General features: G+C 35.7%; 3 protein-coding genes across 3 annotated transcripts; all 3 read left to right on the top strand.

The window, feature by feature from the left end:
- Window positions 1-38,702: 38,702 nt before the first annotated feature.
- On the top strand, window positions 38,703-40,155 carry LOC149217826 (NAC domain-containing protein 22-like). The gene is made up of 3 exons (XM_089391431.1): window positions 38,703-38,898; window positions 39,075-39,343; window positions 39,546-40,155. The coding sequence occupies exons 1-3, from the start codon at window positions 38,703-38,705 to the stop codon at window positions 39,996-39,998; spliced, it is 918 nt and encodes a 305-aa protein (XP_089247557.1). The 3' UTR covers window positions 39,999-40,155.
- Window positions 40,156-57,282: 17,127 nt separating this feature from the next.
- LOC149217825 (NAC domain-containing protein 22-like) lies at window positions 57,283-58,730 on the top strand. The gene is made up of 3 exons (XM_089391430.1): window positions 57,283-57,478; window positions 57,650-57,915; window positions 58,121-58,730. Exons 1-3 carry the CDS (start codon window positions 57,283-57,285, stop codon window positions 58,571-58,573), a joined length of 915 nt encoding a protein of 304 aa, XP_089247556.1. The 3' UTR covers window positions 58,574-58,730.
- A 3,757-nt stretch (window positions 58,731-62,487) lies between these two features.
- On the top strand, window positions 62,488-63,520 carry LOC149217824 (uncharacterized). Its single transcript, XM_089390369.1, has 3 exons — window positions 62,488-62,505; window positions 62,626-62,862; window positions 63,068-63,520. Exons 1-3 carry the CDS (start codon window positions 62,488-62,490, stop codon window positions 63,518-63,520), a joined length of 708 nt encoding a protein of 235 aa, XP_089246495.1.
- Window positions 63,521-72,089: the final 8,569 nt, after the last annotated feature.

Below are 72,089 nucleotides of genomic sequence, written 5' to 3'. Positions count from 1 at the left end.
AAAAGTTTTTAGCTGTGGCTGAATTACCAAGACAGTCCCGTAGACTTCGGGGCCAGTCTCCTGAGGTTGTAACCGTGGCTGATTTTTTGAGGAAGTCCCGTAGACTTCGGGGCCAACCTCCTGAAGAAGTCCCGGGCCATTACGAAGGTTTGAAAGTCCTCGTAACTCCTAGTGGCAGTAAAGTAGGGTCACCTAAAGAAGGAGAGTCTTCGTTGGTTGTTCATCCTGATTACCAAACTCTAGAAACAGGTTATGATCCTGAAGCTATTTCGGTTTCCGAACTTGCTGGTAGCTTTTCATCTACTAGTGATATAGGCGAAGAACCTGAGATATCTGAACCTGTTACACCAACATCGGGGTCAGTCTCTCCAACTTCTAGTGCTCCTGATTCACCTAGGGTAGAAAGAGTAATCACCGAAAATCTTCCTTCTGGTTTGATAGCTATTGAAGAACTTGCTCCGGAAGAAGAAATAGGCATCCCTATCCCTGAAAATCAACCTACTATTGATCTAAGGGAGCGTTAATCGATTTTTTACAGTCCACCTAGAAGTACTACTTGGTATCTTTCTTTAACTAATTATTTGGACAACTCAGGGTTAAGTTTTTCACCACCTCGTGCTTCTTATCCACCTAGGGGTATTTATACTCCCGTAAATATGTTAGGTCAGTCGTCCATGTTTACTCAATCGCCTGAATCTTTTTTGTATGGCGGTCCTTCTGTTCCCTCAGGGTATCAGTCTCTTTCTGGTACTTTTTCGGGAGCATCTCCTCAACCCATTGAACAAAGGATATTCACTGGAAGCAATGGTGCAAAGCCGTTGAGCGTAGAAGACATTCTTATGATGTCAGGTTCTATTCCCAATTCTCAACCTCAAGGTGGCTAGTTACCGCCTGGGGGGCAGCCGCAATTAATGCCTGGGGGGCAACCTCAAGGTACACAATTTGCATATGGGGGGCAACCTCAAGGACAGTACGTGCCTACGGTACATTACATTCCTCAAGGTCAACCCTAGACTCAATATGTACCCCAAGGTCAACCCCAGTATCAATTTATACCTCAAGGTCAACCCCAGTATTAGTACATGCCTCAAGGGTATCTACCCCAAGCTCAGTACTCGAACCAAGGTTTCCAACCACGCCAAGGTCAATCTTATGTTCAAGGTACGATAAATGTACCTTTCAATTATCAATCCTACCCTCAACCCGGTTTTGGATCTCAATATCCTCAACCTATTATGGGTCAATACCCTGGAATGAACATAGTGTGGGATCCATCGCAAGTTCAACAGGTGTTGCAGCCAAATGTACAGTTGTCATCTCAAACTGGACAACCCTTAGTTTCTGGTTCACCCCAGCAACCAGTCCAGTCTAATATTCCAACTTCTGTACCTTTGGTAGTTTCTCAGTCTGGGCCTATTTCGCCTCGTACTCCATCTCAAACGACTGCTGCAACTGCCGCAACATCTGTTCCATCTACCCCACCTACTTCTGGAGTATCGACAGCTCCGGTTTCTACTGTCCTTGTATCTACTCCTCAGACATCTTTACCATCGTCTGGATCGACGATTCAAACTACGGTTCAGATGCCTGTAGGACAACCTGGTTTAAGTACGGTTGTCACAAGTCAACCACAATTCACTTATCAACCGTACCAGGGACAGTACTAATTCGGTCCTGCTGTCCAGCAGCCAGTTTACCAGTATCAACCGTATCCTGGGTACACTTATCAACAACCACAACAACCCCAGTACGGTCCGGTTAATCCTGGTTTTCCAGGAGGATACAATATCCCGAACGCGATTCCTATTCCTAGTTATCCTGGATATCCTCCTCCTGGGGCTGGTATAGTGACCCAGAGTTTTAGGGATCCTAATCGGAAGCTACCGTTTATCGCAACTTTGGATTTACCAGACTTGTCGTGCCTAACGAACGATCCAATAAATTATCTTCCGTTTTGGCCGCCAATGCCGAACAAGTTGCCCAGTGACATTCCCAAGTTCGAGGGTAAGTCTGGAGAGGACCCGTCGAATCATGTGATGACTTACCACCTCTGGTGTGCCTCTAATTCCATCTCGGATGATTCAATCCGCTTACGTATTTTCTAGCGCACTCTCATTGGTCTTGCGGCCAAGTGGTACATTGAGTTACCACGGGCCTCTTTTTATAATTTTAGCCAGTTAGCTACCTCGTTTTTAACTCATTTTCAGTTGCCGGTCAGGTATGATAATGGCACGGAGTTACTAACTTCATTAAATCAATCAACGTCCACTTATATTTCTGATCATATTCATGAATGGAGACGTCGAAGGCGGTTAGTGAAAGTTTTTATCCCGGACCAGATCTTAGCTGAATGGTTTGTTAAATCATTGTTACCGAAGATTACTGAAGATGTAGCTAAGGCCGGAGTAGTAACTGAGGAGCAAGTGATTTCTCAAGCACAATACCTTGACTTAGTTTATACTCATTCAGGTACGTTACACGAAAAGATCCTAGATCTTCCAAAGTCAAATCAAATCGCTGCAGCTCCTTCGGGATCTCATGCCACTGATGGCATGATTGGTACGGTGAACACTAAAAGTAAGAAGAAGTCTTCCAAGAATTCTTCTCCTATCATAACCTTGCCTGATTCCCCGACAGGAGATTCTTCTGCTGAGGTTTCTGCCGATATTCACGTTGTAGAGTCATCTACAGCTAAATCAAAATCTGGTGGAAAGAAGAAAGGGAGGAAGAAGAATAAAGCAGACAAAACTCCAAAGGAGAAAACTGAAAAGGCGGAATCCAATGATGAAAAGCGCAAACCTCGTTATCCATGTCTCATTTGTGAAGAGGAACACTTTACAAGAGACTGCCCTCATCGAGCAGAGGTTGCGAAAATCGTCAAAGGTTCCCAAATTCCTGCTGTCTTGAAGGATCCATTTCCAAAAGATAGCAAAATGATAGGTTCTTCCTCGAGTGCCAATGAAGAACCCATTTTGATGATGTCCCATGTAAGGATTGCGACTCGATCGCAAGATTATGGTAGTAAAAGTCCTGTTGACGACAAAGAAGCAGAATCTTCTCATTCTAATCCATCAACCTCAGCTCCCGGTTCCGATCCACTACAGATCGAGAAACCTAACCCAGACTTAGTAATCAAACCGCCCACTAAGGGTGTACTTCGAAGGTCAGCTTTCAATCCACATGCGAGAGCGGCCCAGAATTATAACATTGTTGAGGATTTAGCTGTATCACCCTCAGCAATGTCGGCTTTGGAAGTGCTGCAATCATGCCCAGCACAACGAAAATTACTTTTGTTGGCTATAGGAGCTGTTGATGTTCAGGACCCGAACCTAATAATCTTTGATCTAGAAAATAGTACACCGCATTTGCCTCATCAAATGGCTTTCCAGATCCCAGTGATAGTAAAAAATAGGCCTATTCATCGGACTGTAATTGATGAGGGAGCTTCAACGTGTATTATGTCGATACAGTGTTGGAGATCGCTTGGTTCTCCTTCACTAAATCAATCCCCGACAATTCTTAAGGCCTTTGATGGCCGTGGGTTTCATCCTTTTGGCATTCTACAGGATTTGCCTATAGGGGTTGAAGGAAAAACCGTTAGTCTAGATGTGGAGGTGGTTGATGCCCCTCTAGACTACAACCTTCACTTGGGTCGAAGTTGGTCTTACGCTATGACCGCGGTCGTTTCATCGGTCTTCCGAGTAATAAAGTTACCACATAATGGAAAGATCGTAATAATAGACCAGCTGGCTTACTTTTCATCTGACCCAACCTCTTCAGAGAGTATTCAGCATGTTGGTAAAACGACTATCCCATATAAGGATGTTGGAGTAGGATTAGTTAAAGATGCCGGTTTACTGGGAACTTTTCCTTTTCCTCCACTCAATGCATCATCTTCATTTGCAACCATTCATATGATTACATCAGACACTATTTATTATGACGATCCTTGGATCGTTCCTTCTGAATCTGAAATAGACTCATTTGGTAATTTTATGCCTTTGAGTCCATATGAAATTACCTATGAAGCCGTGCAGTCTTTTACTGACCCGTGTTCAACCAAAATTGACCTAATGAATGTGGTCCGTGAGGAATCACTTTTCACATCAACCTCGGAGTTAATAGCGTTTCCCGAAGTTGTGTCATCTGAGGAGCAACTTCGTGAAGTCCCGTGTATAGATGATTTACCATGGGACGATCTCCATCATAGATCTTCGTTTTTACCCGAGGATGATGGTTTTGAAAATGATTTCTCATCAATTTTTATAGCTGAATATGTCAAGGAAGCTCAGAATCCCATGAAACATCCTAATTCAGAGCTGAATTTGGGAAACATCTCTCGAACTATTCCCATTGTCATTTCGGTTAAGCCTGGAATTATTGAAAACATTCATATAGGTGCCTCGTGTACAGATGACGAAATTCAGACATACAAGGCCTTATTTCAAGAATTCCGCGACGTGTTTGCCTGGTCCTACAAGGAAATGCCAGGAATTGATCCCGCGATTGTTGTTCATGAGATCAAGACTTACCCGGATGCTAAACCCGTCCGGCAACGTTTGCGTCAGATTCACCCACGAAAAGCTGCTGCAATTAAAGCAGAAGTTGAAAAACTGTTGAAAGCAGGTTTCATTTATCCGATCCCGTTAACGGATTGGGTATCGAATATTGTTCCGGTTAACAAAAAACAGGGAACAATAAGAATATGCATCGATTATAGGGACATTAATCGAGCTTGTCCAAAGGACAACTACCCAACACCCTATATCGATCAAATCATTGATGATTGTGCCGGCAGCGAAATATTTTCCTTTATGGACGGTTTTTCCGGTTACAATCAAATCAATATTCTACCTGCCGATCAACCGAAAACGGCTTTCATTTGTCCATGGGGGACATTTGCTTATTGTAAATTACCTTTTGGACTCAACTTTTCAAAGGGCGATGTCTTATGCGTTTCATGACATCAAACACATTGTGCAACCGTATCTCGAAGATTTGCCCGCTCATTCATTACATCGAGCTGATCACCTTGTCCATTTACGAGCAATATTTATGAGGTGTAGGCATTATTGTATTCGGTTGAACCCACACAAATGTGTCTTCTGTATAGAAATGGGTCGATTATTGGGATTTGTAGTTTCGAAGTCCGGCATTCGCATCGATCCCTCGAAGGTCGAAGCTATCATCAAATTGCCTCCTCCTTCGAGTCTTCGCCAACTCCAAAGTTTGCAGGGGAAAGCAAACTTTTTACGACGATTCATTCCTAACTACGCCGAGGTTACAAAGGGTTTTACCCGGTTGTTGAAACAGAACGCTCAATTCTCTTGGGATGAGATAGCTCAGAAATCTTTTGATGCACTCAAACACGCGTTGACCCATGCACCGTTGTTGCATCCTCCCAACTACAACCAGGATTACTTTTTGTACCTCGCCGCCGCTCATTCCACCATTGGAATGGTCTTAGTTCAGGAAGATGAATTCGGGACGGAACATGTGATATATTACCTTAGTCGGACGTTAAATCCCACTGAGCTAAAATACTCACATGTGGAGAAATTGGCATTGGAAGTCGTTCAAGCTGTCCAACGTTTTCGTCACTACATTTTACTTCGTAAAACTACAGTCATTTCGGATTGCAACCCTATGATCTACATTTTGACCAAACAATTGCTAGGGGGAAAGTACTCTAAATGGATTGTTATCCTGCAGGAGTTCGACTTGGAGTTTGAGAAATCTAAGTCTAAGAAATCTTTAGTTTTTGCAGAGTTAATGTGTGACTTCCCGCGTGCTGACACGGAAACTGTGGCAGAGGAGCCCATTGCAGACGAATCTTTGTTTCTAATCAGCACTTTAGATCCGTGGTATGGGGATATCATCGTCTATCTCCAAACCCAATCCTTTTGGCCCAAAGCTTCAAATTCGGAACGTCGGAAACTTCGATTCCAGTCCCAACAATACAAAATTATTGGAGATACTCTTTATCACCGTGGGGCAGACTCTATCTTTGAACGTTGTTTAACTCACGAAGAGGCTGAAAGGGTTCTAAATGACTGTCACTCTAGAGCGTGTGGCGGTCATATGTCTGGGTATGCCACAACCCAAAAGATATTGCGCGCTGGCTACTTCTGGCCGTCCTTGTTTAAAGATTGTATTACTGCGGTCCGAAAATGCCACAACTGTCAAGTGTTTGATCGAAAGATGCGCGCTCCACCTGCTCCTCTCCACCCTATAATTGTCGTTGGTCCTTTTGCCAAATGGGGTATCGATTTTATTACATGTAACCCTCACTCGGCTGGGGGGCATGCGTATATCATCCTTGCGGTAGATTATTTTACTAAGTGGGCCGAGGCGATGCCTACATTCGAGGCAGACGGCAAGATAGCTGCAATTTTCGTGTTCAATCATATAATTGCTAGGTTTGGTGTTCCACAAGCGATAATCACTAACCATGGGCGCCATTTTCGAAACGTTATGATGACAGAACTTACAGGCCAGCTTGGTTTGCGTCACGATAGTTCAACTCCTTATTATCCACAAGCAAATGGTCTGGTTGAATCCATCAACAAAGTTTTAGTTATCATGATCCGACGAATCAATGGTATTCATCGGTCGAATTGGCACCACATGTTATTTTCAGCGCTTTGGGCATACCGAACCTCAGTGAAAACATCAATAGGGTTCACTCCTTTCCAACTAGTTTATGGTTTGGAAGCTGTGCTACCCATTGAATGCGAAATCCCGTCATTGCAAATGGCCATCGAGTTACTTCCAGCTACTTCCGAAGAGGAAAAGCATTTATTACACTTAGCTCAATTAGATGAGAATCGACGTGATGCCGCATTGGCGATTGAGACTCACGCAAAACGTATGAAAGCTCAGTATGATCGAAATGGGACCCCTCGAAATTTTTCGGAAGGAGACCTAGTGTTATTATATGATCAAGCTAATGATAAATTAGGTGCTGGAAAATTCGTTCCTATGTGGCATGGGCCCTATATTGTCAAGCGAAAGCTAGCAAAAGGGGCCTATGAGTTGGTAGACTTTGACGGGGACTCTTTGGGTAAACCCAGAAATGGACTTTACCTAAAGAGGTATTATGCTTAAAAGATGGGTATGGAGATTTTTAGTTAGGTTAGTTTTTCTTTCTAGCTGGTGTGTTTGTTAGTTTAGACAGTGTGCTTAGCTTAGAGAGTGTGTTTTCGTCGTTATTTCTGCTTATCTTGGTTTTACTCTTAATGATGCAGATGTTGATGCCTATCCAAACATACATTTGTTTTGCTGATGGTGCTTGTCGTAGTACACGGAATATCTCTTCCGCAGCGTGGGTTATCTATTCACCCTCTAACGAGTTAGTATCTATGCATGGGGTAAGCCTCGGTCAAATAACAAACAACATTTCCAAATACAGTGCAGTGATTGAGTTATTGTCTGAATCTATTTCATTTGGGATTCAGAGTTTGATAGTGAGGTTAGATTCTGAACTCGTTGTATTACAACTTAATAGAGTGTATGCCATTAGAAATCCAGTGTTATTAAGGTTATTTTTGAGAGTGCGTCTCTTGGAACGTGAGTTTGATTACATTGAATATCAACATATTCCAAGGTCTTTAAATACATTAGCAGATGCAATTGCTTCTCGAATATTAAATAGACATTTGCAATAATCATACATGTAAATTTAAAACCATTCCATAACATGATTTACAAGATAAGCTGGTAATAATGATATGTATATATAGATAGGAGTGTGTCAAAAAATACATCGTCTTCGATCATAGGTTGAAAAACACCTTATGATTGGCAAAAATGATAAGTACAAAAAACCAAAATGTCACATGTGTCTACAAAACGACCATCCAATCACTGGTGATGATCTCTATATGACACCACTGCATGGGCCACTCTACATAAGAACCTCCTAAAAGGTCCTGGGACCCTGACTACATAGCGCTGAAGCCTGATTGGAATATCATCTATGGTAGTCTCCGGTATATCTGCTGTAAGACGCTCTAGGTCACTTTCCAACTCAGCCAAAGTCTCTGTGGCCTCGTCCTGTGGGGCCGGTGCCGCTGCAACTGGTAGTCTCCTCTCGTAAGGCCGGAGATTGGCTGGACGTCGTGGGCCTACATCTGCATTTTGGAAATTATTACTATCAGTTTTGAGACGATATAAAACAAAAAAAATAGATAATTTAAAAAACTTGTGGAAAATGAAGTTACCTGTATCATCCCATTGTTCTCCTGGTGGAAGAACCATGTCCGGATCTCCACGAAAATCAACTCCGGCATAAGGAAAATCATGTATAGAAAAGACCTGGTCTTCTAACCAGTGAAAGTACTCCGGAGTAAATCGGACAACCTCCGTCCCCTCATCAGGATGACGGGCCATAACCGTAACCCATCGCATCAATTTGGGCTCTCGAGGAAGCCCGACCCCAACAGTGAGCTGCTGTGGGATTAGCATCGGAACCCTCTCTAAGCCAAAACTCACAACTAAAGGCCCATAACCAAAAGTCTTTAGCTGTCCGTTTTTGGCTCTATTCAGTTGGCCTTTTATATTGGCCAACACAGCATCACACCAGTTGAAAATGGTACCTCGATAGCAATCAATCGCCATCTGCATCTGGGATCCAGTGGCAATGTGTAAAGCGGCAGCCCCGCAAAGTCTGGTAACTGTAAAGGCAATCACCTTAAGTTCAGGACGGGATATAGTTTTGATCTCTATCCCCTTCTCCTGAGTCTGAGTGTTACACCACTCTAGTCGGAGACTAGCGATGGACTGGCCACCCGGCCTAGTCCCGAACAGAGTCAAGTGTTCGCCTCTCTTGGGCAAACCAGTGAAAAAGTAGATATCTGCGGGCTCCATCTCGAGCTGGTGCCCTCCAATATAAAAACACTGGTCCTGAACATTCCATCTTTCTACCAGCCACTCTAGAAAGCTCACTTGGGCCCTCATGCTAGGTATGGCCCAGTATTTATAAAGGCCGCATGCCTTCAAAGCATCAATTGACGGTTGATGATTAATGGCGGCCAAATCAACATCTTCGTGCTCTCTCTCGCGCCAATCAAGCATGGTGAATAATCTACATGCCAAAAAACATCTATTAGATTCCATGAAATCAAAAAAATTTGGTCCATTTTGGAGAATTTGGGGTTTAAAAACTTGTTGCGCGGAGTATGCACCCCGCCTTTAGGAACAGAGCGTGGGTACGCAGGTTCCCTGAAGGCAAGGTGCGTACCCCCGACATTTTTCCAACTGAGAAAATGTCGGGGTACGCGGGTCCCTAGTGTGCTGCCTGCGTACCCCGAGACGCGGTTTTTGAAACCCCAAAACCTCCAAAAAATGAAATCTGGGGCCTAAAAAAGAATTCTAAATGGATGAAATTGAAGAGGAGGATGTTGAAAATTACTTGGAAGAGACGGTGTTCGGTTTCGACGGTCGGATTCTCCGCAATGTCCACGGGAAGTTTCTTGCCAAAAGCCCTTTTTCTCTCCTCAACAGTAAAATAGTAAAAATGGATTGGTAAAAGCCCTTTTTATAGGTTTTTTGGGTAAATAAATGGTAAATTTGTTTATTTTTCACCATGAAAAGGTATTTTTCAAAGTATTTTTATCTATCTTCAACATGTATGAGTAATGTGTTGGTTTTTGTGCAGGATAAAGGATTTTCAGGGAAAATTGTCATTTTTTACAAACAAAAACATCAGAGTCATCTTTAAGCCCTTTTTTGACTCCTAAAACATGAAAAGATTGCCGACCGTTTCTTTTACACTCGTTAAAACGGAATTAAAAGACGGTCCTCTTACAGCCCTTTTCTGACCATAAAAACATGAAAAGATTGCCAGATTTTTGTCATTTCAAATTCGATATTGGAAATAAAACGACGTGTCCTTGATCGCTTTTTACTTTTCAGATCAGAGACACTAATCATGAAAGTACTCCTTGGTCGTAAAGATCAAGCGGTTCTCTCAAGTATTATTTTATACTTTTTCGGGCTTGGGAGACACAAAGTTACGAAAAAGGTCAACCTTGGAGTCTTCTTAAGTTTTTCAGACTCTCTAAAATTGAAAAACGCCGAGTTTCTCCTATAGTGGACTTGTTAAAATTTCACAGTAAAGGACCTGTTCGATTACAAACAGGAACGGACCACTCCTTCTTAGGGTTCGAATCTAAACTAAGTTGGACTCATCCGAAGGATGAGCTTATAATCAAGCAAATGTTATCCTCCTCAAGCTTGTAAAAAATAAAGAGGTACTTGCCAGAAATGGTGGGGGAAAAGAGAGAAAAATGAGCCTATTTGTTATCCTTTGTCGCAGAAAAACCTTATCACCACTCTTGAACATGACACTTTTCATTCACCTGGGTTGGGAAAATCCTTTGCCTAATAGTTGATCAAACCACATTGAAAGTCTTCAGCCAGTTTCTGGGTATTAACTTTGGGTCAATTGTCACCAAGCCATCTGTTGTGTCGTTATGTGTTCAAGAGGTCGCTGCAAATAAACCATTCATCTGCAAAATATCTGTCATCCATCTTGACCATCCCTGAGTCAGTCCTTACAGCTACATTTCTTCAACTTGATCTATGATTTCGTGTTGTGGGCTTGCCTACGACGGATCGCTTTCTATCGACATCGGCACATTATCTAGAAAGATGATCTAGGAATCGTCAGTACCTTGAAATCTGCATGCCTCAATGGCAGGTTTCTCGCCTTTGATGACAGTTTACATCATTGACTTTCGATCGAAGGATTCCGTGACATGTTCGACATCAACACATTTACTCACATCTCATGGATTGTACTGAGTACTTTGAGAACCATTGACATCACTGGTGGTCTCTCTCACACTTGTTAACAGTTTACATCATTGACCGGTACTCAAGTGGTTTCTACCATGTTCGACATCAACTCATTTATTCACATGGATAGAATCGTACTATTTCGGGAAGTAGAAATGAAGACCCTGGATCTAGTTTCCGCCATCCAGGTTGCGAGGAGTTTTGTATTCATTATACAGTAGACTAATTATAAATAGATGGCTGCGTCCATACTGTGTCTACATGAGTCTATGATTATGATGTACTATGAAATCATTCCTGTATCAGAGTAGTAGTTAGTTTGTTAGTTAAAGTTTTTGATCTGAGTATGGGAATTCCTACCTCAGCGATGATATGATCTCATATATGTATTTTGTGTTGAATATTTGCAGGTTCCGACTGGGCTCTCCACAAGATAATCCTCGAAATGATAAAGTGCTTCACCCTTCCTAGATGATATGAAACCCTAATCTACTACAGACTTCGCACTTTAGGGGGCAATTTGTTACACTAAAATTTGTCACCATGACTATTTGCAGTCAGTATGGCTCCATCAATAACCATACTGTCCTCCTTGGCAAGTCTTATACCTCTGCTCCTCATGTCAAACTCCAAAAAAGAGAGAAAGCCTTTAAAAATCAATATAACTCTGGTTACGCAGTTTCTCTTACTCTTACCTGCGTGTACGCACCTCAAGTACATAATACCTGCGTACTTGTACACTCTGTCTGTAAAGGGGTGGGTGCGTACTCTTGTAAAAGTCAAAAGGCGCAAGTTTTACTTCAAAAAACTTACTTGTGGTCAATTCTAGAGCATTCTAGAAGATGGTTTGACGTGTATTGAGCGCCTCTAGATGGTTCATGCATCCCAATGAAAGAGGAACTTATCCCATGAAGAGGGGAGCTATCCCTTTGAAAGAGGGGCTTATCCCATTGATGGTGGACCTGTTTAACTTCCTCCAAAGCATTATAAATACAGGCATTGGGCCAGAGGGAGGGGAGGTTGAAAGCTGAACATTCCTAAGGGTAGATGCTACTGAAATTAGGACTCCCTTATAGAGCTTGAGAGGAGAGATTCCAATCCTTTCCTAGCTTCATTTGGAAGTGGGTGAGCTGATCAAAGTAAAGGAGAACTCTTGCTGGACCCTGGGAGGGACCTACACAACACCAAGGCACTGGTTGTAATGGTTTCTTTTGTTTCCAATTAATACAATTAAGTTCATTTTTCTCAACAAGTTGTTATATATAATTTGTTTCATAAACTCCTTGGTCTTTATGATGAATATGTTTTATTATATGAGTTATTCAGGTGCTATGTAATCGTTTGCTTGTTAGTGAATGCAGGCTTCAAGGAGAAGGAGCTCATCTGGATCGAAGAGGCTTGGCTGCTACAAACAAACGTTGGACTAAAGGTAAGCCTTAAACACCTGGTTGCTTTTATTTTAATGCATATTTAGGGAAAGATAGTGCTTGATTGTTTTGTTTATCACTAGAAAAGCCTTGTTTTCTAGGGAGGTCGGTTTTGTCCGCAAAATTGACTCTTTCCGCATGACAGTGGTGAAGCGAATTCATGAGTGAGTATAATTTTGAGATCTCATACATTAATGGAAAGGAGAATGTGGTGGCCAATGCACTAAGCAAGAGGCCACAAACCTTGTCCCTAGTAGCCATGAGGGTAAATTTGAGGGAACGTGTGCTGGAGAAACTCTTTGAAGATAGTTGGTATCTAAAGGTTATCTCAGCACTCCAGAGTGGGAAGCAGATGGAGCCAAAGTTTGAGGGATATTTCCTTGAACCAGATGGACTATTGATATTTATAGGGATAATGTACATACCTAAGGAAGGGGGTTTAAGAAGGACCATCCTCGAAGAGTCACATAGAGAACTCTATTATGCACATCCTGGAGAGAAGAAGATCTACGTGGACACGAAGAAAATCTTCTTTTGGGTAGGCATGAAGCATGACATAGGCCAGTTTGTTTCCAAATGTCTTGAATGTCAATGAGTGAAGGTTGACCATTGCCATCCAAGAGGGCTCCTACAACCATATGACATCCCTATGTCTAAATGGGAGGTGATTTCTATGGATTTTGTCATGGGTTTTCTACTCATGTCACAGAGGCACAATGCTATATTGGTTATAGTTGATAAATTGACCAAAATTTCCCATTTCATCCCAGTAAGAGACAATTGTGATGTTACTGATGTGGCACACGTTTTTATAAGTGAAGTTATTAGACTACATGGGTTACCCACAAAGATCATTTTTGATGGAGACTCTTGATTTACATCTAGGTTTTGGAAAAGTTTGTAGTCAACACTAGGGACTCAGTTAAACCAATGCATATCATCCAGAAACAGATGGGCAGACTAAAAGAGTAAATTAGTTTATGGAAGACATGCTTAGAATGTATGTCATGGATATCAGACTTAGTGGGAAAGGTACTTACCATTGGTATAGTTTTATTATAATAACAGTTACCACATTTCAATCGAGATGCCTCCTTATCAAGCTTTATATGGGAGGCCATGTAGGACGCCATTTAGTTGGGAAAGGTTGGAGGACTGAGTAATAGTTGCGCAAGAATTAGTTTAAGAAATGGAAGAATAGGTAAGGCAAATTCGACAAAGGTTAAAGGAAGCATAAGGTAGACAGAAGAGTTATGATGATTCACATAGGACTGATCAAAGTTATTAAGTAGGAGACCAAGTTTTTATTCTTATCCGACCCAGCAAAAGCACCATTCGGTTTGGTAAAGGGACGAAGTTGTCACCTCAGTTTATAGGACGTTTTAGGATCAAGGAGAATATTGGACCAGTTGCCTATCGTCTTTTACTGCCATCCCATTTGCATAAAACTCATGATGTTTTTCATGTATCTAGTTTATGACATTATGTTTTTGATGAATCTCACAAACTGGATTGGAAGGAATTGCAGGTCTTGGACATGGGAACCATAATGGTCGAACCATTCCGCATATTGGACCATAGGGTTCAATAGCTCAAACGTTGCATGGTGGACCAGGTTAAGGTCCAATGGGACAAGTATAGAACAAGATCTACTACCTGGGAGGATGCAGAGACTATACGTTGTGACTACCCCTCACTTTTTGAGCATCTGTGATGCCAATTTTGACTTAGATAGCTACCTATGCTAAGGCTCTATTTGTAGTCCCCTGTTATTTATTTATGAGCACTATGTAATATTGACACATTTAGTTGGACATGTGAAACTACATATATAAATCATTAGATGGATTAGGTATTGATGATGGAAATGTTTGATGTATGACCTAATGTACAACTTACTTGGTTATAATTTATCTAGTGCATGACTTATTAGAGTTACTGTTGTTTCATGTATGGCTTAAGTCGATATGATTTATCTAATGAATGACATAGTGACATTATGATTTATCTAATGTAAGATGTATTTCTAGTATGAACTAAAAAATTTACACGTCGATACCAAACTTAATAACATGATGTTTAAGATCACTTATTTATCTATATTTTGTTGTTATATATTTGCACGAATGAGAATTAACCTGCAGATTGGAAAGAAATACAAAATAACCAAAATCTACTCTTCCATTGGGGAAGGCTGAGACGTATAATAAGGAAAGGTATGATGTACATTGTTCTATTACATTTTGTCTCTACTTGATATGCACTCTTATGACATAGGTAAAATGTAAATGGCAGGTGAAAAGACTACCTGTCTGGATTATTCGATGACAAGTATCCAACCGACGGTGTAGTGTGGTCCATATTAGGGCACTGACCCTAGTTGTGAGGAGGGGTGGAGGTATTTCACACTATGTAACCTCCAAACATAGAATCGTGAGAGGGTTGTGATCGAAACACTCCCCTAGATGTGTGATGATGATTTCCAGTTGCTTGCTAGGGAAGTTAGGTCGATATCATCTACACTTCCACCATATTGGTTTTATCAGTGGTTAGATTGGTATAGTCGATGCCATAGTATATAGCAGCAGAGGATGGATAGGGTGGGAGTGGAAATAGTTTATGAAGGATAGGAGGATATAGATTAGATGGAGACTCTTGATGGGAAGTGGTATCATTTTCTGACCTACTTAATTTTACTACTATAACTCTCTCTATATTTTTTCTAAGCCTTACTGTCAAACTTCTTTCGAACTCCTTGTATCTTTTTCACTCTAACTTCTAGTTGAATTTTTCTGAAGGAGGGGTGTATGCAATGCCTTACCTAATATTATAATGCAAATTTTTATTAGTGTTTAATTTACCTCAAAGTATTGACTTATAACTATCATTGGTATATACCTACATTTGTGAAACTATAATTTCATTTTACTAATATAAATTTTATTATTGTTATTATTCAATTCCCAGCTTGTCTTCTCAAATTTAATTTTGGATAGGATATGGTCTCCTCCCACTTATTCCAAATTAGATATCCATATCCCAAGGTGTCTTTTCAATTCTAGTTTTGAGAAGATATGGTCTTCTCCAATTAATTTCCAAATTAAATATCCATATCCCAAGGTGTCTTCTCAAATTTACTTTGGAGAATATATGGTCTTATCCAATTTAATTCTAAATTAAGTTTCCATATTTTATTCCCAAAAGGTCTTCTCAAATCTACTTTGAACAACATATGGTAAGAAAATTCAAGGTTACTAAATGAAAGGATGAGGGGGTAGTCATGACATTAATTATAGGTGGCTGAGGTGGATGAGAGTAAGAGACATAAAAGGGGAAGGATGATGAGAGGAGAGGGAGAGAATGGAGAGATAAAAGAGGGAATACAAACTTGGATTTGGAGAGTGTTTGTTTAACTTGGACACACTACATCTGGTTGGACTTGGGCTCAGAGGGCAAGGGAACCTGTGGAGGTTCCCTGGGCTAGGAAATCATTCCTAGTTGGCTCGGAGGTAAATTAAGTCAGGTAGTCGAGAGGAGCATCCCAACAGAGTCAGTTGCATCTCAACCAAGCTACTCGAATATGCATTCTTCCATTTATTGATTACTTATGTAAATGATTGCAATGAAATTCTTACTTGTTTAATATGTTGTAAATAAATTTTAATTGTATATTGTCATCCAATAAATGTTGAGTTATAAATAAGTTATTTCCATTTTTATTGTATTTAAATTAAATAAATATAGTTTTTATTTAGAGGAACCTAGGATGGATTCTCACAAGAAGCTTTCTAACAAGCCAACACATTTTCACACATGTATTGTATCTATTGCAAGACTAATCTTTAACACTTGTAATGCATGTTGCTTGAACCTGTGTTTAACACTTGAACTAATTCACTTGTTGTAATACACATATGTTAATGAAAATGTGTTGTATATGTTTTTAACGTTGTCTCACCTGTGTAGACTACTCTCCTAGACATCCAATAAACCTTTCACATGGAACTTTCTATCACAACCGTTGTGCTAGAGCGGACTAATCTGTTGAGTTTTATACATGTTATCTTCCCTTGTGTGTTGTGACTATCACATATGTGTGGATTTTTTTGCCAAAAGTTGCACATGTCCTATTGTGTTCTATGTTCCTAACAGAGTTGGGACTTCTCCCAACCAACATGGGACTCACTCCCACCCTCTCCCTCTACGGTGAAATAACCATTGACACAAGTGACACTTTCACTCACTAGGCACACGAACTTCACTTCTCGGAAGACAAAGTAGACCACTCTCCTGTGCTAACAAGTAAGAGTTGAGGCAAATCCTTAAGATAATGGCAACTGGGCCATCGTACCGGATGGGACTCCTACACCAAAAGGTGTGAGGTCTAGTTGGGGCTTCATACTGAGGATATCCCTTCATGTTGGCGAGTCCAACACCGTCAACACTTTACAAGACCAACCTCACAAATGTCGATGGCCTCCCATGGCGGAAGAAGACAAATATGAGGGAGTGGAATATCCTTTCAAAATATTGCTCGAAGAAGCCCTCAAGCGATAGAGGAACACCATGATGGAAAAATTTTCTCAGATCCTTCAAAGACTACCCAAGGGTGATGCATCTACTTCCAACAGCTACTCTGGAAGTGCCACACCCTTTAAAGTACAAGTTAATTTTAACATTCCCATATTTGAGGGTCAGATAGATGCAAACGTCATAGATAAATGGTTAAATTTTCTAGAAAGATATTTTTTTGTTTATGATTTTTTGAGCTGGGGAAAGATTAATTTTTATCTTCTCAAAGCCACCCCCCACATCAACGATTCGTGGGAAAGCTGTTGTGAGAAGAAGGATGGAAGCATGACCTCACTATTTTCAGCCAAACACACTTGGGATTCGTTTCGGGATGCCATGAAGGAGTAGTTTAACCCTGTTGGGAGCTATGATGATAAATAAATAAAGTGGACCACAATGTGACATGGAAGGGACCAACACATGCTAGAGTTTACCAATGTTTTTCATAACCTTTGGACAAAGTTGGATAGCAGGGATTTTGAGAGACATTTGGTACTCAAATACTGTGGCTACCTACAAATGTACATTCACGATGAGATGGAGTTCTTGGACATTTCCTCGCACGACATAGTGTACCAATACACTGTCAAGATCAATAAAAAGATTAAACAGAAAAGGAGAGACTTTCGGTCTACATATATGAAGTAAGGGAGAGACGCCCACAAACTGTAGAGAGAAGTGCAAGGTCAAGGTGGGGAAACCCATTAGAACCTATTGAATATGCAAGCAAGGAACAACACCACAAATATAAAGACAGACATAGGGAATTGGTGTGAGTTCCATAAGAGCTCAACTCACAACACAATTGAGTGTCGGGCGAGGCAGTCACTCGTGGTCAAGATGAAGGATTATGAGTCCTACACATGTTCCGACTCTCAATCAATACCTGATAAGGGGTATGACAAAGGGAAGAAGATCATTGATGTGGAGCCCAGTGCCACTATGACCACCACCAAGATCCAAATATTGAGCCTGAGGATCCAAAAGAGGGGGATCGTTTATTCCAGTAACAGATGTGGGTGAAGGGTTCTCTGTTGCAGTTCATTGTCGATAGTGGGAACCAAAAGAACCTCATTTCAATAGAGGTCATGAAGCGGTTGGGCCTACCAACTACTACGCATCCACAACCATATACCATGGGGTCGCTTCACCAACGACGCGATCTCCACATTAACCAACAGTGTCTCCTTCCCTACGGCATCAAGCCCTTCACAGATGAGGTATTGCGTGATGTTGCTCCCCTTAAAGTTTGTGATGTATTATTAGGAAAACCATACTTATGTTTTATATGAGTCTATACCTCACTCTATTATTATTTTTTTGGGTACTAAGCTATATAGGATACCAGAGATATCCCCACCTACCTCCATATCTTTGGTCTTTTCTAAGATATGAAATAAGGCCATCTTCCAGAATGGGAAAATTATTTTATTTCTGATTCACTCACAAAGTAATGGGAAGGTCATACCCACATCCATAGCCCTTGGGAAGGGTTCCTCCAAGTAGCAGAAATAGGTGGATACAGTCATGGAAGAATACATGGACATCTTCTCGTCATCCACATGGGTACCCTTGCAATGCTAGGTCAAACATTCCATCGATCTGACTCCAGGAGCACCTCTACTCAACGGGCCAGTATATAGCTGCTCCATTCTGTAAAATGAATAGATCAAGCGGAAAATCCAAGAGTTGTTGTCAAAAGGGCACATCCGACCAAGTTACTCTCCTTGTGCAAGCCTGATTGTACTTGTACAAAATAAGGATGGGACATGGAGGCTCTGGATTGATTATTGGGCACTACAAAAAATCACTGTCAGGAATAGATATCCAATCCCACAGATTGATGACCTACTGGACCAGCTCAAGGGGGCCATGTATTTCAGTAAGATCAATCTGATGTATGGCTATCAACAGGTTCCAATAGAGCACAAATTCCCCTACTACTTTTATGAGGCTAATGAATGACATCTTTCGGCCCTTCACCAACTCGTTCATGGTGGTTTATTTGGATGAGACACTCATCTTCATAATAGTTGGGAACAACACTTGCAACACATTCGATAGGTCCTTCAAGCCCTTCGTAGAAAAAACTCTATGCCAACTTGGAGAAATGAAGCTTTGGCATGAGCCATGTTCAATAATTGGGCTACATCATAGATGAGAGTGGTGTGCATGTGGACCTAACCAAGATTGAAGTTAGTTGGGATTGGCCAGCCCTGATGACTCTAATGGAGCTTCGCATCTTTTTGGGCCTTGCAAATTTCTATCGGAGGTTTGTGTTGGGATTCTCTTATATCACTTGGCCTTTGAATCAGATTACTATGGGCAGGTAGAAAGAAAATTTTTCCCGGTCTGAGTCCCAACATAAGGCATTCATTGAGTTGAAGCACCACCTATGCTCTATGCTCGTACTCACACTACCAGAAAACTATGACAGTACTACAAAAGTACTTTTATTGGCCCAAAATCCAACTGGAGATTGGGAAATATATCAAATCCTCCACTACCTATGCCATCGCCAAGCCAAAAATCAAGAAGAAAGGCCTATAAAATCCTCTTCCTATTCTCAATAAACTGAGGGAATCCATCTCCATGGACTATCTGTCTGGCCTCCCTTATACCAAGCATGTTTGAGACTGTGTATTTGTGGTCATGGACAAATTTTCTAAGATGGTTATATTAGCGGCCTACAAGAAGAGTATCACATCAGAGGACACTCCCAAACTCTTCTTTGAATGAGTATGGGTACATTTTGGGATCCCATAGACCATTATATTAGATCAGGATAATAGGTTCCTAAGAACATTCTGTTCAATCATCTAGACACTATTAGACACCAAGCTCACCAAATCGATTGCCTTCCAGCCCGAGACTAATGTCCATACAGAGGTTGTCAATAGGATGATAGTGCACATACTCCCCATGTACAAACCCGAGCATCCTAGAACCTGGGATGAGAGTCATCCATATGTGCAACACAATTATAATAGATCTCTCCATAGATTGACTCATTGAAGTCCCTTTCAAGTGGGTCTAGGATTACATCAATTGTGTCAGATTGATGTTTGCATGCCCTATGTGAGTACGTGGAGAGAATCCACACATGTATTATATGAGGCTGATAAAGCGATAAAATTGATTGAAAACATCCAACACATCCACCATCATGTTCACAACATCCTGGAGAAGTCAAATGGCAAGTAAAATCAATGACATGATCAACATCAGGTGCCACACAAGTTTCAGGTGGGCGACAAAGTCTAGGTGCATTTGCAGAAAGAATGCCTTACCGGAGCCCATCGAAAACTTAGAACACTCTGATATGGTACTTACACTATCACCAAGGTTGTGGGAGACAATTATTTTGAGCTCAACATTCCTGCAATCCTTGGCCTGCACCCGTTGTTCAATGTGAACCACCTTCAACCATTCGGTGCACCATTGTTGGACACTTCAGACATTGCAAAATAGCTCACACCAACATATTTAAACCAAGAATGGATGCAACAAGCTACAATTGATCAGATTATGGACACACAAATCAAGAACACTTGCCAACAAAATATCCAACTATATCGGGTTGTCAAAGTTGGCCAATTCCTGCACCAAGGCAAGTGGCTCAATCGGGACCAAGTTTAGTAGAAGTTTTCCCATCTCATGGAGGCACTCAATGTTATGGGGACCATTTCTTCCTAAGGGGGGATGACTGATCCAGGTGGATATTAGTGACCACCCTCCTATTCCACTTGGACCCCAAACACTGTCTCTTTATGTTTTTCAATTTCCTTAATTGTAGCACAATTTACTATTTTTTTCCATCTTTTAAGTCCTGAACTTTCGGAGCTATTTTGAGGCCCTAAATTACATTTTTCTAGAAAACGACAACATTATTAAAGTCCCTAACAATGGACTTGGTTTTTTTCTAGCCTAATCTTTAAGATCTTTGGAACGATGTATTATGATAGCCAAACAGAGATTGTATGCCAAAGTTACGACCCTGGGAAATTGATGTACCAATTTAACCAAACGAGGCCCACAGTTTTGGCACTTCATCTCCTAGGCTTAGGCTTCTGGATGTCTAGGGTTTTCCATTGTTTCTCAATAATAAATACGTCTTGGTGCCTCATTGTAACACAATTAAGAGGCATCTAACTAGCACCTCTCTTCTCATAGATAAGCTACCATCACCCGAGCTAGTCCTATTTCCATTCTGTTTGTAAGGATATTTCAATATCTCTGCTGCATCTTTATATTTATGGTTATATCTATAATTTTTCATGTTCCTATTTACATTTGGATTAGTGGTATCAGAGCGGTCTCCTCTTTCTCTATTTTTCTTTCCATGTCCCCAATAAGATCAGGATATAAGGAGTTAGAGATTGAATTGGTCGAACCTTTGCAAGACTAGCCTTGCAAATCCCTACGGCCTCCCATGGGGGAAGAAACAAGAGAGGAGGGGGCAGGAGATCCTTTCAAAATCTTGCTTGAAGAATCCCTCGAGCAACAAAGTAATGAAGTGATGGACAAATTTTCCTAGATCCTTCAACGGCTACCTAAGGACGATGCATCTACTTCTAGCAGCTACCTTGGAAGCACCAGACCCTTTAAGGTAAAACTTTGACATTCCCATATTTGTGGGTTAGATAGATGTAGACGTTGTAGATCAATGCTTAAATATTCTAGAAGGATATTTTTCTGCTCATCATTTTTCCATTTGGGAAAATATTACTTTTTCTCTTCTCAAAGCCGCCCTCCACGTCAAGTATTGGTGGGAAACCTACTATGAGAAAAAGGATGAAAACACGCCCTCACTATTTCAGCCCCACCCAATTGGGATTCGTTTTGGGTTCCTCCAAGCAAAAAAAGGAGGTGGATATGATCGTGGAAGAATACAGGGACATATTCTACTCACCCATAGGGGTAACCATGCATTATCAAGTCAGGCACTCAATCGATCTGACTCTCAGAGAACCTCTACCCAAAGGGACGATATATTGCTACTCCATTGTTGAAAATGAAGAGATCAAGTGAAAAATCTAAAAGTTCCTACAGAAAGGGCACATCCGAAAAAGTTCCTCTCCTTGTGGGAGTCCGATTGTACTTGTATAGAAGAAGGATGGGACATGGAGGCTCTGCATTGATTATTGGGCACTAAACAAATTCACTGTCAGGAACAGGTATCCAATCCCATTGATTGTTGCCCTGCTGGAACAACTCAAGTGGGACAACTATTTCCACAAGATCGATGTTAAGTCTGGTTATCACCAAGTTCCAATAGAGCCCACAGATATATGGAAGACTGCATTTAAATATAAGGAAGGCCTTTTTTAATGGTTGGTTATGCCCTTTAGGTTGATAAATTCCCCTACTAATCTTATGAGGCTAATGGATGACATCTTGTGGCCCTTCACCAACCCATTCATGGTGGTTTATCTAGACGACAACCTCATTTTCAGCAAGAGTTGGGAAGAACATTTCCAACAAATGACAGGTCCTTCAAACCCTTCGACAACAAAAACTGTGTGCCAACTTGGAGATATACACCTTTGGCATGAACCAAGTCCAATACTCAAGTTACATCATTGATGAGCGTGGTGTGTGGACCCGAACAAGATCCAAGTCATTCGGGATTGGCCAACCCCAACCACTCTAACAAATCTTCACAACTTTTTGGGCCTTACAAATTCCTATAAGAGGTTCAAGTTTGGATTCTCCCATATCACTTGGCCTTTCAATCAGATTTCAAAGGCAGGGTGAAATCAAAGTTTTCCTGGTTTGAGTCCCAAGAAAAGGCATTCGTTGAGTTGAAGCACTATCTCTGCTCCGCACCAATACTCACACTACCAGACCTGTAGCACCATTTGAATCAATAAAGACACCCTAGACTATGCTATTGGTGCAGTCCTCACCAAGAATGGGCATTGAGTGGCCTAACATAGTGGGACAATTTTCAATACAATTCAGAGCTACCCCACCAACGATAAAGAGATGTATTCCACTGTGTAGGATTTTCGACAATGGAAGCACTACATTATGGGGAAGGATACAATCATCCACACTGATCACCAACCTCTTGAATTTATACAGACACAAGGGAAGTTGTTGAACGATCGCCATTAGAATTGGTCTACATATCTGCAACAATTCCCCTTGAACATTAAATACAAAAAGGGTAGCAACAACCATGTTGCAGACTCCATCAATCAATCCCAAGTTGCAGCACTGACTACTATTCTCAACTCTTATGGTCACGAGACTTCTGGATGGCCACAACTATACAGAAATTATCTAGAGTTCACCTCCAGATACCAGATGCTAGTAGATGGCAATAAATTTCCTATTTTCCACCTCCATAACGCATTATTATGCTACCTAGGCCACCTTTTTGTTCCTTCAAGCCAACGTGCCAAGATGATTTGGGGGCACACCACTGTTGGGTTGCAGGACACATTGGTGTGGAGAAAACTATGGTCGTACTAAAAAATTATTTATATTCACCCAAACTCTGACTGGATGTTTGGAAATATATCAGACTCTACACTGCCTACGCCATCACCAAAATAACCATCAAGAAGCAAGGCCTGTACACTCCTCTACCTACTCCCATCCAGTCATGGGAATCCATCTCCATGGACTATATGTCTAGCCTCCCTTCTAACAAGCATGGTAATGAAGTGTATTTGTGGTCATGGAAAAAATTTGTAAGATGGCTATATTAGCGGTCTGCAAGAAGAGTATCACAACAAAGGATACTTCGAAACTCTTCTTTGAACAAGTACATGTACATTTTGAGATATTGCAGATCATTATATCTTATTAGGATAGTAGTTTCCTAAACACATTCTGGTCAAGCTTCTGGACACTATTGGACACCAAGCTCACCAAATCGACTACCTTTCATCCCGACACTAATGGCCAGACAGAGGTCGTCAATAGGATGATAGTGCGCATACTCCGCATGTACAACTCTAATAATCCTCAAACGTGGGATGAGAGTCTTCCATATGTGCAACAAAATTATAATAGCGGTCTCCATAACTCGATTGGTCACAGTCCCTTTGAAGTGTGTTTACGATTTCATCCATTGTGTCTGATTGATGTTGGCATGCCTCATGTGACTACGTAGACAAAATACACAGATGTATTGTCCGAGGTTGATAAAGTGATGAGATTTATTGAATTCATCCAACACATCTTCCAGTAGGTTCACGGAATCTTGGATAACTCAAATCCCAAGTACAAGCAATGACATGATCGACATCGCGTGCCACACAAGTTTCAGGTGGGTGACAAAAACTAGTTACATTTGAAAAAATAACGCCTTAATGGATCCCTTCAGAAGCTTATACCACTCCGATATGGTCCTTACACCATTACCAAGGTTGTGGGAGACAATTCTATTGAGCTCAACATTCCCCTATTCATTGGCTTGCACCCAGTATTCAATGTGGACCACCTTTGACCATACTTCCCACCATTGTTAGACACATCAAACGTTGTAGAACAACTCACACCAATAGAGTTAAACCCAAACTGCATGGGACAAGCCACAACTGATTGGATTATGGGCATAGATGTCAATAACACTCACCAACAAAAGATCCATTTGTATTAGGTTTTCAAAGCTGGCCCACTCTTGTACCAAGGCAAGTAGCTCACTTGGGACCAAGTTCAACAAATGCTTCCCCATCTCATGCAGGCACTCAACACAATGGGCACCATTGCTTCCTAAGGGGGGAGGACTGATCAAGGTGGATATTAGTGGCCAACCTCCTATTCCACTTGGACCCCCAACACTATCTCTTTTATTTTTTTAGTTTCCTTAATTGTAGCATAATTCAATATTTTTGGCAGTTTTTCAGGTCCTAAACTTCTGGAGCCATTTTGAGGCCCTAAACAACGTTTTCAGGGAAAACAAGGAGATTGGAAAAGTCCCAAAAGAAAAAAAAATGGCCTATTCTTTGAAATCTTTGAGACGAGGTATTTTGATAGCCAAATTAATATCTATGCCAAAGTTATGACCCTGCGAAATTGATGTACCAATTTACCCAAACGAGGCCAATAGTTTTGGCACTTCTTCTCCTAGGATTAGGTTTTTGGATGTTTAGGGTTTTCCATTGTTTCTCAATAATAAATAGGCCTTGAATCCTCATTGTAACACAGTTTAGAGGCATGTAGCCACCACATCCCTTCTCAGAGATCAACTACCATCGCCTGAGCTAGTCTAATTTCCATTATGTTTGTAAGCATATTTCAGTATTTGATATTAATCAAATGAAGTGTTATTTCTGCTGCATCTTTGTATTTATGGTTATATCTGTAATTTGTTGTGTTCTTGTTTAAATTAGGATCACATTGGGAGCATATATTTGTTCTTATTCACTTTAGCCATACATTTTTGGCATTATGATCCAGTTGGAGGTGTTCATGCTATGTCTCATGCTATGCTATGGCAGTTGGGCCTCATGTGATGAGATATTTTAGTAGTTGTTGTTATGTAGTTATCAGGGAGATTGTGGATTACACATCATGTGCATGTTTATGTTATACTTGATGCTGCTCATAGTTGCTATTATGATGATGTTGCATATGATGCTTGTTGTTACATTATGTTTGGATGTTGTTGCTTACTTCTAGCAGATGTTGGTTAGTATGCCACTCTAGATGATGATTGGTATATTTTTTTCTTGCTACTTTTGATATGTGGAGAGATAGAGAATGATGATTGGTTATATATGTTTCTTGCTACTTGTATGGAGGCATGGATGTTCTTTCATATGCATTATTTTTCATCCATGTAGATATGTATTACTCCATTGTGTTTGCTTCAGTTCTTGTTGTATATTCATATGGATTTGGCCCTTTTCCATTGATGTAAAAAGGGGAAAGATAAAGGATTATGGTCTATATTTTGCTTATTGTTTCCATCAATGCCAAAGGGGGTATTGTCGGCATCCATGGGGAGATTGTTGGCATTATGGTGTACATGGATTCAACTAGTTGATGTTGGAATGAGTTCATGATGGTAGCTAGACGATGTTATCATTGATGTCAAACATTTGTAGCCTAGCTTATGTGTAGATATCATTCAGTGTAGCATGATTTTAGCTAGATGTGTTGGCATTGGGATGATTGTGTTGGCATTGTTGTCAATCTTATGATGCCAACCTTATGAGGTCATGCAATAGGTGTGTGCCAATATTTTTTTGCTTTATGATTGATCTTATGATGGTGGCACATGTGATGGAAAATTCATGATGGTTATATGATGGAATTGGTTTCATTTACGATGATGCTTTAGGTTGTGATGCAGATCTACATGTGATGGTGATGGTTGATGGCACACTAGTTGAGTTTTAAACTAGGTGCTACAAAGTATTGCAAGTTTCTTTTAGTGGTGTTGCAGCTATGGTGATGATTTATGGAGAGTGGAGGACTTGTTGGCACTCTTTCCAACCTTGTTTGTTGGCCTTCGAGGTCAAATTAGTAGTGACACTTGAGAGACATCCTTGTTCCACTTGCAGATGTGTTAGAGGATATGTTAGAAGTTTGGAGGCTTGTACACAAGCTGGAGAAGATGGTCCAATAAGTGGCAAAGGTCTAGATCTAAGATTTTATGGTTTTCCCCTATGCTCTTCCCCAGTCACTCCCTTATACGCTAACGAGATGGACTGAAAATTACCAGTCACATGGAGACATGTCTATGTAAGAAACTATAACTTCTAGTTGATTTTGGACAGTGTCATGTGTGTGGCCGAGAAATTTGATGAAATTTTCCCTACATTCCTCGGATTTTTCTCAAGTAAATTAGCTTGGAAATTCCTAGAGGCTTCTAGAAAAAGTGAAAAAGGTTGGAAATAGTTTGAGATGGTCCTCCCATGTTGTGAATGCATTTAGTGCATAAGTTCTAGTCTTAGTGGATTTATTTGGTCCAATTTCTGCACTCTTGATCCTGAAGCCAAGAACAATTCTTCCCTACATTTTTATATTCTTTTCATTGTACCTTTGTGGTTGTTGATGGTGTTAGATGCTAAGTTTATGTGTAGTGAAAATGTCATGGAGTAGTGTATGCTTAAGAACTATTGGAGAGTGTAGATGATTCAGTCTATGAGTGTTAATTGCTACATAATGAGTAGATCTGAAGCATGATGTAGAATAGATCATAATTGAATCTGCTCAAGTAGAGATTGTTTTGGAGAATTTTGTATGTTGTTGGGTAGTGTTTTTTATGGTGACTCTCACACTTGTTTTTTGCAAGATTTGTTGATGCATTTGGAACATACCCATAGTGTCTTTGTTGTTGATTGTAGTATGGAATATTATATTGTTGTGAGGGACTCATTGTATTTATTTTTGATGTAGACACAGTTTTGCTAGATGGGAGAGGATATGCTTTGTGGAGTTCTTATTTTTATTTTATAGTGAGATCTTTTTATTGAGAGCATGTATGCAAAGCTATTTCTTATTCTGTAGAGAGCTTAGGGTCCAGTTTAGAAATAGATGAAGGGAGGTCTGCATAGTGGTAGAGGAGCAATGACTTCATGAGAGAGGCCCAGTCATATCAAATCTTTAGTGAAAAGAAAATTTCACATCCAATGGTAGTTGGATAGTCCAATAGGAGTTGGGCAAGGATTGTTGATCATGGTGGATTACAATGGATGGTAGTATTTAGATCCATGTGAGAACAAAGTCTTATGCATGGATTAGTAGTATCAAGTATCCTAGTCGATCAGCATTGGAATATTTTATATGAGGTTGATTCTCCATGTTGATGGGAGTTAGCAAGATATGTAATAGACAAATTGCTTGACATAATAGAAATTTAGAGTAGAGCAGCAACAACAAGGGTGGTTTTTCTCTCGAAAGGGTTTCGAACATAAATATTGTCTCTTGTGTGGATGTGCTTTTGATGTGCTGATTATTATTTTTTAGCTTCTTATATGTTTTATATGCATAGATAATCTAATGTGTTTTTGGTGTATATATGTGTGATTCAGTAAATGTAATAATTGGTAAAAACTGTTAAGATGTCACACTATTGATTCACCCACCCCAGTAGTGCTCAAAGGTTTCCAACAAGCTCTTGAAGGGATATTGGACCATCATGAGGAGGGAAAGTTCCTGATATTGGATTGGGATGTTGGAGTCCTAAGGTGGCGTAAGGAATTCGATGGTCAGGGAAGTGTACGTTAGTGAGTGTGGGGGGAGTGGGCTAGCCTTGCGAGATGCCCAATGTAAGTGAGTAGTGGGACTATATGCTTGCCTTGGAGCATGAGGTCTAAGACTTGGCGTGAGCCTTGTTGCCAGCCTTGGGCTATGGTATAAACTGATGAGGCTTGATGCCTAGTTTCTAAAGATGGGAAAAAGGACATAGATTCCTTGGGATTTCCCTGATGTTGTGTAACATTGGAGCCCTCATGGTATACTAGTTTAATAGAGGGTGTAGGGAAAATGTGAAATAATAAATAAATAAATGAAATAAACTTGAAAGTTCAATGATTCAACTAAACTTTGGGATGAAGTTCCTTAAAGAAGGGGAATATGTAATGCCCCGTAATAATAATAATAATAATGAATAGATCAAATAATATTAAAATATACGTAAATAAATAATAATGAAAACATAATAATAGTATATAAGAAATGAATAAAATATAATAACCCTAAATAAATAAAATAGTAAATAATAAACTAGAGTTCGAAATAAATATATAAGAAAATAAATTATAAAAATAGTAAGAGTAAGCAAAGTTATCAAAAGTAAAAATTAATAAAATAAGAAAAAATTAAATTGAAATAAATATTGAATTAAGTAAAACTTAAAACAAAGAAATAAGGTTTGCATGTTGGCACATGGATTGTGTGCATGTAGATCCATTTCCAATCCCTTTGCATTTTTTGAACCTATTGCTCTGTTTAATGGAAAAATAGGGGGATGAGATCCATTCATTCTATTAGAAGAAGAATATGTTGAGAGAAAGGATTCCCTAGCAGTAGTAGTTGATTGAGGGCTTGGGGGAGGCCAGCTATAGAAATTTTATGTGTAGCTAAGCCTACGGTTGGGTAAAGAGTTGTCCCAAAAAACATTGTTTTTATTAGCAAGATTCAAATAGTGTTCAACTCTAAAATCATGAGTTAGGAATATCGTCACTGTATGTAAGTCATCTCTACTCATGTTTTTTTGAAAATTCTATGCTAATTAGTTGAATAGTTTATGTCTTAATTATTAGTCATATAATTGATATAAATAGTTATATGTTTTAAGTTTTGGTTGTAATAAGAAATATGAGTTTGAAATGTCAATGTTTGGATAATTTTAATTTTTTTTTGGTTTTTGGATTGCACAAGAAGAAGGATGAATGGTTATTTTTGAAAAAAACTTCTCAAGGAATTGTTAAAGAAGTTTAGAATGGAAGAATGACTAGCTATCAGCACTCCCATCATCACTAGATGCAATCTAAGAAAAGATGATGAATCACCTTAGGTGAATCAAACTATGTTTAGATCAATTATTTGTAGCCTCTTCTGCCCAACAACCTCAGGTAAAAATATCATGCAAGTTGTTGCCATAATAGAAAGGTTTCAATTAGCCATTAAAAAAATTCATCCATTATCTGTAAAAAGAATCTTCAAATATTTGAAGGCCATCATTTACTTTGGTTTAGGGTATCCAAAATGTGAGAAATTTTCCTCAACTACATATATAGATTCCAATGATGCTGGTAGTGTAAATAATAGGAAGAGCACAATCGGAGTTCCTTCTTCTTATGAGATTTTTTTAGTGGCTTGGTTAAGAAAAAAGTAGACATCAACCTCATTTTCCATAACTAAAGAAAAGTAAATAGTAGTCATTACATGTTCCACTGAAATTTTGTGGATGAAGCAGTATTTTCATGACATGAAGGTAATATGTGATGGAGTGATTACTATTATCTATGATAATACAAGTGTAATAAGTATGTCTATGAATCATGTTATCCATTCCAAAACCAAGAATATATCCGTAAAGTACCATTTTCTTAATGCTTTGTCATGTATATAATGTATTGTAAATTTGGAAGGAATATAAAGAAAACCAAACCCTTTTTCCTCATTGTCGGCTCTAGGAGAAAAACTCTGTGCATATTTTCTGTGACTTGCATTATATTTTTCTTGTTTTTTAAGAACCCATTTGCAAAAATTATTTGTACAAGGTTAAAACCTAGAGTTGATATTAGAGAAATTTTGGATTCAATGGAATTCCTTTATGGCCAAGGGATTTTTCTTGTGCCTTTAGTAGACCATGTTACAATGAAATATCTATAAGACTGAATATTTTGGTGAGAAGAAATGGTGAATAGTGGAAAGATAGATATCGGGAAATTAAATGACAAAGTCTTGAGTCGTGGAAGATCAATATGAATGACTTTTTGGTGGATAAATCTTAGTGGATCAATGTGGTTCTAGGTACTAAACCAAACACAATTTTAAATGAAGACTAGATAAAGTTAAAGGAAAATGGAAAGAGCACAATATGATTGTGCATCTCAGATTTAGTATTATTGGATGTTTTTGGAGAAGTTACAATAAAAATATTTATGGGACAAGTTAAGGCTTTGTATTAGTCTAAGTCCATGGTAAATAATTTTTTCCTATGGAATAAGTTGTATAAGCTAAGGATGAAGGATGAAGACTCGGTGACATAACATCTCAAAGCCTTTAATAATGTTGTAATTCATTTATTATTTGTTTATATTAATATTTTAGATAAGGATAAGTGCATTAGTTTTTATGTTCTCTTCCAGACTCATGGAATAGTTTAGTTATTGCCATAGGTAGTAACGCAACTAACTTAAAATCTAGCAAAATAATCTCATTCTTGTTGATAGAGGAGATGAGATAGGAAAACATGGAGAGTTAGAATGAAGATTCTTTGTTTATGAGAGGACATTTCGAAAATATGAATAAAAATAAGTACTCTAGTGGGAGACATAAATTTCTGCGAAACATTGTAAAGCTATGTTGAAAATGCAAAAAAAAAGGGAGAGTGATCTCATGATGTTCATTCTATAGAGGAAAAAACCACGGTAGATGAAGGTGGTAAAATTTAATTGGATTATTCGAGTATACATGTGGATTATGAGATATGGATGATTGAATAAGGTACATCTTGTTATATGACTCCCATTAAGGATTGGTTTCATGAGTATGAGAGATATGATGGTGGTGAAGTATTCATAGGCGATGATAGGAAGACGATAATCATATGATGAGGAAGATTCAAGTTAAAGATTATACTTGGAAGGATTTGAGCATTACTTGGTGTTAAACACATACTAGGATTGGCTAGAAATATATTTTCTATAAGAAAGATAGAGGATGCACCTATAAAAATAGTGCTCGAGAACGATACTCGCAATATTTCTCGAGGATCATTGTTACGGATGAGAGGAGTTAAAATTAGAGAAATATAAAAGCTGCTGAGTATATATTTTTTATTGATGGGTGCAACAATACCATTGTTTATGAGAGAGGAACAAAATAACCTTGTAGCCTTTAGAGAAAAGACTATAATGTGGTATCAAAGATTGGGACATATTAGAGAGAAGGACCTTCAAAAACTACATGGTAATGGTATGGGAGGAGGTATGTCTAACTTCTCTCTAGATTTTGATTTTTGTGAACATTGTGTATATGGGATGCATAATTAGATGAGGTTTTACTATTGTGCGAAGAGGGGACAAGGAATATTAGAGCTAATGCAAAGTGATTCTTTTGGACATATGTTGGTTCCATCACCAGGTAAATCTATTTACTACATCCATTTATAGATTAATTCTTAATGAATACATGGATATATTTCTTCAGGAAGAAATATGAAGTATTTGACAACTTTAAGGAAATTAAGGATCTGGTGGAAAATCAAACAGAGAAAAATATTATGGTGTTGAGGACAGATAATGGTGAAGAGTTCTAAAATAAGGAATTTGGAAAGTTCTATAAGAAGTACGATATAGCATGGTAAAATATTTCTCCATACACACCTTATAAAAATGGAGTGATAGAGATAATGAGCAAGATGTTTATGGAAAAATCAAGGAGCATGCTCAGTGGTGCTATATTAGGACAAGAATTCTGAGATGTAGTGGATATTATATGGTAGCTAGTTAATATATCACATTCATCAGTGTTGGAGGATAATACTCCACATGAGGTATGGACTAGTAAGAAATACTCTCTCTCACATCTCAGGGTATTTCATTTGATGTATGTGTACATATTCCAAAGGAGAAAAGAACCAAATTGGATAGTGAATACAAAAGGTGAATCTTTATTGGGTGTAAATATGGTTTAAAATATTACAAGCTTTAGAACTGAGAAAAAACGAGTCTTTTGTATCGTTGAGATGTGTTATTTACATAAGTGAATGATATCATAAAACACAAAGTTCTTACAAGAAAAAAGGAATGAGAGAAGATAGAATTTGAATTGAAAGATGAAGAATCAAAATCAATAGAAGAATAGGAATTAAAAGAAGAAGAACCACATAGTTTGCTTTTGAGGAGTTTAGTTTAGGAAAGAAGATAACCATATATGTATATTACATTTCATTCCCATTCAATATTTTCTTCATCTATTACTGATGATGATCATAGGACTGTCAAGGAGGTATTTGATTCATAGAATGGAACATTATGTAAAAGGAAATGGTTGAATAAATGGCATGTTTGGATAAGAGCGAAGCTTGGTACCTAATGGATTTGTTAGCTAGAACAAAAATCATTGGTAGCAATTGGGTGTTTAAGAAGAAGTTGAATGTATGGGGAAAAGTGGAGAAATAGAAATCTTGGTTAGTAGCAAAAGGTTATTCCCTGATTTTTGGAATTTATTTTGGTTATATTTTTTCTCTTGTTGCTAAGTTAGCTTCTATTAAATTAATTTTATATCTGGTTGTTGCTTCTGATTTATTCATTAAATAGATGGATGCGAATATTTCATTCTTACATGGGGATCTAGAAGAAGAGATCTACATGAATTAGCCAAAAGGATTTGTAGTGAAAGGTAAAAAAAATTGGTATGAAAGCTAGAAAGGTCTATGTATGGTTTAAAGCAATCACCAAGGATTTTGTATCAAAATTTTGATACATGTATATAGGAACTTGACTTCGAAAAGAGAATAGAAAATCATTGTGTGTTTTTCAATTTAGTTGGTGATCATATTATTTATTTGGTATTATATGTTGATGATATGTAACTGGTTGGAAATGATAGGTATATTATCTTGGATGTGAAGACCCAATTGTCCTCTAAATTTGACATGAAGGATCTTGGTGCTACAAATTTTATTTTGGGCATGGGAATTAAAAGAGATCGGGAAAATATGAAACTATGGTTAAATAAGAGGAAGTATGTTGATACAATATTGCAAGGGTTTAATACGCAGGAGAGTAAAATAGTGAAGGTTACTATTCCTGTAGTTGTAAATTTATCTCCAAAACAATGTCCAAATACAATGGAAGAGGAAGAGGACATGTCTTGCATTCGATATGAAAGTGCAATTAGAACTTTGATGTATGAAATGGTATCTACTAGAACAAACATTGCACATGTAGTGGAAGCATTAAGTAGGTTAATGAAAAAATTAGGGAGGGAGTGTTAGATAGTAGTAAAAACGGTTTTGAAGTAATTACGTGGCACTATTGAATAGCGTTTGCGCTACCAAGGAACACCAAGATTAGATAGAGTGTTGAACATACGTGGATTTGTTGATGTTGATTGGGATGAATATTTGAATCAGAGAATATCTACTAGTATGTGTGTGCTTAAACTATTTGGAACCATTAGTAGATGGGCAAGAGATAGTTTTTCATGGAATTTTCAACTACAGAAGTTAAATACGTGGTAGCCACATGTCCAAGCAAGGAATTAATTTGGTTACAAATATTGATTTAATGCATGGAGTTGGTACAAAAAGCTATAAAGATAGATTTTGATAGCCAAAGTGCAATTTTGTTGGCAAAGAACCCTTCTGATCGTTTGAATACAAAGCATATTGATGTTCAATATCACATTATGATGCATATGGTTGAAGACAGAAAGGTGTTGTTGGTAAAGGTGGACATTTGAAGAATGTTTCAGAGGCATTGAAAATTTTTGTCAGAACTAAGAATTTTATGGGTCTAAATTAACAAAGGACATTAATTCGCTAGATTGGTGATTGTGTACTCTTGCGACCCCTTATATGCGAAGAAAATAACTAGGTTGGGGGGGGGGGGGGTTGTAGAGAGGATTTTTATATGTTTATATTCCTTGAAAAACTATATTTTTTGGGTGCTTTGCACATGGTTTTACATGTGGTTTTGCACATGGTTTTACACATGGTGCTTTTGCACATGATTTTGTAGATTTGGTCAAAGGAACTGTGATTATATTATAATCCATAGTTAATGCATTGGAGGTTTATGAATGCTTCAATATGTATATAATGTACTGTAACATTTAAATGAATATAACTAAAAATCAATCTAGTTTTCCTGATTTTAGGTTCCATGAGAAAATTTTCTATGCATATTTTCTGTGATTTCCATTGTATATTTTCTATTTTTAAGAATTCATTTGAAAGCATTATTTGTATATGACCAAAACCAACAGGTTGGAGTATATAACAATAAAGAAGCCAGTTACTATTATAGTTATCAATCCTCTTTCATGAGAGTCGTTTGAGTATTTGAGTAGTCAATATTTTTTATGTGGAACTACTTAGAAGTATGCAGAGAGGGTAATCGTTAGATGTGGGATTTAATTTTTCCTCCAATTGGTGTTTACACTTAAAATTTGATTAAATCTATAATAATATAATTTGAAAATAAAATTAAAACATGTAGTTTTATTCTTTCCCTTTCAAAACTATTTACCACCTTGTTTTATGGATAAATTCCTTTTGCAAATAGAAGCAATCTCTGTAGACCTAGTGGCTTACTCTAGAAACAACGAAGGCAAAGTTGCAATGTTTTTCCTTAGAGATGTTTGAAATATGTCCCATGGGAGGTAAACCTACTTGGAATATGATGTAAGCTTCATCCTTCTCCTTACTTCTTAGCTCAATCTCCAACTCCAATTTCTAAAAGTGAACATGCAAATCGTCCAAAACAAGCAAGAGAACCAAAACGTATAAAATAACATATACAAATATATCTAAACAATAAGTCAAGGACTAATGATATATATATATATATATATATATATATATATATATATATATATATATGAGACATAATGTATAGGAGAAACAATGCACTTTTGTATTGATAAAGGCAAGAAAAGATTACAACCCTTGACCTTGTGAATCTCTCCCAACTATCTTTTCCTTCTTTTTCCACAATGGTAAGCCTTCAATCACACCTAAAGAACATGGATGGATTATGGACCTTTAGACACACATGAGAAACATAAGGGCATAATTTAGAGTCTCCAAAAGCCAACCAAGACTCCATGGCATGTGTTGGATTTATAGGGTAATGAGATGGTTTGGAATTTACCATTCTAGGGCTTAGATCCACTTAGAGAGAGGAAAGTTATAAGAGATAAGAGATAATACCTTAATAGTATGACTTCATGATCTAATCCAACAGTAAATAGTTAAAACCACTTTCGAAGCTTCTAGAGAGAAAAAAAACGAAATTGATTTTTTATTTTTACACATTTCTAGCTATCATCGCACTTTTTTAGGAAGAAAATTGCACTATGCAAATTGGGCCATCATATGTTTTTTTTTTTTTTTATTTTTTTATTTTTTTTATTTTTATTTTTCCGAAGGTGGCAAAACCTATCAAACTCAGGTGTCAAACCAACAGTGAGGACAGCCATCTCTGGCTGCTATCCGCGAATGTCGGTTTGACTCATCACTGTTATCAAGGAAAACCACGCCACCTGTAATAACCCGCTGGTGGTCCGTAAGGGAGCAGGCTTTCACTCCTGCCAGATGCCTCTGGGTCTTGGGCTGTTAACCTGTTTCCTTACGTCCGAGGAAGACGAGCTCTTAGCCAAGCAGAAGCAGTTTTACGGCATACTCCAGGCCGATGGGCCATCATATGTTGTCTTGAAGACAAGTGCGATTATCCACAAAATTAGGGTTTTTAGCTAATGTATTCCATAATTCTTTTAACTTATGGAAAGAAAATATTTTTTTGTAGGGGATTAATGCAAGGTGTCAATAGATGATGATAGATTTAGGTTCAAGGCCATTTGTTTGAATGCGACAAAATGACCTGGAACACCATAGATGAAATACTCATCTTAAATATTATTGGTTCTTTTAAAGTTGATTTTTTTAATATAGTTTCTTTTAGCCCTGTTTCACATCAAAATTATCCTCATGACATTTCTTGCAAGATTTCTAACAAACTACACATTTCCAGATATTATACTAGATCTCTTACATTCTTTTTGTACTCTCAATCAACAAAAGATTTGTTAAATTCATCTTCACTCTATTTAATTGTGATTCAAAGTTATTTTGATGTTGCTTTATGGGGATTTAATTAGTTCAAACTTCATTTAAAAAGCCTGCTTAAAAAAAATTAAAACTATCCCAAAAAATCTAAAGAAATAAAAATTATAAATATAAATAAAAAGAAATGCACTTCGTAAATAATAATATTACACCCAATCACACTTTCCACCGCTACATAACATGACTTAAGAAAACGTTTCATTTAATTCAATTCATTTCCATGTATATATGCAATAAATTCTACAAGTCCTTTTCGAAACGAAAACGCATGCGAAAGTTAATGTACAAAAATTTAAAGTTAATGTACAAAAATTATAAAACATTTATTATTTTCCTATATTATAAGTACTATTCGATTATATGATAGTTACTATTTGATTATATGATATTTTTTTGATTAATTATAAATATGGCATAATTTTAGTCTTTTCTAAATCTAAAAATAATGAAAAATAAAATCGATCCATAAAAATGTTTAAAATTAAAATGAGTAATAAATATTTTTTCATATCTTATAAAAATCAATAATATAAATTATAATTAAAAAAATATTACATTACAAAATCAAAATCAATTTTTTTCCAGAAATTTCATCAACCACACTTTTTTAAAATGTGACCTACCAAATCTTGTATAATAAATACAATGAAAACATGTCTTCCTTTAACAGGAAACTGCTGGTACATTGTATTTTTTTAAAATATACTTTTAGCTTATAGATATGTCCTTTACTTATTGAGCCAACAGATATTTTAAATTTAAATAATTTTGTACATTAAATTAATAATCGATGATAACATGATTTTGATATGATTTCAAGAGAAAAAAATATAATATATCTAAAAATTCAATTAAGTCAATTTAAATTGAAACAGATATTTTAGATTCTTGCCATATAATTAATTAGTATAATTATATAAACTAAATGAATAGTACATATTCATAAAAATTTTAAAATCTCTTTAAATTTTATGTTATTTTAAATTGAAATAAATATTTTAAATTATATTTTATAATTTCTAATATAATTAATTTTAGTAGTCATTAAAATTAAATACTTAATATATTTGAATAAATATTAAATCAAGTTTATAATACATTTCATATTACTGAAATAAAATAAAAAAAATTCATAAAACAGATTTAATTATAACTTTATTTTATATTATTATTATTAATTATAAAAAATTTAAATATATATTAATATTTAAATATATTTTTAAAAAATATGTAAAAAAAATTAACTATAGAAAATTCTCTCTCTCATATTATTATTATAGAGATCTTTAACTTACAAAGTACTCTTTTTTACAATATCATAAATCAATATCATGGTTTACCTATACTACATTTCCAAAAAAAACATAACTCATATTTATATAGTATATTTTTAATTAATCAATTAAATTAAAAAAAACAACACTATAACAAAATTTTATGATAAATATTATTAAAAACATTTTAAGATATTTAATAGAAAATAAATTTAAAAGTTGCAACAAAATTTTATGATAAATATTATTAAAAGCATTTTAAAATATTTAATAGTAAATAAATTTCTACTGTTCAACTAATAATAATTAATAATTATAATTATAATTTTTAAATTTAAATCAATAATTAAAAACTTAATTTAACTGACCGCCAAAATAACGCTTTAAAATTTATAGTTCAACCTTTTACGGTAGAAGAGAGACCTTTGATTACAACTCGTCAAAATGACCTTTTTAACTTTTATAAGTTGAACCATTTAGGCTAGCCCATGAAAGATAATCGGAGGAAGTGATTTAGGTGACTCTTCGATTACAACACAAACAAAACCGACATTGAATCCCAAGGTACATGAACATAGACACTCCAACGTTGAACCCAAACAAAACCGACGTTTGAATCCCAAGGTACATGAACATATACGCTCCACGTTCAAGGTATAGACACGGCAACGAGCACAATTGACCTACGAATTTCGTGGCCGCGGCAATCACCCACGGAGCGAATTAGAAGGTTCAGGCGTTTGACAAAATTTTCCGCACATTATTTTAAAAATAGTATAATTTGATGGACAAATTACGTATTACAAACGAGTAACCCTATTTAAAGAAAGAATTATTGAAACTTTCCTCGAAACAGAACGATTTCCTGTAGGGTGCTTTTCACTGCGTGTAGAAAGCGAGTAAAAGGGACGTTTGAACGAGACTTTTCAGAATGATTTTTCAATGGTCATAAAATGGACCACCTCCCTCAACGCGTTGACCATTTGATGGGCCTCCTCCCACTTATTCTGATCTTCGTTAGCAATACCGTGAAAGAAATCTGTAATTTACCTAAGAAATATGCACCGTCATTAAGATGTATATATGTGCGCGGCAGGGAAGCAATTTGTAAGAATGCAAGGAAAAATAAAAATGGCCATGCTGGATGAAATATACAACGATGGGGATGTCCAGGGAGCATTAATGGACGTTCCAGGCTTTAGGTTCTATCCAACAGAAGAGGAATTGGTTGGCTTTTATTTGAGGAAAAAGATCCAGAGCGACCATCCCCTCATATTTGATATAATCATACCAACCTTGGACTTGTATCGATATGAACCCTGGGAATTACCAGGTACCATTAAATCAACTCTCTGGAGGTTTTCTTGTTTTGAAGTAAATTTGGTCTTGCAAGTTTCCTGGTTTAATTCAGAACAGGACTATTTAGGTCTGAGAGCTATTCCACACACGATTTTTTCAGTTGAAAAGAAAAGAAAGTGAATATTAACTCATGTATTTTTATTCTTGCAGGTTTGGCTCATGATGTTGGCGAGAAACAGTGGTTTTTCTTCGTTCCACGAGTCCATGGAAAGTCATCCTCTCGGCCTAACAGATTGACGGTGTCTGGTTTCTGGAAGGCGACCGGTGCAGACAAAGCAGTTCGCAACGAGCTGCTTCAGTGTATCGGTCTAAAGAAAACTCTGGTGTTTTATAAAGGAAAAGCCCCAGGCTCGCAGAAGACGGACTGGATCATGAATGAGTACAGGTTGCCAAATTTCAACTCTTCCACAACCAAGGTAGTTTTCCCATATTTTTCCAGTATTGTGCTTTATATATAACCTGGATCTTTTATTCCATTATTATTTGTTGATTAAACCAAGGTTCAGAGCGATATTTACGCGTTGGTTTTAGAGGAGCCAGGTGCTCTATCAGGGTGCAGAGCACCCCACTTCTCTTTTCTTGGTGCAGATATACTGAAGTTATTTACGTTTGCATGTGCAGAAAGACATGGATATGGTGTTATGTCGCATATACAGAAAGGCTGTTTCTTGGAAATCCATGGAACAACGCGCAAAACCTAATCACGCTCAGAAAGAAAATCCAGTTTTTTCAGCTGGTGATGAATATGAAGATAGCCCGTCAAATTCATTCACCGTTAATGGCAGCTTCCAATTATCAAATGAAATGCCAGAGACCGGATTTTCTTCAGTACATTATGACAATCAAGAGGGAGAGTGTTCTTCCGATCTAAGTAAAAGAAACGATGAATGTAACCTCTTTGACGTCCTGGAGCCGATCATGTGTTGTGAAGAGGCTATGGTATTGAGGACCCCTAAAGCCTGCAAGCCACCGCCATTAGAGTTGCCCACATTGTCCATGGACAGCTTGTTTAGCAGTCCATCGGCAAACAACCTAAGTGCGTGGACACCTTATGCTCTTCTATCTAACCCGTAGCCATTCCATTGTTTAAAATTTAAATAGCATTAGGCCTGTTTGTGAAGTGAGGAGTGCTGTACATGATAGACGAAAATGTGCCGAAGATTTCTCATTTATGCTGCAGTATCTAAATGTTTTAGATCTCAGAGGCTGGTACTCCCTTTACAATTCTAAGAGTCTCTCCCTCCAAATTTGCCATGGTAAAGCTGGTTATATGGTTAATCTTTCAATAGTTAAGTGTCTTTGTTTCAATTGTTTAGACAGATGACCCATTTTATAAGAGATATCAGAAATAAATATACTACCATGGTATCTGATATGGCAGAAATAAGTATGCTATCATGACAAAAATATGTATGCCCATTTATAACAAATATGTGTAAAATAAGGCTCATTGATAGGAACAAATTACAACACAAAGTGCAGGTTGGAACTCAGTCTAAAGGTTCGTATGCTTAGAAATAAAAGAAAAACCTTAAGAAAGCAGAAAGAGGGGAGAAGGTAGGTATATTTAGAAATCTAAAAAATATAATAGAGAAAAAAAGGGGCATGTTTATCACAGATTTTTAGCTTAACCCATTCATAAATTTAATTTCACTTTAATTATGTTATAGATTTATGGAATAGCCGCATTCAGTTTAAGCAATTAATTATTAACTATTTATCCATACTTTAAAACTTTCCACTGTTATTTCTAACCAATTTTAAATAAATAAATATTAGAAAAAAAACACTTTAACATAAATCATTTTAATTTTGAGGCAAAGATTATAAAAAAAATAGCTTCGATTACGTACAATGAATATATCACAACACGAAATTAGATATCAAATTATCCTTTGAGCATGGATAAATCATCATACTATGTATGTATCACGGTTGTCTTATCAAAATAGTCGTAAAACTACTCACAAAAATAATAATATTAAATTCACAAGTACAACTGTACATAATAAAGGACAATAAAGGTAAAACATCCTAGTATCACAATCATGAAGACAAAGTACAACACATTAACCTTCAACCCATCCCTAATGGGCACAACAATGTTATATTTGCATGTAGGAATACAAGGATAAAATTTTCTATTGTGGCAATCAAGAAGACATAATATAATACATTGGCCATCATCTCATCCAACTTAGGAAAGTAAGTATTTTCAACTCATTTAAACTATGGAATTTAAAATATCTTCCGAAGACCTACCTAGGACCTCTATAATCTATGCAAGCACAATGTAACAATAACAAGGTATTGGAAAACATCTTACTAAGTTGTACAATGTTGTACAAGGAGCTCAACAACAAGATTGCAACTATCCAATCCTAAGAACTTGCACTCCACACTCTTCACTTACATTTGCCAATCCCACTACCTGTAGAACATACATCCCATAAACACTATGCTTGTTACAAGAATAAATACATGTCATTTCAATATCCTTTTCATAGGTATCATCACATCAACTAATAATCTTTAGAAAATCCTTTGTATAATTGTTTATTGTTGGAATCACGATTGTCATTAGACAAAGGAAATCCCCTTCCTTTATAAATAGAATATGTAAAAGAGACCAATACTAAAATATGGGTAAGTGCACAAATAATCCTTAGGTTAATTGAAGAAAAAATCACTAAGAGAAGCACTACACTAAGAATTTATCTCCCATGGTGTAATAGGGTTTGTAGAACCTCTAAGGTTTTGCACGACCCATGCCTCTATGTCTGCATGTTAATCACTTCTTTAAGTAAGATGTTAAGTCCTCCAAGAATGTCTCCTCAACTTAAGCATTCCTCGTCAATTTATGTGCAAGGTGGATTGAATTTTCCTAATGCTATATTGTAAATCAAGTCCACAAATCCTTCCTCCAAGGTGATAACTCTACAAAGTTCTTAGGCTTCTCATCAAGTGCACCATTACAGAATATGTCAAAATACTACATGTGTCCACTATCAACTACCACATCCAAAAGTATGTTTTCCTGTCATTGATTCCTTGGTAAGCTTACACCATATAAGTTATTGAAATGTAAGTCCATTAGAAATTAAGAAAAAGGTGATACAAATCAACAAAACTGATATATCACATGAACTACTCCACTGATTAGGTGGAAACACTTTCTATGTAACCAAAATTTAACACTCCATATTCGCAAGGAATATTTTTTCAACCACCATTCTTCTCTCTATGTACATCAATCGTACATGCCACCTCCAAATATAAGTTTACTTCATCATTGGAATTAATCACTAATCCCATAAAATGTTCTCAAACTACTACCAAACATCACTCTCCTTCGTTATGCCAACACCCCACACATATTCTACAAAATTGGAAGGCTCTCTAATGAAATAAGTCAATGAAACATGGGTTTCAATATTTTAGAAGATATACTTGTCCTAATAAAAATTTTGGCATCTTACACATGTTGTTATGCACCTTATAAATTCTAGGCAATCCATTCTTGCTTTTGCAAACTCAAGTACAACGCAAGGGGCCAGTGTTTCTATGCCTTTCTTTGCTCAAATTTCAAAGCACTAATTTAAACCCATTTAGTCATGAAATCAATTTCATATCTAGTGATCATCCCTTGAACATCAAACTTAACCACATTATGTAGATCTATCATGCATAAAATTGAAGGAGGAATCTCCACTAAACTAGGAATAAATAAAACATCATTCATATTAATAACATAACCTTAAGGCATCTAGAGAGATATAGAGTTGAACCCCTTAATACGAAAATTAGCATCATCACCCTTATCCAATTGCATTCCTTTCTATTTCTCTTGAAATATAAAATAATTATTCCTATTATAAGTGATATTTCTTGAAGCACCACTATCCACATACCATCAAACACTGAATAAGGTGTTGGTGAATAAACAAAGGGCCTTGGAGAAGGTATTATCAAAATTTTATGCTAATGTATTCAATTTAGTAGAAATGTATGCACTCCTTTTAATTTTGTTTCTACTACTACTTGGCCTTCCCTTTCTTTTTTCCTAGATGTTTGCTAGAACAAAATCCTTTTTATCTTATTATAGAAAATTTGGGGTAAAATTTGGATTTAAAAAAATAGATGTCCTACCAACATGAACTTTGAAAGAACCAATAGGAATTAATATGTTGACATTATCTGTAAGGGAAATATCCTTATAAGTTTACGAAAATTTCAAATGAATGCACTCCATGGACGTGTAATCAAATTTTGAATCCAAAAAGTACTTACTTTGCATACTTTTGATAGACAAGCATATGTTATTATCCTCCTTAGGAGGTTGATTTTACACATCAAATTTTCTCTAATGTGACACCCACAACATTTTGCATGGGTTACATATTTATTAATTTTGTTTGGGAAACATATTCACTACCCATCTTTAGTCATCTCCATCCTTTATGTATTTCCGTAGTCACCTCACTAATGGGGGAACTCCCTTGCACTTCACCTATACTACAACCTTTCCTAGTACTACACAATTTCTTCCCAACACTTAACAAATTAGATAATATTTTCATTATCATGACTACATTGGACAAAGTTTCTAGCAGAGAGAAGAGTTATTCAATGCAATTGAAACCAAATCCTAATCTTAAACCTTCATTCTTATGGAATACGACTATTGATGGTATTGATGGTGTTAGATGCTAAGTGTATGTGTAGTGATAAGGTTATGGAGTAGTGTATTCTTAAGAACTATTGGAGAGTGTAGATGATTCAGTCTATGAGTGTTAATTGCTACATAATGAGTCGATCTGAAGCATGATGCAGAATAGATCAAAATTGAATCTGCTTAAGTAGAGATTGTTTTGGAGAATTTTGTATGTTGTTGGGTAGTGTTTTCTATGGTGACTCTCACACTTATTTTTTCAATATTTGTTGATGCATTTGGAACATACCCATAGTGTCTTTTTTGTTGATTGTAGTATGGAACATTATATTTTTGTGAGGGACTCATTGTATTTAGTTTTTATGTAGACACCGTTTTTCTAGATTGGAGAGCATATGTTTTGTGGAGTTTTCATTTTGATTTGATAATGAGATCCTGTTGTTGAGAGCATGTCTGCAAAGCTATTTCTTGTTCCGTAAAGTGCCTTGGATCCAGTTTGGAAATAGATGAAGGGAGGTCTGCATAGTGGTAGAGGAGCAGTGACTTCATGAGAGAGGTCCAGTGATATCAAATCTTTAGTGAAAAGAAGATTTCACATCCAATGGTAATTGAATAGTACAATAAGAGTTGGGCAAGGATTGTTGATCGTGGTGGATTTCAATGGATGATAGTATTTAGATCCATGTGAGAACAAAGTCTTCTGAGTTGATCAGTAATATCGAGTATACTAGTCGATCAGTGTTGGAATATTATATATGAGGTTGAGTCTCCATGCTAATGGGAGTTAGAAAGATATGTGATAGACAAATTTCTTGACATAATAGAAATTTCAAGTAGAGCAGCAACATCAAGGGTGGTTTTTCTCCCGAAAGTGTTTTGAACAAAAATATTGTGTCTCTTGTGTGGATGTGCTTTTGATGCATTGATTATTGTTGCGCTCCTCATTATTTTTTTTAGCTTCTTATATGTTTTATATGCATAGACAATCTAATGTGTTTTTGGTGTATATATGTGTGAATCAGTAAAAGTAATAATTGGTAAAAACTGCTAAGATGTCACACTACAGATTCACCCCCCCAGTAATGCTCAAAGGTTTCCATCAAGCTCTTGAAGGGCTATGGAACCATCCTGAGGAGGGAAAGTTCCTGATATTCGATTGGGATTTTGAAGTCCTAAGGGGGCATGAGGAATTTGATGGTCGGGGAAGTGTACGTTAGTGAGTGTGGGGGGAGTAGGCTTGCCTTGCGAGATGCCCAAACTAAGTGGGTAATGGGACTAGATGCTTGCCTTGGAACATGAGGTCTAAGACTTGGTGCGAGCCTTGTGGCCAACCTTAGGCTATAGTATAAACTGATGAGGCTTTATGCCTAGTTCCTAAAGTTGGGAAAAATGACATAGATTCCTTGGGATTTCCCTGGTGTTGTGTAACTTTGGAGCCTTGATGGTATACTAGTTTAATAGAGGGTGTAGGGAAAGTGTGAAATAATAAATAACTAAATCAAATAAACTAGAAAGTTAAATGATTCAACTAAACTTTGGGATGAAGTTCCTTAAAGACGGGGAATATGTAATGCCCAGTAATAATAATAATAATAGTAATGAATAGATCAAATAATATTAAAATATACGTAAATAAATAATAATGAAAACATAATAACAGTATATAAGCAATGAATAAAATATAATAACCGTAAATAAATAAAATAGTAAATCATAAACTAGAGTTCGAAATAAATATATAAGAAAATAAATTATAAAAATAGTAAGAATAAGAAAAGTTATCAAAAGTAAAATTTAATAAAATAAGAAAAAATTAAATTGAAAGATATATTGAATTAAGTAAAACTTAAAACAAAGAAATAAAGGTTTGCATGTTAGCACATGGATTGTGTGCATGTGGATCCATTTCCAATCCCTCTGCATTTTTTCAACCTATTGCTCTGTTTAATGGAAAAATAGGGGGATGAGATCCATTGATTCTATTAGAAGAAGAATATGTTGAGAGAAAGGATTCCCTAGAAGTAGTAGTTGATTGAGGGCTTGGGGGAGGCGAGCTGTAGAAATTTTATGTGTAGTTGAGCCTACGGTTGGGTAAAGAGTTGTCCCAAAAAAAATTGTTTTTATTAGCAAGATTCAAATAGTGTTCAACTCTAAAATCATGAGTTAGGAATATCGGTGCTATAGGTAAGTCATATCTACTCATGTTTTTTGAAAATTCTATGCTAATTAGTTGAATAGTTTGTGTCTTAATTATTAATCATATAATTGATATAATTAGTTATATATTTTAAGTTTGGGTTGTAATAAACAATATGAGTTTGAAATGTCAATGTTTGGATAATTTTAATTTTTTTTTTGGTTTTTGGATTGCATAGGAAGAAGGATGAATGGTTATTTCTAAAAAAAAAGTTCTCAAGGAATTGTTAAAGAAGTTTAGAATGGAAGAATGGCTAGCTATCAACACTTCCATCATCACTAGATGCAATCTAAGAAAAGATGATGAATCAACTTAGGTGAATCGAACTATGCTTAGATAAATTATTTGTAGCCTCTTCTACCCAACAACATCAAGTAAAACTATCATGCAAGTTGTTGCCATAATAGAAAGGTTTAAATTAGCCCTTAAAAAAATTTATCCATTACCTGTAAAAAGAATCTTACAATATTTGAAGGCCATCATTTACATTGGTTTAGGGTATCCAAAATGTGAGAAATTTTCCTCAACTACATATATAGATCCCAATGGTGCTGGTAGTGTAAATGATAGGAAGAGCACAATTGGAGTTCCTTCTTCATATGAGATTTTTTAGTGGCTTGGTTAAGAAAAAAGTAGACATCAACCTCATTTTCCATAACTAAAGAAAAGTAAATAGTAGTCATTACATGTTCTACTGAAATTTTGAGGATGAAGAAGTGTTTGCATGACATGAAGGTAATATGTGATGGAGTGATTACTATTATCTATGATAATACAAGTGCTATAAGTATGTCTAAGAATCATGTTCTCCATTCCAAAATCAAGAATATATCCGTAAAGTACCATTTTCTTAATGCTTTGTCATGTATATAATGTATTGCAAATTTCGAAGGAATATAAAGAAAACCAAACCGTTTTTCCTCATTTTCGGCTCTAGGAGAAAAATGTCTGTGCATATCTTCTGTGACTTCCATTGTATTTTTCTTGTTTTTTAAGAACCCATTTGCAAGAATTATTTGTACAAGGTTAAAACATACAGTTGATATCAAAGAAATTTCGGATTCAAGGGGATGCCTTTATGGCTAAGGGATTTTTCTTATGCCTTTAGTAGACCATGTTACATTGAAAGATCTATAAGATTGAACCTTTTACTGAGAAGAAATGGTGAATAGTGGAAAGGTAGATATCAGGAAATTAAACGACAAAGTTTTGAGTCGTGGAAGATCAATATGAGGGACTTTTTGGTGGATAAATATTCGTGGATCAATGTGGTTCTGGGTACTAAACCAAACACAATTTTAAATGAAGACTAGATAAAGTTAAATGAAAAGGGAAAGAACACAATATGATTGTGCATCTCAGATTTAGTATTACTGGATGTTTTTGGAGAAGTTACAATAAAAATATTTATGGGACAAGTTAAGGACTTTGTATTAGTCTAAGTCCATGGTAAATAATTTTTTCCTATGAAATAAGTTGTATAAGCTAAGGATGAAGGATGAAGACTCAGTGACAGAGAATCTAAAATCCTTTAATAATGCTGTAAGTCATTTATTATTTGTTTATATTAATATTTTAGGTAAGGATAAGTGCATTAGTTTTTTATGTTCTCTTCCAAACTCATGGAATAGTTTAGTTATTGCCATAGGTGGTAACACAACTAACTAAAAATCTAACAAAATAGTCGCATTCTTGTTAATAGAGGAGATGTGATAGGAAAACATGGAGAGTTAGAATGAAGATTCTTTGTTTATGAGAGGACACTTCCAAAATATGAATAAAAATAAGTACTCTAGTGGGAGATCTAAATTTCCGCAAAACGTTGTAAATTTATGTTGAAAATGCAAAAAAAAATCCAAAACTCCTACGAAAGGAGAGCGATCTGATGATGTTCATTCTATAGAGGAAAAAACCACCTTAGATGAAGGTGGGGATATGTAATTGGATTATTCAAGTATACATGTAGATTATGAGATATGGTTGATTGAATAAGGTACATCTTGTTATATGACTCCCATTAAGGATTGGTTTCATGAGTATGAGAGATATGATGGTGGTGAAGTATTCATAGGTGATGATAGGAAGACGATAATCATATGATGAGGAAGATTCAAGTTAAATATTATACTTGGAAGGATTTGAGCATTATTTGGTGTTAAACACATTCTAGGATTGGCTAGAAATATATTTTCTATAAGAAAGATAGAGGATGTACCTATAAAAATAGTGCTCGAGAAAGATACTTGCAATATTTCTCGAGGATCATTGTTATGGATAAGGGGAGTTAAAATTAGATCTATATAAAAGTTGCTAAGTATATATATTTTATTGATTGGCGCAACAATACCATTGTTTATGGGAGTGGAAGCAAAGAAACCTTGTAGTCTTTGGCGAAAAGACTATAATGTGGTATCAAGGATTGGGACATATTAGAGAGAAGGACCTTCAAAAAATACATGGTAATTGTATGGGAGGAGGTATGTCTAACTTCTCGCTAGATTTTGATTTTTGTGAACATTGTGTATATGGGATGCATAATTAGATGAGGTTTTGCTATAGTGCTAGGAGGGAAAAGGAATATTAGAGCTAATGCAAAGTGATGATTTCAGACATATGTTGGTTCCATCACCAGGTAAATCTATTTACTACATTAATTTATAGATTAATTCTTAATGAATACATGGATATATTTCTTCAGGAAGAAATATGAAGTATTTGACAGCTATAAAGAATTTAAGGATCTGGTGGAAAATCAAACAGTGAAAAATATTATGGTGTTGAGGATAGATAATGGTGAAGAGTTCTAAAAGAAGGAATTTGGAAAGTTCTATAAGAAGTACGATATAGCATGGTAAAATATTTCTCCATACACACCTTATAAAAATGGAGTGATAGAGATAATGAACAAGATGTTTATGGAAAAATCAAGGAGCATGCTCAGTGGTGCTATATTAGGACAAGAATTATGAGAAGATGTAGTGGATATTATATGGTACTAGTTAATATATCACATTCATCAGTGTTGGAGGATAAGACTCCACATGAGGTATGGACTAGTAACAAATCCTCTCTCTCACATCTCAGGGTATTTTCATCTGATGTATATGTACAGACTCCAAAGGAGAAAAGAACCAAATTGGATAGTCAATACAAAAGGTGAATCTTTATTAGGTATAAATATGGTTTAAAATATTACAAGCTTTAGAATCGAGAAAAAAACAAATCTTGTGTATCGTTGAGATGTGTTATTTACAGAAGTGAACGATATCATAAAACGCGAAGTTTTTCCAAGCGGAAAGGAATGAGAGAAGATAGAGTTTAAACTGAAGGATGAAGAATCAAAATCAATAGAAGAATAGGAATTAGAAGAAGAAGAGCCACATAGTCTGCTTTTGAGGAGATTAGTTTAGGAAAGAAGATAACCATATATATATATATATATATTCCATTTGATTCCCAATCAATATTTTCTTCATCTATTAGTGGTGATGATCATAGGACTGTCAGGGAGGTATTTGATTCATAGAATGGAACAATATGTAAAAGGTGATGGTTGAATAAATGGTATGTTTGGATAAGAACGAGGGTTGGTACCTAATGGAGTTGTTAGCTAGAAGAAAAATCATTGGTAGAAAATGGGTGTTTAAGAAGAAGTTGAATGTATAGGGAAAAGTGGAGAAATACAAATCTTGGTTAGTAGCAAAAGGTTATTCCCTAGTTTTTGGAATTTATTTTGGTTATATTTTTTCTCTTGTTTCTAAGTTAGATTTTATTAAATTAATTTTATATTTTGTTGTTGCATCTAATTTATACATTAAATAGATGGATGTGAAGATTTCACTCTTACATGGGGATCTGGAAGTAAAGATCTACATGAATTAGCCGAAAGGATTTGCAGTGAAAGGTAAAAAAGAATTATTATGAAAACTAGAAAGGTCTATGTATGGTTTAAAGCAATCACCAAGGATTTTGTATCAAAATTTTGATACATGTATATAGGAACTTGACTTCAAAAAGAGAAAATAAAATCACTCTGTGTTTTTCAATTTAGTTGGTAATCATATTATTTATTCGGTAGTGTATGTTGATGATATGTAACTGGTTGGAAATGATAGGTATATTATCTAGGATGTGAAGACCCAATTGTCCTCTAAATTTGACATGAAGGATCTTGGTGCTACAAATTTTATTTTGGGCATGGAAATTAAAAGAGATTGGGAAAATAGGAAACTATGGTTAAATAAGAAGAAGTATGTCGAGACAATATTGCAAAGGTTTAATACGCAGGAGAGTAAACTAGTGAAGGTTCCTATTCCTGTAGTTGTAAAGTTATCTGCAGACCAATGTCCAAATACAAAGGAAGAGGAAGAGGACATGTCTTGCATTCGATACGAAAGTGTTATTAAAACTTTGATGTATGAAATGGTATCTACTAGACCAAACATTGCACATGTAGTGGAAGCATTGTGTAGGTTAATGAAAAAACTAGGGAGGGAGTGTTAGATAGTAGTAAAAACGATTTTGAAGTAATTACGTGGCACTACTAAATAGGGTTTGCACTACCAAGGAACACCAAGATTGGATGGAGTGTTGAACATACATGGATTTGTTGATGTTGATTGGGATGAATATCTGAATCAGAGAATATATACTAGTATGTGTGTGTTTAAACTATTTGGAGCAATTAGTTAGATGGGCAAGAGACAATTTTTGGTGGAATTTTCAACTATAAAAGTTAAATATGTGGTAGCCACACATCCAAGCAAGGAGTTAATTCGGTCACAAATATTGAGTTCATGTATGGAGTTGGTACAAAAAGCTATAAGGATAGATTGTGATAACCAAAGTGCAATTTCGTTGGCAAAGAACCCTTCTTATTGTTTGAATACAAAGCATATTGATGTTCAATATCACTTTATGAGGCATATGGCTGAAGACATAAAGGTGTTGCTGGTAAAGGTGGACATTTAAAGAATGTTTCAGATGCATTGAAATTTTTTGTCAGAACTAAGAATTTTTTTGGTCTAAATTAACAAAGGACATTAGTTCACTAGATTGGTGATTGTGTACTCTTGTGGCCCCTTATATGTGAAGAAAACAAATGGGGGAATCTTTTATATGTTTATATTCCTTGAAAAACTATATTTTTTGGGTGGTTTTGCGCATGGTTTTACATGTGATTTTGCACATGGTTTTACACGTGGTGCTTTTGCCCATGATTTTGTAGATTTGGTCAAAGGAATCGTGATTATATTATAATCCACAGTTAATGCATTGGAGGTTTATGAATGATTCAAAATGTATATAATGTATTATAACATTGAAATGAATATAATTAAAAATCAATCTAGTTTTCCTGATTTTGGGTTCCATGAGAAAATTTTCTATGCGTATTTTCTGCGATTTCCATGATATCTTTTCTATTTTTAAGAATTCATTTGAAAGCACTATTTGTATATGAACAAAACCAATAGGTTGGATCATATAACAACAAAGCAACAAGTTACTATTATAGTTATCAATCCTCTTTCACGGGAGTCAGTTGAGTATTTTAGTTAATATTTTTTGTGTGGAACTACTCAAAAGTATGCAGAGAGGGTAATCATTAGATGTGAGATTTAATTCTTCCTCCAATTCATGTTTACACTTCACATTTGAATAAACCTATAATAATATAATTTGAAAATAAAATTAAAACATGTAGCTTTATTCTTTCCCTTTCAAAACTGTTTACCCCCTTGTTTTGTGGATAAATTCCTTTTGCAGATAGAAGCAATCTCCCTAGACCTAGTGGCTTACTCTAGAAACAACCAAGGAAAATTTGCAATGTTTTTCCTTAGATATGTTTGAAATATGTCCCATGGGAGGTAAACCTACTTGGAATATGATGTAAGCTTCATCCTTTTCCTTACTTCTTAGCTCAATCTCCAACTCCAATTTCTAAAAGTGAACCTACAAATCGTCCAAAACAAGCAAGAGAACCAAAACGTATAAAATAACATATACAAATATCTCTAAACAATAAGTCAAGGAATAATGATAGATATATATATATATATATATATATATGTGTGTGTGTGTGTGTGTATATATATATATATATGTATATATATATATATATGTATATATATATATATATGTATATATATATATATATATGAGACATAATGTATAGGAGAAATAATGCACTTTTGTATTAACAAAGGCAAGAAAAGATTACAACCCTTGACCTCGTGAATCTCTCCCAACTATATTTTCCTTCTTTTTCCACAATGGTAAGCCTTCAATCACACCTAAAGAACATGGATGGATTATGGACCTTTAGACACGCATGAGCAACATAAGGGCATAATTTAGAGTCTCCAAAAGCCAACCCAGACTCCATGGCATGTGTTGGATTTATAGGGTAATGAGATGGTTTGGAATTTACCATTCTAGGGCTTAGATCCACTTAGAGGGAGGAAAGTTATAGGAGATAAGAGATAATACCTCAATAGTATGACTTCATGAAATAGTTAAAACTACTTTTGAAGCTTCTAAAGAGAAAAAAAACGAAATTGATTTCTTATTTTTACACATTTCCAGCTATCATCGCACTTTTTTAGGAAGAAAAATGCGCTAAGTAGTGTAGGATGCATGTATGCAAATTGGGCTAGCATAGGTTGTCTTGAAGACAAGTGTGATTATCCACAAAATTAGGGTTTTTAGCTAATGTATTCCATAATTCTTTTAACTTATGGAAAGAAGATATTTTTTTGTAGGGGATTAATGCAAGGTGTCAATAGATGATGATAGATTTAGGTTCAAGGCCATTTGTTTGAATGCGAGAAAATGACCTGTAACACCATAGATGAAATAATCATCTTAAATATTATTGGTTCTTTTAAACTTGATTTTTTTAGTATATTTTTTTTTAAGCCCTGTTTCACATCAAAATTAACCTCATGACATTTCTTGTGAGATTGCTAACAAACTACACATTTCCAGATATTATACTAAATCTCTTACATTCTTTTTGTACTCTCAATGCAACAAAAAAGATTTGTTAAATTCATCTTCACTTTATTTAATTGTGATTCAAAGTTATTTTGATGTTGTTTTATGGGGATATAATCCCTACTAAATTTTTAGTTCAAACTTCATTTAAAAAAACCTACTTTAAAAAAAATTAAAACTATCCCAAAAAATTCTAAAGAAATAAAAATTATAAATATAAATAAAAACAAATGCACTTTGTAAATAATAATATTACACCCAATTACACTTTCCACCGCTACATAACATGGCTTAAGAAAACGATACTGGTTGAGAAGAATGGCCGCCGCTGCAGCAAACCCTACCTCGTTGACGAAAATCCCTGAAGACGCACAGGCGCGGCCGCCATTGTCAAACGCCGATTCTGTACAGGTTAAGGCTGTAGAGGCCGCAATATGGAAGCAGGTATTGAATAAAACTGAGGAAGCAGGAGCGAAATCTGGCGCCGACTCAGAGGCCGGAACAGGGGAATCACCTCGGAAAATATATGTGAACCAGGATCTGACGCGTCTCCCTGCATGCCTGCAACAGGAGAAGATCCTCGTAGCGGCTGAAGAGATAAACTTGGATCTGTCTTTTTATTGTGAAAAGAAAACTAATATGAATGCGGATTTTGGGATGCATTTGAGACCTGCTCCGGAGGGAGCCTCGGTCTACGTCCGGGGGTCTATTGTCAGGTTTTCTGGCAATTTCGCCATCAATGACTGTAGCATTGAAATTTACCCTCGGAGTTTTGTGGACAACAGAAAGGAGTCTGCAGGGGAACCAGAACCTAAATCGCTGGTGAATAACCCTCCCTATCCTCGCCATGGGGCTAAGATTTCCTGGACCCGTTGGAGCCGAGTAGCAAGGGCCAGATCTGAACCAGATCTGCATGAAGAGTTACATGTTTTCCAGATCTAGGTCAACCTCTCGGGCAAAACAACAATGCAATGGGCACGCGCAACGGATCTTGTGCAGGACCTCTTGCAAAATCTTGAAGGCCGGCTGGGGATCCCCTCATCTTGCCTCAGACTAATATACAAGGGTAAGCAACTTCTGAATACCCTTCCTCTCTCTTATTACAGCATTCAGAGGGATGCCTCTATTGTAGCTACTTTTCGTTTGAGAGGGGGTTCCTTCAGGCAGACCTCCTCCGCCCCTTCTTTCTCTTATAAAGAGGTTGTCCGCAAAGATGCTACACATTCACAGCCCTCTTCAACAGCAGGCCATCCATTTGAGGCTCCAAAGCCTTTTCTGGTAGACAAATCAGAGGACATTCCTTCCATCAATCTCTCCCATCCTGGAATTGATAATCGATATCAGCTTTTTGTAGAATCTGCACTTGTATGTAGATTTAATGGGCTATGGCCTCGCACATCAGATCTATACCAATGGATTCATACCAACTGGACTAAAAAAAGCCAGATATACTTATGTTCAAAAGGATTCTTCATTGTGGTTTTTGACCTAAATGAAGATTACCAGAAGGCCTTAATGGGAGGCCCTTGGTTCTGGGGCTCGGCTGGGCTTTTTCTTACTCCTTGGTTTCCAGACTTCGACCCTTCTACAGCTGTTATCACCAAGATCCCCATTTGGGTCAGGCTTCCGAACCTTCCAGCGCATCTATGGCATGTCTTGGTCTTCATAGCCATTGCAGAAACTTTAGGACGCTACCTGGCTGTAGATTCTTCTCGGAAGGAAAATGGGCTCTACACCTATGGTAGAATCTGTGCAGAAATAGATATTAGCAGAGGATTGCCGGATCAAATTAATCTCAAGTATGGAGATTTCCATTGGACTCAAACCTTGGATTACGAGAATACAGCGTTCCGTTGCCGCCATTGTCATCAGACAGGACACCTCCAAAGTTCCTGTCCCCAGTATCTCGACAAAAAGAAGAATCTGAAGCGCAAGCCCAAGTCTAAAAGTTGGAACCACTGTGCGCCTCCTCCCCCTGTGGACGATTCAGAGTCCCCCAGTTCGGATGAGGAGAACATTGCTGCAGATGGGAAAAACGTTGAGATTCCGATGGAAGCTCCCTTGGACGATCCGGTAAACCCTTCCGTTTCTCAGATATCCCAGAAACGTTCTCATCTCACTTCGTCCTCAGACTCTGAGAAGGATATTTCGCCGCCTGGGCAGAATAGTCTCCAACTTGTTTCAGCTCAGCCAAACTCCTCTGAATGGGTCAAAGTTAGCAAGAAAAAAGGGAAAAAAAGTCGGGTAATAGTAACAGCCCCCTCAGGGTAGTTCTCTCTGCTCAGTTCCAGTTCTTTGTTATTCCATGTTCTCTTTAGCCCTCTCCTGGTTCTTCGCCATGGAGCAAGGTGGAGCCTATCTTCTTGGGCTCCCTTGCTTTTCTGCTTCGCTTGCATGCAAGCCTGTTTGTACGATACTCCTCTTACTTTAATAGAATTAGTCTTTACTCAGAAAAAAAAAAACATGGCTTAAGAAAATGTTTCATTTAATTCAATTCACTTCCATGTATATATGCAATAAATTCTACAAGTCCTTTTCGGAAGGAAAACACATGCGAAAGTCAATTTGTGAAGGTTGATTATAGCTTTCGACTCGATAGGAAATATTTAAAGTTAGTGTACAAAAATTATAAAACATTTATTATTTTCCTATATTATAATTACTATTCGATTATATGATAGTTACTATTTGATTATATGATATTTTTTTTTATTAATTATAAATATTGCATAATTTTAGTCTTTTCTAAATATAAAAATAATGAAAAATAAAATCGATCCATAAATATATTTAAAATTAGTAATAAATGTTTTTTCATGTCCTATAAAAATCAATAATATAAATTATAATTTAAAAAAATATTACATTAAAAAATCAAAATTTTTCCAGAAATTTCATCAACCACACTTGTTTAAAATGTGACCTACCAAATCTTGTATGATAAATACAATGAAAACATGCCTTCCTTTAACAGGAAACTACTGGTACATTGTATTTCTCAAAAATATACTTTTAGCTTATAGATATGTCCTTTACCTATTGAGCCAACATTACTAAACTGAAATTTTAAATTTAAATAATTTTGTACATTAAATTAATAATTAATAATAACATGATTTTGATATGATTTCTTTAAATTAGCGAATTGAAATAAATATTTTAAATTATATTTTATAATTTCTATTATAATATAATTAATTTTTGTAGTCATTAAAATTCAATACTTAATACATTTGAATAAATATTAAATCAGTTAGTTTATAATACATTTCATATTACTGAAATTAAAAAAAATACCATAAAACAGATTTAATTATAACTTTATTTTAAATTATTATTATTATTATTATTTATAAAAAAAATTAATATATAAATTAATATTTAAATATATTTTTAAAAAAATATGTAAAAAAATTAACTATAGAAAATTCTCTCATATTATTATTATAATAGAGATATTTAACTTACAATAATCTTTTTTACAATATCATAAATTAATATCATGGTTTACCTATACTACATTTCCAAAAAAAAACATAACTAATATCCATATAATATATTTTTAATTAATCAATCAAATTAGAAAGGAAACAACACTGTAACAAAATTTTATGATAAATATTATTAAAAACATTTTAAGATATTTGATAGAAAATAAATTTAAACGCTGTAACAAAATTTTATGATAAATATTATTAAAAACATTTTAAAATATTTAATAGAAAATAAATTTCTACTATTCAACTTATAATAATTAATAATTATAATTATAATTTTTAAATTTAAATCAATAATTAAAAGCTTAATTTAACTGACCGACAAAATAACGTTTTAAAATTTATAGTTTCAACCTTTTACGGTAGAAAAGAGAGCTTTGATTACAACTCGTCAAAATGACCTTTTTAACTTTTATAAGTTGAACCATTTAGTCTAGCTGATGAAAGATAATCGGGGGAAGTGATTTAGCTAACCTTTCGATTACAACCCAAACAAAACCGAAAGGTAGATGAACATATACGCTCCACGTTCATGGGCATAGACACGGCAACGAGCGCAATTGACCTACGAATTTCGTGGCACTGTAGTGGGCCGCGGCAATCACCCACGGAGCGAATTAGAAGGTTCATTAGTGGCCTTTGACAAAATTTTCACCACGTTATTTTGAAAATACTATAATTTAATGGACAAATTACGTATTACAAGTGAGAAACCCTATTTAAAGAAAGAATTATTGAAACTTTCATCCAAACAGAACGATTTCCTGTAGGGTGCTTTTGACTGCGTGTAGAAGGCGATTTAAAGGGACGTTTGAACCACCTCCCTCAACGCGTTGACCATTTGATCGGCTTCCTCCCACTTGTTCTGATCTTCGTTAGCAATACCGTGAAAGAAATCTGTAATTTACCTAAGAAATATGCACCGTCATTAAGATGTATATATGTGCGCGGCAGGGAAGCAATTTGTAAGAATGTCAAGGAAAAATAAAAATGGCCATGCTGGATGAAATATACAACGATGGGGATGTCCAGGGACCATTAATGGACGTTCCAGGCTTTAGGTTCTATCCAACAGAAGAGGAATTGGTTGGCTTTTATTTGAGGAAAAAGATCCAGAGCGACCATCCCCTCATATTTGATATAATCATACCAACCTTGGACTTGTATCGATATGAACCCTGGGAATTACCAGGTACCATTAAATCAACTCTCTGGAGTTTTTCTTGTTTCGAAGTAAATTTGGTCTTGCAAGTTTCCTGGTTTAATTCAGAACAGGACTATTTAGGTCTGAGAGCTATTCCACACGATTTTTTCAGTTGAAAAAAAAAACTGAATATTAACTCATGTATTTTTATTCTTGCAGGTTTGGCTCATGATGTTGGCGAGAAACAGTGGTTTTTCTTCGTTCCACGAGTCCATGGAAAGTCATCCTCTCGGCCTAACAGATTGACGGTGTCTGGTTTCTGGAAGGCGACCGGTGCAGACAAAGCAGTTCGCAACGAGCTGCTTCGGTGTATCGGTCTAAAGAAAACTCTGGTGTTTTATAAAGGAAAAGCCCCAGGCTCGCAGAAGACGGACTGGATCATGAATGAGTACAGGTTGCCAAATTTCAACTCTTCCACAACCAAGGTAGTTTTCCCATATTTTTCCAGTATTGTGCTTTATATATAACCTGGATCTTTTATTCCATTATTATTTGTTGATTAAACCAAGGTTCAGAGCGATATTTACGCGTTGGTTTTAGAGGAGCCAGGTGCTCTATCAGGGTGCAGAGCACCCCACTTCTCTTTTCTTGGTGCAGATATACTGAAGTTATTTACGTTTGCATGTGCAGAAAGACATGGATATGGTGTTATGTCGCATATACAGAAAGGCTGTTTCTTGGAAATCCATGGAACAACGCGCAAAACCTAATCACGCTCAGAAAGAAAATCCAGTTTTTTCAGCTGGTGATGAATATGAAGATAGCCCGTCAAATTCATTCACCGTTAATGGCAGCTTCCAATTATCAAATGAAATGCCAGAGACCGGATTTTCTTCAGTACATTATGACAATCAAGAGGGAGAGTGTTCTTCCGATCTAAGTAAAAGAAACGATGAATGTAACCTCTTTGACGTCCTGGAGCCGATCATGTGTTGTGAAGAGGCTATGGTATTGAGGACCCCTAAAGCCTGCAAGCCACCGCCATTAGAGTTGCCCACATTGTCCATGGACAGCTTGTTTAGCAGTCCATCGGCAAACAACCTAAGTGCGTGGACACCTTATGCTCTTCTATCTAACCCGTAGCCATTCCATTGTTTAAAATTTAAATAGCATTAGGCCTGTTTGTGAAGTGAGGAGTGCTGTACATGATAGACGAAAATGTGCCGAAGATTTCTCATTTATGCTGCAGTATCTAAATGTTTTAGATCTCAGAGGCTGGTACTCCCTTTACAATTCTAAGAGTCTCTCCCTCCAAATTTGCCATGGTAAAGCTGGTTATATGGTTAATCTTTCAATAGTTAAGTGTCTTTGTTTCAATTGTTTAGACAGATGACCCATTTTATAAGAGATATCAGAAATAAATATACTACCATGGTATCTGATATGGCAGAAATAAGTATGCTATCATGACAAAAATATGTATGCCCATTTATAACAAATATGTGTAAAATAAGGCTCATTGATAGGAACAAATTACAACACAAAGTGCAGGTTGGAACTCAGTCTAAAGGTTCGTATGCTTAGAAATAAAAGAAAAACCTTAAGAAAGCAGAAAGAGGGGAGAAGGTAGGTATATTTAGAAATCTAAAAAATATAATAGAGAAAAAAAGGGGCATGTTTATCACAGATTTTTAGCTTAACCCATTCATAAATTTAATTTCACTTTAATTATGTTATAGATTTATGGAATAGCCGCATTCAGTTTAAGCAATTAATTATTAACTATTTATCCATACTTTAAAACTTTCCACTGTTATTTCTAACCAATTTTAAATAAATAAATATTAGAAAAAAAACACTTTAACATAAATCATTTTAATTTTGAGGCAAAGATTATAAAAAAAATAGCTTCGATTACGTACAATGAATATATCACAACACGAAATTAGATATCAAATTATCCTTTGAGCATGGATAAATCATCATACTATGTATGTATCACGGTTGTCTTATCAAAATAGTCGTAAAACTACTCACAAAAATAATAATATTAAATTCACAAGTACAACTGTACATAATAAAGGACAATAAAGGTAAAACATCCTAGTATCACAATCATGGAGACAAAGTACAACACATTAACCTTCAACCCATCCCTAATGGGCACAACAATGTTATATTTGCATGTAGGAATACAAGGATAAAATTTTCTATTGTGGCAATCAAGAAGACATAATATAATACATTGGCCATCATCTCATCCAACTTAGGAAAGTAAGTATTTTCAACTCATTTAAACTATGGAATGTAAAATATCTTCCGAAGACCTACCTAGGACCTCTATAATCTATGCAAGCACAATGTAACAATAACAAGGTATTGGAAAACATCTTACTAAGTTGTACAATGTTGTACAAGGAGCTCAACAACAAGATTGCAACTATCCAATCCTAAGAACTTGCACTCCACACTCTTCACTTACATTTGCCAATCCCACTACCTGTAGAACATACATCCCATAAACACTATGCTTGTTACAAGAATAAATACATGTCATTTCAATATCCTTTTCATAGGTATCATCACATCAACTAATAATCTTTAGAAAATCCTTTGTATAATTGTTTATTGTTGGAATCACGATTGTCATTAGACAAAGGAAATCCCCTTCCTTTATAAATAGAATATGTAAAAGAGAGCAATACTAAAATATGGGTAAGTGCACAAATAATCCTTAGGTTAATTGAAGAAAAAATCACTAAGAGAAGCACTACACTAAGAATTTATCTCCCATGGTGTAATAGGGTTTGTAGAACCTCTAAGGTTTTGCACGACCCATGCCTCTATGTCTGCATGTTAATCACTTCTTTAAGTAAGATGTTAAGTCCTCCAAGAATGTCTCCTCAACTTAAGCATTCCTCGTCAATTTATGTGCAAGGTGGATTGAATTTTCCTAATGCTATATTGTAAATCAAGTCCACAAATCCTTCCTCCAAGGTGATAACTCTACAAAGTTCTTAGGCTTCTCATCAAGTGCACCATTACAGAATATGTCAAAATACTACATGTGTCCACTATCAACTACCACATCCAAAAGTATGTTTTCCTGTCATTGATTCCTTGGTAAGCTTACACCATATAAGTTATTGAAATGTAAGTCCATTAGAAATTAAGAAAAAGGTGATACAAATCAACAAAACTGATATATCACATGAACTACTCCACTGATTAGGTGGAAACGCTTTCTATGTAACCAAAATTTAACACTCCATATTCGCAAGGAATATTTTTTCAACCACCATTCTTCTCTCTATGTACATCAATCGTACATGCCACCTCCAAATATAAGTTTACTTCATCATTGGAATTAATCACTAATCCCATAAAATGTTCTCAAACTACTACCAAACATCACTCTCCTTCGTTATGCCAACACCCCACACATATTCTACAAAATTGGAAGGCTCTCTAATGAAATAAGTCAATGAAACATGGGTTTCAATATTTTAGAAGATATACTTGTCCTAATAAAAATTTTGGCATCTTACACATGTTGTTATGCACCTTATAAATTCTAGGCAATCCATTCTTGCTTTTGCAAACTCAAGTACAACGCAAGGGGCCAGTGTTTCTATGCCTTTCTTTGCTCAAATTTCAAAGCACTAATTTAAACCCATTTAGTCATGAAATCAATTTCATATCTAGTGATCATCCCTTGAACATCAAACTTAACCACATTATGTAGATCTATCATGCATAAAATTGAAGGAGGAATCTCCACTAAACTAGGAATAAATAAAACATCATTCATATTAATAACATAACCTTAAGGCATCTAGAGAGATATAGAGTTGAACCCCTTAATACGAAAATTAGCATCATCACCCTTATCCAATTGCATTCCTTTCTATTTCTCTTGAAATATAAAATAATTATTCCTATTATAAGTGATATTTCTTGAAGCACACTATCCACATACCATCAAACACTGAATAAGGTGTTGGTGAATAAACAAAGGGCCTTGGAGAAGGTATTATCAAAATTTTATGCTAATGTATTCAATTTAGTAGAAATGTATGCACTCCTTTTAATTTTGTTTCTACTACTACTTGGCCTTCCCTTTCTTTTTTCCTAGATGTTTGCTAGAACAAAATCCTTTTTATCTTATTATAGAAAATTTGGGGTAAAATTTGGATTTAAAAAAATAGATGTCCTACCAACATGAACTTTGAAAGAACCAATAGGAATTAATATGTTGACATTATCTGTAAGGGAAATATCCTTATAAGTTTACGAAAATTTCAAATGAATGCACTCCATGGACGTGTAATCAAATTTTGAATCCAAAAAGTACTTACTTTGCATACTTTTGATAGACAAGCATATGTTATTATCCTCCTTAGGAGGTTGATTTTACACATCAAATTTTCTCTAATGTGACACCCACAACATTTTGCATGGGTTACATATTTATTAATTTTGTTTGGGAAACATATTCACTACCCATCTTTAGTCATCTCCATCCTTTATGTATTTCCGTAGTCACCTCACTAATGGGGGAACTCCCTTGCACTTCACCTATACTACAACCTTTCCTAGTACTACACAATTTCTTCCCAACACTTAACAAATTAGATAATATTTTCATTATCATGACTACATTGGACAAAGTTTCTAGCAGAGAGAAGAGTTATTCAATGCAATTGAAACCAAATCCTAATCTTAAACCTTCATTCTTATGGAATACGACTATTGATGGTATTGATGGTGTTAGATGCTAAGTGTATGTGTAGTGATAAGGTTATGGAGTAGTGTATTCTTAAGAACTATTGGAGAGTGTAGATGATTCAGTCTATGAGTGTTAATTGCTACATAATGAGTCGATCTGAAGCATGATGCAGAATAGATCAAAATTGAATCTGCTTAAGTAGAGATTGTTTTGGAGAATTTTGTATGTTGTTGGGTAGTGTTTTCTATGGTGACTCTCACACTTATTTTTTCAATATTTGTTGATGCATTTGGAACATACCCATAGTGTCTTTTTTGTTGATTGTAGTATGGAACATTATATTTTTGTGAGGGACTCATTGTATTTAGTTTTTATGTAGACACCGTTTTTCTAGATTGGAGAGCATATGTTTTGTGGAGTTTTCATTTTGATTTGATAATGAGATCCTGTTGTTGGCGAGAAACAGTGGTTTTTCTTCGTTCCACGAGTCCATGGAAAGTCATCCTCTCGGCCTAACAGATTGACGGTGTCTGGTTTCTGGAAGGCGACCGGCGCAGAGAGAGCAGTTCGCAACGAGCTGCTTCAGTGTATCGGTCTAAAGAAAACTCTGGTGTTTTATAAAGGAAAAGCCCCATACTCGCAGAAGACGGACTGGATCATGAATGAGTACAGGTTGCCAAATTTCAACTCTTCCACAACCAAGGTAGTTTTCCCATATTTTTCCAGTCTTGTGCTTTATATATAACCTGGATCTTGTATTCCATTATTATTTGTTAATTAAACCAAGGTTAAGAGCGATATTTACGCGTTGGTTTTAGAGGAGCCAGGTGCTCTATCAGGGTGGAGAGCACCCCACTTCTCTTTTCTCGGTGCAGATATACTGAAGTTATTTACGTTGACATGTGCAGAAAAACATGGATATGGTGTTATGTCGCATATACAGAAAGGCTGTTTCTTGCAAATCCATGGAACAACGCGCAAAACCTAATCACGCTCAGAAAGAAAATCCAGTTTTTTCAGCTGGTGATGAATATGAAGATAGCCCGTCAAATTCATTCACTGTTAATGGCAGCTTCCAATTATCAAATGAAATGCCAGAGACCGGATTTTCTTCAGTACATTATGACAATCAAGAGAGAGAGTGTTCTTCCGATCTAAGTAAAAGAAACGATGAATGTAACCTCTTTGACTGCCTAGAGCCGATCATGTGTTGTGAAGAGACTATGGTATTGAGGAACCCTAAAGACTGCAAGCTACCGCAATTAGAGTTGCCCACATTGTCCATGGACTGCTTGTTTAGCAGTCCATCGGCAAACAACCTAAGTGCGTGGACACCTTATGCTCTTCTATCTAACCCGTAGCCATTCCATAGTTTAAAATTTAAATACCATTAGGCCTGTTTGTGAAGTGAGGAGTACTGTACATGATAGACGAAAATGTGCCGAAGATTTCTCATTTATGCCGCAGTATCTAAATGTTTTAGATCTCAGAGGCTGGTACTCCTTTTACAATTCTTAGAGTCTCTCCCTCCAAAATTGCCATGGTAAAGCTGGTTATATTGTTAATCTTTCAATAGTTAAGTGTCTTTGTTTCAATTGTTTAGACAGATGACCCATTTTATAAGAGATATCAGAAATAAATATACTACCATGGTATCTGATATGGCAGAAATAAGTATGCTATGATGACAAAAATATATATGCCCATTTATAATAAATATGTGTAAAATAAGGCTCATTGATAGGAACAAATTACTACACAAAGTGCATGTTGGAACTCTCCTCAATTTATGTGCAAGGTGGATTGAATTTTCCTAATGCTATATTGTAAATCAAGTCCGCAAATCCTTCCTCCAAGGTGAACTCTACAAAGTTCCTAGGCTTCTCATCAAGTGCACCATTATAGAATATGCCAAAGTACCGCATGTGTCCACTATCAACTACCACATCCAAAAAGTATGTTTTCCTGTCATTGATTCCTTGGTAAGCTTACACCATATAAGTTATTAAAATGTAAGTCCATTAGAAATTAAGAAAAAGGTAATACAAATCAACAAAACCTATATATCACATGAACTACTCCACTGATTAGGTGGAAACACTTTCTATATAACCAAAATTTAACACTCCATATTCGCAAGGAATATTTTTTCAACCACCATTCTTCTCTCTATGTACGTCAATTGTACATGCCACCTCCAAATATAAGTTTACTTCATCATTGGAATCAATCACTAATCCCATAAAATGTTCTCAAACAACTACCAAACATCACTCTCCTTCATTACGCCAACACCCCACACATATTCTACAAAATTGAAAGGCTCTCTAATGAAATAAGTCAATGAAACATGGGTTTCAATATTTTAGAAGAAATACTTGTCGTAATAAAATTTTTGGCATCTTACACATGTTGTTATGCACCTTATAAATTCTAGGCAATCCATCCTTGCTTTTGCAAACTCAAGTACAACGCAAGGGACAGTGTTTCTATGCCTTTCTTTGCCCAAATTTCAAAGCACTAATTTAAACCCATTTAGTCATGAAATCAATTTCATATCTAGTGATCATCCCTTGAACATCAAACTTAACCACATTATGTAGATCTATCATGCATAAAATTGAAGGAGGACTCTCCACTAAACTAGGAATAAATAAAACATCATTCATATTAATAACATAACCTTAACGCATCTAGAAAGATATAGAGCTGAACCCCTTAATAGGAAAATTAGCATCATCACCCTTATACAATTGCATTCCTTTCTATTTCTCTTGAAATATAAAAAAATTATTCCTATTATAAGTCATATTTCTTGAAGCACCACTATCCACATACCATCAAACACTGAATAAGGTGTTGGTGAATAAACAAATGGCCTTGGAGAAGGTATTGTCAAAATTTTATGTTAATGTATTCAATTTAGTAGAAATGTATGCACTCCTTTTAATTTTGTTTCTACTACTACTTGGCCTTCCCTTTCTTTTTTCCTAGATGTTTGCTAGAACAAAATCCTTTTTATCTTACTATAGAAAATTTGGGGTAAAATTTGGATCTAAAAAAATAGATGTCCTACCAACATGAACTTTGAAAGAACCAATAGGAATTAAGATGTTGACATTATCGATAAGGGAAATATCCTTATGAGTTTACAAAATTTTCAAATGAATGCACTCAATGGACGTGTAATCAAATTTTGAATCCAAAAAATACTTACTTTGCATACTTTTGATAGACCAGCGTATGTTATTATCCTCCTTGGGAGGTTGATTTTACACATCAAATTTTCTCTAATGTGACACCCACAACATTTTGCATGGGTTACATATTTATTAATTTTGTTTGGGAAACATATTTACTACCCATATTGAGTCATCTCCATCCTTTATGTATTTCCTTAGTCACCTCACTAATGGGGGAACTCCCTTGCACTTCACCTATACTACAACCTTTCCTAGTACTACACAATTTCTTCCCAACACTTAACAAATTAGATAATATTTTCATTATCATGACTACATTGGACAAAGTTTCTAGGAGAGAGAAGAGTTATTCAATGCGATTGAAACCAAATCCTAATATTAAACCTTCATTCTTATGGAATATGACTAAACTCTCAACTATGTGATATTCACAACATAACTATCCAGTCAATCTATGTGAACCAAGCAAGTGGAAAAAACCTTATTTCTCATGTTCATATTGCAAGAAATATTCACAGTAATGTACAACTCTACCAAAAAAATAACAAAATACCTTGGTTGTATGATTATTTATAATATGAGGACTAAAATTATCCTCCATTAGATAAATAATGATTTGGTTTTTATTGGCCCCATTTTTTCTATAATAATCCAATTAATAAGTATCAATACGAATAATAACCTTGCTCTCAATAGGAACTCAAGGTTCAACCTCTTGCGATGTCATCCCAAGTATATATCTATAGACAATTTTCATTACATTTTACTATCTATACAATAATTGGAATTCGATGTGCAAGCCCACATGAATTGATACTCCATTCATATAAATTTTTATCCTATTTATTTATGCTCATGAATTTCCTCCTGGTAACTTATCAGCTACTCACTTGTTTACTTCATGAAACCTACTAGCACATCCAAAATAACACAAAAAATAATAATTACAGAAACCATGTGCTCCTAATTAAAGATAGTGGAAGATAGACACTATAATACCAATGATATTAGACCCTTATAGCCAATACTACTATATTATCGTATAAGTAAGATTCCTATATTGGAGAAGGTGAATGACTAATTGAAGCACATGGATGTTGTAGAAATATTTGCAATATCAGCTTTTGATAGTTCTTAAACTCTCCTTCCCATAAGAATCTTTTGACTCTACTAGTAATATGTTTTTTGAGTTAGCTCTAACTTTCATCACGTTTCCATTCCACAGTAAAATTGTATCACATTGGTAAGAATTGAGATTCGTAACTGGCTTAGGTTTTAAGAGCCAGGACGTTAATGATGAATTTGTTAGCAATTATAATGACTTATTATATCTTGTTTTATTTATCATAGTATAATATAGAAGCATGTCTCTTTTTCACCCCAACCAATTCATTATGAAATATTATCTCTATTTTCTTATAGTTTAATTAATTGTAGATGCAATTGAATCACTAATATTAATTTCATTCTCCACATTTCACTAGTTTCAATCCCACTTCTTCACCCCTGTGAGCATCACCCGATGCAATGAGTGCTAAGTGAACTATTCAAAAATCATGAGAAATTAGTCAGTTACGACTACCTCTCATGGAAATGGTCATACGTTTGAATGACTTACTTAACGCAGTTGAATCCCAAAAAATGATATCTAATATAATGCACTGCATAAATCCCCCATAGTTAAATTCAAAAAGAGTCAAGGGATCTCTACTTGAATGGTTCATGAGGCACAATACTTGCTAAGGTTTTGCAAATGGGGTAGCAAGCTAAGTGGGCTTGATTGTGGGGAAAAACTCCACAGTTAAGCGCGCTTGAGCCAGAGGAGTTCTGGGATGGGTGACCTCCTGGGAAGTCCTGGTTACCGGGTGCAAGCCCCGGAAGTGATGATTGATGCTATGTGATTCGTTCTCCACATTTCACTAGTTTCAATCCCACTTCTTCACCCCTGTGAGCATCACCCGATGCAATGAGTGCTAAGTGAACTATTCAAAAATCATGAGAAATTAGTCAGTTACGACTACCTCTCATGGAAATGGTCATACGTTTGAATGACTTACTTAACGCAGTTGAATCCCAAAAAATGATATCTAATATGGGTTCATATTGTTTATTTATATTCTTGGTTAAGTTTGAAGAAGGATGTTTTCCTAATTTCCATGCAAGTTCAAAGAACATCTATGTGTTGGAAGATTTATATCTAAATTTATTGAAAAAATTAAGGGAGTTCATAATTAATTTCAAAATGTTTTCCTCTATTAACTCTTTCACACTAAATAATATAACTTGTAAACTCTCGAAAATAAGATACTTTTGTTTAACCATTCCACTAAAAAGTATAACACTACTCACAAGGGACATTTTTTCTATAATAGAAATTATAAGTCTACTATGAAGAATTCCATGAATTCTTCCTCTTACTTATTATTATGGAAAAATGGTGCACTCATTTGTACACAAAAAAAAGCACTGAGAGTGAGTAAGTTGCAAGTACAAAGGACACATCTTTAGCTAGAAATATTATGAAAAGAAAAAATCAAAAGGTTTTTCTAAAGTTGAAATAAAAAAACAACCCTCGTGTGTGCTCCAAAGACGATTATTCATGACCTCAAAAATTTCTATTGAAGAGTTACGAGGATTACTAGAAGCCCTGTTAGCACCTTGGAACGCGAACTTTATTGAAAATCATTCAATCTCTTGGCATGATGGGTTAACCATTCGAGCCTCCAACCCCAAGAAGCCTTAATAGTAGGAGGATGGTAGCTCTCATATAATTTATGAGCCAATCAACCTCGTTGATGAGCCAAGGCAGGAAGGAGTGTTCAAGAATTCTATAAATGCAAGAGAATGGAGAGTTTTGATAGCAGGGAATTCCACCATTTGAGAGAGTTTTCTTTGCTTTTTTGAGAGAGAAAGAGCTTACAAAAGAGATTCAGAAGGGGAAATCCTTGTTGAGAACTATTGGGCACCATTGCACGATCAACTATCTTCAAGTGTCTTTGATATTTATTTATAACTCTTCGACTACAAACAATAACTAAAGAGGATGATTTTTCTACTCCTTTGTTGATTTATTTTTCTTCACAAGTTTGTTTCAAGTTTTTTTAGTTTAGTTGTAGTTTAGTTTTGTTAAAGAACTGTTTCCACTGAATTCAATGCTTTGTTAGTCCATTTTTAATCACTAACACCACTCATTGTTTCTATATTTCCTTATAGGAAGAAATCAGCTACAAGGAAGGTGGATTTGGGACTTGTATGCTACACAAAAAACTATACATTAGTGTTGTTCCTCCTTCTAGTTTATCTTGCCTTTTAGTTTACTCTAGTGTTGTTTGTATCATTTTTCTTTTTGTTTATATAAGATTAAGATATTTTCAAATTTCTTGCATTCTTCTTTCTTTTCTCCACTTTCTTTGTTAAATATTTTAGACTATGGTAAATGAGTAATCATTATTTTCATTTGGATAACCCACAAAAACATGTGACATTCATCATAGAAACTCATGAGTGGCACATTGGTTACCTTTTGGCAATCTATGTGTCATCTAATGAGAAAATATTGCTCCAAGCTTATAATCTATCGTTATATAGATGAGGCCTTTGTCAAATCTAAAATCCATGGAAATCGATATGAGAAATATAGCATTGGTTAGTTGTTGTTGAAAAGAGTTCAGACATACAAAAAATTAGCATTTTCTTGGAAGTGCTTTAAATTTTCATTCGTAAACTAACTTTTCTCTTAAATTGTATTGCCAAAAATTTGAAAATAAAATTTCAAAAATTCTTCATTTCATTTGTGACTTTATTTACATTTTTTGGAATTCTTGAATCCAAAATACATCTACTTATCCATAAAGTTAATATTCTTTTTACATAAACAAAAATAGTCTACCCACTACTATACCTAACAAAAAATGAAATGACTCTAATATTCATTTTAATATTAAGTTTTGTAACATTATACAAGAATCATGTTCCTAATATGCATATAGAGAATACTTAAAAAACTCAGCACATAGTAAAATATAGCAGTCAAGCCATAAAATTGAAACTATAAATAAGTAGAATGATACTTAACGAATTGTCTCTATGATAAAATACACAAATAGTTGGAGATGAGGGGAATTTCACATAACCATAGACTTTTTTCTTTATTTATCTAAATATCAGGCCACCCCCAAGTTAGCACTATGAATCTCCAATAAGTTGTGTGTCCTTTGATTAGATATTTCCCATGCACATTCTAACACCTAGTAAAATTCATAAGTTGTTTAGATAAAAATTAAAATATGTTGGCTCTCTTTCACCTTGAATCACACAACTCAAGAAATTTAATCCCATCTCTACTATAGTCCCTCACTTTACCTCACACCCCTCTGGGGCTTCAACATAGTTTAACAAAGAAATCTCTTTACCAGGGAATCTAGGAATTATACTTATAATAGGATTCCTCGTAGTAGCAAACTCACATTCTCTTCTGTAATTTTCTTAGTAAAAAGCCAATCACAAGACTAGTAAACTAAATAACAATGCATTTTTCAACTCCAAAAAGTTGTCTTCAATACCCACAATGGCTTCCTTCCCTTCTCAACAACCAAAAGAATCTTCCACTCTTTCTTGCCAGCAATAAAAACTACCCCCTCATCATATTGAATTTCATTTTCTCACATGAATTTTTCAATCCTACTATTTATAAATTTAATTGTACTTAGCCAATATTTTCAATAACCATGTGAGTGTATTTCCCACCAAATACCTTACATGGATTCAATGATTATGTTTTCTAAACTTTCAAAAAGGAAAATGGAAGGTTCATTACAAACTAATTGATGTTGAAATCTTGGGATTATTAGGCATGTATTATTTCCCCTTGGACCCCATTTATCCTCCTCCCTTGTGGGAACATAATTTACATAGCTATGCTCCTATTAATTTGTAACTCGCAATGTGTTTTATTTTCAATACATTCACTACACATTGTTTATATATTACATCACTTGGCTAATGACCATTCATCATATTTATAAAATATACATTTCTAATGGAGAATTAAAGTATATGGTCTTATATTCCCTTCAACTTAAATTTTTATCTATCCTCAATGCACATCACCATACTAATGTAAATGTGTTGATACACGAAATTATGCATAATACTACTTAATTACTTCACAAATTAATGACTCTTGTAGAAAATCTAACCAACAACTCTCATTATCCTCAACTTGCACAACCTAAAGTAGTGTACCCCCTTATCTATACTATACTCCAAGTCACTTGATTTATTCCACTTCCCTTATAGGTCTCCATCATAGGTCTTATTTGATGTCTTAAATTAACAACTCCAGATACCAAAAATAAGGTCCTTTTACACCTATATCGAAATATGATTTTATATTTCTTCATAATTTGCAAATAAATATGTGTACTCTTACCACATAGCCTCCCCATGATCTACCATCACATCTTTTGGACCATAGTAGGTCTAGTATGCATTTACAAACCTAATGCATTGGTTCTTGAGAACTTTATCTTTCTAGTATAGGATGGGAATTGGATCAACCTGAAACATCCATTCATGCTCCACATGAATCATAGTCCAATTGAAATAATGTAAATAATACCAAGCAAATACTTCTTCAACAATGACACGTGAAACACATTATGAATTATGATGGATAAATTCATTATAAGCATATTCATAACTAGCCATACAATCTCTAATAATTGAAATGAAGCATAGTATATTTTTTCCAAATTTGAGAAACTTACAAATTCTAGTGATCTCCTTTTAGGATTTAATTTTACAAATGCATGCCCGCCGAACCTAAATGTCATGTACTTTCTTTCTTTATCACATATTTTCTTTCTATCATGTACAACCTTTAAATTCTTCCTTATGTTTTCCATTTCCGTTAGTAGTTCTGGTCCAACCATGCTTGTGTCTATTGGGTTATCCAAACTTACTCGCATGTTGCATTAATTTCCATACAAGGATTCTAAAGGTATTTTTTTCAAATGAGGTTTGATACCCATTATTATAAGAAAAATTAATTGAATGGAGATATTCCTTCCACATTTAATGCTTGTCCATTAAATGAATTCTCAATATATATCCAATTATTTGGTTTATTATCTCTATCTATCTATCCAAATGTAGATGACATGATATGATGAAATTCTAATTAGCTAGAAATACTTTAAGAAACACTCTCTAAATATTATATGTGAAATTGGGATTTCCTTGGCACACCGTGTATCCTCACAATCTCCTTCATATAATTCTCCACAATGTTGTATTCCTTTTTATTTATATTTACTAGAAAAATATTTCATTTTTTGTAAATTGATCTACCATGAACATGATGGAATTATGATACTTTGTATTCTAAGCATCTTCGTAATGAAAAATTTAGTAACTACATCACTTTTCCATTTAGTATTAGGAAATAGATACTCTAAATCAACCACATCTTTCTTTATTTCAAGTAGAAAATACTAGAATATTACAAATATAATTATCTTCTAGTACATGGGATTTCCAACATATGGCACATTGTGTATCTCTTTTTATTCTAAATAAATCACTTCCTTTGAATTAGGAACATATATTTTACTCTTGTACAAGAAGATTCCATCCTCTTTTAGCTTGCAAGTTTTAATCTTAGATGTAAATTACCGTATTGTAAGCCTGATTTAACTTGTACATAATGTTGATATAATGTTATAGC

This window comes from Pinus tabuliformis, chromosome 1_1, assembly GCF_031772625.1.
Source record: "Pinus tabuliformis cultivar Carrire ecotype Pingquan chromosome 1_1, CPIR1, whole genome shotgun sequence".
NCBI lineage: Eukaryota > Viridiplantae > Streptophyta > Pinopsida > Pinales > Pinaceae > Pinus > Pinus tabuliformis.
The sequence above is the reverse complement of the archived record's forward strand: the minus strand, read 5'-3'. Positions and strand labels throughout refer to the sequence as shown.

Excerpts from the sequence above, each read along its gene's own strand:
- LOC149217825 (XM_089391430.1), top strand. The coding sequence starts at position 57,283 with ATGCTGGATGAAATATACAACGATGGGGATGTCCAGGGACCATTAATG. Across the intron at positions 57,479-57,649 it reads TGAACCCTGGGAATTACCAG|GTTTGGCTCATGATGTTGGC; the intron begins GTACCATTAAAT and ends TTATTCTTGCAG. Across the intron at positions 57,916-58,120 it reads TCAACTCTTCCACAACCAAG|AAAGACATGGATATGGTGTT; the intron begins GTAGTTTTCCCA and ends TTGCATGTGCAG.
- LOC149217826 (XM_089391431.1), top strand. The coding sequence starts at position 38,703 with ATGCTGGATGAAATATACAACGATGGGGATGTCCAGGGAGCATTAATG. Across the intron at positions 38,899-39,074 it reads TGAACCCTGGGAATTACCAG|GTTTGGCTCATGATGTTGGC; the intron begins GTACCATTAAAT and ends TTATTCTTGCAG. Across the intron at positions 39,344-39,545 it reads ACTCTTCCACAACCAAGGTA|AAAGACATGGATATGGTGTT; the intron begins GTTTTCCCATAT and ends TTGCATGTGCAG.
- LOC149217824 (XM_089390369.1), top strand. Across the intron at positions 62,863-63,067 it reads TCAACTCTTCCACAACCAAG|AAAAACATGGATATGGTGTT; the intron begins GTAGTTTTCCCA and ends TGACATGTGCAG.